Source organism: Triturus cristatus, chromosome 7 (genome assembly GCF_964204655.1).
Source record: "Triturus cristatus chromosome 7, aTriCri1.1, whole genome shotgun sequence".
NCBI classification, from domain to species: domain Eukaryota; kingdom Metazoa; phylum Chordata; class Amphibia; order Caudata; family Salamandridae; genus Triturus; species Triturus cristatus.
The window spans coordinates 1230490374-1230562462 of record NC_140590.1 but is presented as its reverse complement, the minus strand read 5'-3'; positions in this window follow the sequence as shown (position 1 = coordinate 1230562462).

Sequence of the window (72089 nt, the reverse complement as noted above, 5' to 3'; positions counted from 1 at the left end):
GCATATGGCGTGGGAGTGTCCCATGATCGCCTCCTTTTGGGAAGAGGTGCTGCGTCTAGTGTGCCTCATTACGGAGCTTCCGATCCCATGTACCCCTCAGACGGCGCTGCTGGGGATCCTACATATGGTCAAGCCTAAACATCGCCGACTGCCGGCCATGCTCCTCCTACTTGCTAAGCGCCAGGTGGCGATACACTGGGGGGCTACCACAACACCTACTATTAGGGAGTGGCTTAAGAGTGCCGTATACTGCCAGACGCAGCTCACCCTATTCTGGGAGCTCCTGCCACCACGCACGCGCCCGCGGGACATATGGGAACCTTTCTCACAGTGGTTAACTCACACACCGCTCAATCCGTTGTAGTGCGCTGACCCTCGCGCCGGATGATTGGGGGGAGACAGATGTCGAGATTGATGGTGGGTTGCAGTGGCTGACACTGAAGATGTGGGAGATGTTGGGGGTGTATTGGGGGCTGGGACGAGGGGAGATTCTGCTCTTGATTCTCGCTCTGGCACTAATGTGTGGATACCTATCGGCAATATGGACATCGTTGTATATGGAGGTAACTGTCTCGTCTATACTGGATTCTATACCTTCTGCAGTGTATTGTGTTTGTACTGTTGTTGAAATGCAAATAAAAAGAAATTTAAAAAAAATAAATAAAAAAATAATAATGTCCTTGGCACAACTTCCATCCCATCTTATCCTGCACAGAACCTAGAGATTATTACTTGTATTAATAATCCATTTCCACATGCTTTTAAATGTTAAAGGTGATCAGGAAAATCCTTCCATTGCTTCCTAGCTCAAACAGTAACACTCTGGGTTAAGCATTGATTAGTTCTAACCCAGACTATGTTAGTGCTTTGGTCCTAGGCCTATCCAACTATCTTCTGTACAAGCTTCAGCTCATCCAAACTTCTGCAGCTCGCCTGATGCTTGAGCTCAGTAGGAAAGTAAGAGTTACTGTTCATCTTCCTGCCATCCACTGGGTTTCCATATGGAAATGCTGTCTGTTTAAGGCCCTCTACATCTGTCATTATACTTTACACAGCCTGCCCCTGACCGATAGATGGCCTCTCTCTTCTTAGTTTCTCTGTCGCATCCTCCACTCCATAAGTCAGTTAACATTCCCAAATTCAGGAAAGCTTGTATAGGTGGCCGCACCTTCTCGGTGGACACTTTCCAGACTCGAAGAGTTCTTTCATTGGCCATTTGTGCTAAAAAGTGTCTCCATCCATTCAGCCAACTTCTCAAAATCTACCTTTTCTCTCCATGATTCTGCTGCAGTACAGTCCAGCTCCCTCAGTATCAGGACACTTTTTATTGGTGCACTTTACAAAATCAAATCAAATCTAATACATGTGAAAAGGATCAGAGATATATGTTTGTTATCTGAAAGGTAGTCAGTACACTGGCAGAAACTACATACCATACTAGCAGCTAGAGACCAGACTGTTCAGCACCAGTTCTAAACTGAGCTAGGTGACAATATTTTCTTCACCTAGTGAGACAGACAACATTCCTTGTTCCATGACATACCAAACCCTCCAGGCTGGTGGCAGAGAGGACCAGGCACTGAACTGAGCAACACTACCAGTGGAAATTAGGATCACACCTCAGGGTGTGTAGATCCCTTCTGCTTTATAGGAGCTGTACTCCACAAGCAGAACAACATCCTCCAGAGTGCCTTTTATGAGCGGGAGTGCAGCGGTGGCTCGCCCTCTCTTGCCACACTACATGCCTCTCCACACTGGGTGCGAGCAGCACTCATTCCACAATGTTTTCTCTCGTTTGGATTAAAAGTAAAACTTAACGATTGGCATAACTAAATGTACATTTAGTGCTGCAAAACTGTACCCTTCACATATATGGTGTGAATTACAGTGAACGGTTATTTTTTCTTCCTCCCCGTTTCTGCAGTTGTAAGTTAAATGCCCAGCAGATTGTTGAACTTTGCTGTGCAAGCCCGTGACCAGAAAGTAATCTGGTTCTTGAATTCCCCTTCAACAGTTCGCTAACTTGAACAATTAACAAAGGGAAGAAGTTAGTCTTCAAAGATCGTTTAACCGGGGGATTTATTTACTGATACGCAACAAATAATAATTTCATGTACACTGGTTGCTGCACTTCAAACTTGTAAAAAAGAAAATACGAAAACGGTGCTGGATGATAGCAGATTAGATGTGTGATCTGGGTAAATTAAATAGATGCACCATTTGGATGTTTTAGAGTTATAGGAATCACTGCTTTCTTGCAAGGAACCCACAAAAAAACCCTGTGGAAGATGAGCCTCGGTAGGCAGTTTTTTTGCCATTCCTAGAAAAATACATGGAAAACATGAAGATTTTCTTTCTAAATTCTTCAATAATTATACTGTACAAAGCCCATCCCTTTGAAATTCCCTAGAAAATTTGGGCTTGCACAATTCGCATGTTCATCACTCAAGGTCATGTGAAACGTGGATCAAAGTTGGGGTTTTCCTTTTTAGGTCTCGCCTGACCCAGCGCATGCGCTGGTCTGGCGAGACATTTTGTGAGGGCTCCAAAAAGTGCTACCAGGCCAGCCTAGAGCTACAGTGCATGTGCGCAGGCGCGCGCGTCGCGCTTTACCGCGATTAATTTCTCTTTGGCGGCCGCGTGTCTGCTTTGATGTTTGATCGTGATCACTTTCGCAGCCGCATGGCCGCTATGATGTTCTCCGTGAGGCTTCAATAGTAGCAGTTAAAACAAGCATTGGCATAGCCAATAGCTCTCGCTTTTGGGACCTTATAAGTGTTTAGTTATGCAACTGTTGCATGGGTAAACACTTATAAGGTCCCAAAGGCGAGACCTATTGGCTATGCCAATGCTTGTTTTTCTGGATACTATCCTGCTTAGAACACAGTCTTTACATACAGCAAACATGAAGAAAAGCAGTGAGGATGAATACAGAAGGGAATAGACTGATACACAAGCAACACAGGAAAAGGAACAACAAAAAGGTGGAAAAGGAACACTAACAAGCACTGCAAGAGTGTCAGTAAGACATTTTAAACATTTCGTAAATGCAACACTGGTATGGAGACAGGCAACATATGCAGAAGTTGAGTTAAACTGAACATCCCAAGGGAAAGCAGCAAACACAAAATACTCAATAGCAAGGTATGTAAAATCCATCATAACGGAAACTGCACAGGGAGTTACCCCAGAATAGTCTTGGAATCCACTCAGCACCTTGGTAGAAAGTGAGTCAAGCAACACCTGTCAGCAGCTGTATACCTTTTCAACTGTCCTGGCAAGGGCATGCAGGCGGCCAATCAGTACCACAGGGGAAAGTGAGTGAAGCAACAGGTCTAACCCTTAGTAATAACAGTCATGTCTTTCTTTACATAGCGCTTCATGCTGTATTTCTGCTGCTTCTATGTGCTACAACCATAAGGTGTCACTTTTGGAAAAGAATGCTTAAAGTAACACCTTCTCATTCACCCTCTGGGCAAGCAAAATATTAGGAATGCTTTCTTCACTCTCGCAGGTAGGGATAATATTTAGAACACCTCCGGGGCAAAGAGAATGTTAAGAAAAAATCCCTCCATCCACCCACTTCATATATTTCATTGATCTGTTGTAAGCCAGTCTCAGTCAATAGTTGCCATTGTATGCAGGGACCGATGACACGCACCAGACTAAATCCTACACTGATGGCATTGGGGACTTAGGTTGATTTGGAGTTTGTCCAAGTGTCAACTCCGAGCCAGTCCCCAGCGCAGAAGAGGAAAGGGAGCCCTGCTTCTGTCTGCTGTGACCCAATCTTCAGCATGTCCGCGTTCCATGCCTGAGCTGCAGCGCAATAGAAGACTCCGGTGCTTCTGCTGTTAAGGGACATTTGGCATCGGGTGAGTCAGTATTACACATTATGAAATATTGTGAAAAATATAGCATATTCTTTCAAATTTACAAACACAAACCCCCCAAAACACCCTGAGTTCTATCAATTCTTTGTACGCACACCGCTGTTTCTTCCCAAACATCCACCAAACCCCCGAAGATACGTCCCTGCAGACACTAGTTCCTTTCCTGCTAACTGTTGTGTTTTGTTAAAGTTATCGCGCTTTCACTGGGGACTTGGGGGGCAGCCGATCACAGGGAAGTGTGCCCCCTGGGATTTTTGGGGAAGTGGTGCAGTCCAGTGACTGCACCAGGGTTTTGGGGTTTTTGGGCTACTTTCGTAGCCCAGCATATCTATGCCTGCTATTTTGGGTACCAGCCACCATTTTGTGTGGTAGCACGGTGGCTAATACCTAGGAATGATCATTTTTGTCCCCTCCCACCTGATTTAGATAACACCATCAGCAGTAGGTTACAGTGCAAAAAGGCAAAAGATAGTGGCCAGGCAATTAGCCTGGACCAGTCTGAACAGCATAAGGCTCAAGGCGCATACTCTAAGGAAAGGGTAATGGAAGAGCTTCTGACCTTCTCTAACTAGGAACACATACATTAAACACAAAAAAGTATGTATCCATCTCTTTCAGTGTTAGGTCATCTCTGCCCAATGGTGAAAGGATAATTCGATGGTCTGCTATATCCTTCTTCATTCCCATGGTAACATACGAGGACGGCAAACATTATCTATAAGCAGTCTACCAAGTTGCAGCTGTCCATGTACTTTAGTCTCATATTGAGTTCCCACGAGAACCCTGTTGCCTACTCTATTAGCTATTCAGAACTCCACTGTATGACAATGAACTAATCTAAAGCAGACACATTCTAGCTGTAACTTCCATGGAACTATATAATAAGCTTGACATTTTCATGCATACATTTTTGTTTTAATATACTGTTGATATTCATTATTGTGAATGAGTGGCAGGCTAAAATCTAACCAAATGTGATGAGAACATTTAGTCTTAGGAACTAAAGAAATACATTTTTAAAGTCAGTTGCAGTTCCGGCCCGCTGCTACTCTCGCCCTCCACCGCCCCCAGCTGCACACCATACCCACCGAGCCCTCTCCGCCCCCAGTGTCTCTGCCCCAGCATGGCGTGGAGCTCCCGGTAGAGGCTGTAGTACAGGCCCCGCACCTCGGTGAAGAAGGCGTCCACCTTCTCCTGGCACAGGATGGCGCTCTTCAATGCCTGCATGCACTGCACACAGTCCCGCAGGCAGGCCTTGTACTGCTTGCGAAGGCCCGGCGGGTCCTCCCAGAGGTTCCTGTGTGAGGGCTGAAACGCTTTCAGGTACAAAGTCTGCAACTTCTGCAGGGGGCTGAGCAGCCTCTGGGGCTGGTCCCACAGCACCTGGGGGTGAGGAGGGGTGTAGCATGTCAGATCTGCAGGCCTCCGAGAGCTTCGTGGTCATGGCCTGGAGGTCCGGGGAAGGGCCCTGCTCCACAGGAGCCCTCTTACTTCTGCCACGCTCTCCTTCACCCCGTCCTCCTCGCCAGGAGGGTAGTCCTCCAACAGGCGCCACAGTAGCCAGTGTTCCATTGTTTGCAGCTCCCTGTATGTATGTGCTCCCTCTTCGCGGGTGCGTATGCGTATTATCATACACATGCGCACTATGCACTTTGTCATTTATTTTTAAGCTCTCTACGGCAGAGTTACCCGTGATCGTGGAGACCATTAAATAGGCGATGGAGCACTAGCCTGTTAGAAGAGTGTGCCACTGCGATATGCTGCATGGACCAGGCTCAGGCATTTAACCCCCGAGAAGACCAGCCAGAGGACGGGAGAGGTTGGTACAGGTACTGTCCGCGTGCATGAGGATGTAAGATACGTGCATGTCGATGTAAGATACTTGGTTTTTGCTTCTCAAAATCTGGTCACTCTACAACAGATCCTATCAAAAAGTACATGAAACAATGGAGGCATGGATGTCATTAAGGAGTGGCCAGTAATAGTAGCTGCTACCATTGCTTACCCTTTGACCTAGTAATCTGGCCAGACTAAGCTTTGTTTCAAAATGTATGTCTTTTTACAGTGAAGGTTTGCAAGAGAAAATGGGTTTATTCTTTATATAAAAAAAAGAAAACATACATGTATGCTGCAGTACCTAGCACATATTAAATATAAGGGATCCTTCTGAGCTTGCCTATGCATTGTAACTTGGGTTCTGGAGTAGCGTGCTACCTGACAAAAAACGCTTCAACACCTCATCAGGGGGTAGCAAGCACTATATAAATGCAAACCCTTCCTCTTCTATCACTCCACTATCCTTTTACAATCCAAATAATAGACTAACATGTTCACCGCTCAAAGTAATTTCATATTTCCCTATAATAACTGCCCACTAATTCTGTTTGCGTTCCTGAGTAGCGTGCTACTCAGCAAAAGGTGCTTCAACACCTCATCAGGGGTAGCAAGCACTGTTTAAATCCAAACCCTTCCGTCTTCCATCCCTCCACTATCCTTTCAATCCAAATAACAGACTAACCTGTCCACTGGTCAAATTAATTCCATATTTCCCTATACTAATTCACCACTAATCCTTTTGAGTTCCGGAATACCGTGCTACTCATCAAAAATTGCTTCAACAGCTCATCAGGGGTAGCAAGCGCTGTATAAATGCAAGCCTTTCCCGCTTCTATCCCTCCACAATCCTTCTTAATCCAAATAACAGACTAACATATCCACCGCTCCAATTAATTTCATATTTCACTATCCAAATTCACCACTAATCCTTTTGGGTTCCAGAGTAGCGTGCTACTTGCCGAAAATGCACTTTGACACCTCGTCAGGGGTAGCAAGCGCTATATAAATGCAATTACAATACAATACATTGTACAAGGATGACATGTCCAATAAAGGCAATGTGAATTATTTATTCCATGTTACATCGATCAGCCTCTTGCTAAAACATTTATTTATTTAATGAAAGTTAAAATAAAGACAATGCAGAGAAATAACGAATGAATGAGGACTAGCTTAACTTAACAATGTAAATACAGTAGGAATGGATGCTTACTACAAAGAAAAATCAGGCTTGCTACAAATTAATTTGCTCATTTAGAGAATGGCACATTTTACATTTTCTGTTTCTTTAATCATCACTCGCATTAATGTTGTAAAATAATCCCTTTATTTTAAGATAAATTGTCTTGCTTTATAAACCTCAGTCAACACAATGAGAAAATAATGAAGAATCGCAAAAACATAACCAAATAACAGATTTGGGAGATATCTGTAATGAGCAAATGGGTCAAGAGAGCTAGAAATAAAATGTTCTGCAAAGAAAAACTGGATTAGATTAAGATTAGACTTTTGTAAGAAGGCACAAAAATTGACATAATAAATGGCGCATTAAGGGCAATCTGAGACTTTCAAAACATCAATGTTTGTGTGCGTTCGGGAAGAAGGAAATAATTTTTTATACCATAAAAATAATAGACGAAGAGTGTGGCCACCATGTTGGGGGTTGGCTCCATTAATACACTGCTGATATAGAGTATGTGATGCTCCCTCTGAGCTACTCAGGACTTTAGTTATTCAGGAGGTAACCTCTAACTTGATCTCCACATATGCCCCATCCAGAATGTTGACCAGTGGTCTGATTGCAGTGGGGCCTCAAAAGAAGAAATGGGTTTTCAAGGCTCCCTTTCAATGTTGCAGTCCTAGTTAAAAAAAATCATTCTGCAAAACATTTTTAAAGCTGATAGATTAAGTTGTTTGTTTTAGAGGAAATTCTCATGTAAGCCGTTTTATATTAATTTTAAAATCGGTGGTTTAATACCCTATGATGATGCATGAGGTTTGAAGTCGTAAGAGCCAACATTTACAGGATGCTGGTTTTACTGATGTCTGGTACAAGATTTAAACAAACTAGTCTATGTATGTCCTGCCTGGCTTGTCCTAAGGGGAACGTTTTAATGTCTATCTCATAATATTGTTACTCTAGCTGATGTATTCTATTTGATGTTTTAGTAATAAACTGTTTCTTTTAAATTATATCTTTTTTATGTAATTTGAAATTTGTATTTTTTCTTTTAACCTTTATTGTTGATTTTATTTGATTTTATGGTATTGTCCTGTGGCATGCTATCCACCATAATATCGACTCCAGCATGTCATGCGACTAGAATATTGTGGACAAAGTTTTAAGGACCAAATATCGAGAAGGGAATTGTATATAGGTAAGTGTAGATGTACTTTACTTGACTCTGTATATCAATGTACCTTGAAAATATGTAACTCTTCTAGATACATAGAAATGGAGTTACAAAAAGTAAATTTACACTTTCCTATTTGCACTTTCCTTCTCCATATCTGGTCCTCGATAGTGTGGTAGCGTGATATTTCTGTGGTCGTATGTCTATGTACAAACCAGCTTGAGCTAAACTGTCCATAACTTCAACTTTTGCCACGTTTGCCATTCTGCATCTTACCCCCTGCAAGCTTTTTACGCCTGTTCCCAGAGGGGAGGATTGCCTCACGATTTTTTAGCTCAAGCCTATTGCGACAGCGCGCATGCACTGCTCGCTTTGCGAGGCATGCAGTATTCAGTATGGCGTAGAAGCTCCGTGAAAGCTCTCTCCACTCTCCGCCCATCTTTTTCATTGGCCTAGTTCCTAAATGCTGCTTTCCGATTGGTTTTAGGCTTGTTAGTCCCTCCTCGTGACTGCCATTTCGTCATTTGTATCCTTCCATGGCTACTGGCCCCTTTACTTCGAGCACTATTTTCTTCCCGTGCCTTCCCCCCTCCTGCAGTCCATGGCTTATCGGCCCCCCACCCCCCGCACTCCAGTTCGTGCCTTCTCGCCCGCCCACAAACCCATTTCCAATGCAATAGGTCTTGCGTAAATGCAAGTCCTATTGATTGCAAATGCTTGTTGAATGTTATTGTTAAGTATGGTAAAGCGCACATAAATAAGACAGCCCTCTCAGCGATACAGTGCAGGCCTTTAGAATAGGCCTAGTTAAAAATCAGTCAAGAATTTGTAGGGTTACTGAATTGCGATGTTTTCAATAAATGTGACAGGCAGTGAAAAGGAGAGAGGATGGGAGATAACAGAGAACATTTGGCCTCCTTTCATCTTTTGCTTGAACTCAGGAACTGTCACAAGCATCTTTGAGTGCATGAGTCCAGGCGGTGTGAGAGATTGTACTAATATCACCACGCTTTTTCCTTCTCCGGTACATATTTCCTGTAGAGCACATTCAACTGAAGTTACCTTTGTTTTGAATATTTGTATTAGCACTCATAATAGAACTGAAATTACGGAAACATGCAAAGATGTGCTTTGATGTTTTCTGCTTTCGTCTCTAGCGAAGGGATGGGAGCAGACGTGAATCCACGTGCACAGATGTAGTGTCCTAGCATGGACACGTTCTAGTGTTCACATGTGTGTATTACTCTTTACACCCACCCACCACCTACATCACTGGGTCAGGTGACTAGGATAATAAAAGGGCCGAGCGCACGTGCTCGAAGCCATTCCCACTATCCCCAACTATGTGTCCGTCCTGTCACCTAGCATGAGGGCCTAAGGCCCAACATTACACACAGACAGGCAGGAAACTGAGCACACGGGCAGGAACGTTTGTCCTGTTTCCAAAATGTCAACTCAGGGTTTATGAAAGCAGTTTTATAGGGAAAGACTGCATCAGCAGCAGGGAAGCTGTGCATCATGACACTAACGCTGAAGAGGAAGGGAGGGTGAGAGGGAGAGAGGAGGGGAGGAAGCAGTCAGCCTGCTCTGAAAACTGCACTTTCAATAACACACAGCGACATAACCTCTCTCTTTAGGGAACCCAGCTCTCGGATCCCAAACAACAGTAGATATGCTTCCGCCTTCCTCACAGACACCACAAAGGACAAAGTCATATGTGTATTATAAAAGTACATCTTCTACCGTAGCAACAACTAAGCAGTTTTGTTCCAACAGTGTGACGTGGCAGTAGTTCCTGTGTTTTAGAAAGTTGTTGGAATGCTGCTCAATGAAATCATATTAATGTACAATGTGACGAATTTTAGATGGGTAACAATGAATTATGGGGATTTTTTTTCCACCAAGGGGTTCTGAGTGACATTTAACAGACAATGAGGACAATGCACAAGACGTCTATGATGTCACTCCAACCCATAAGTAAAAAGAATCCCTTAATTCACTTTTTACCCATCTTTAATTGTAGGTTATGAACGGCCCCCAAAATCACCTGCCCTGCTTCCAAGTGCCACACAGTGAGAGAGGAGCAATTTGAAGCCCTAGATACATGGCATGTCCTTCGGTCCCAAATATAACAAGCATTTGCAATGCAATAGGACTCGCATTTAGGCGAGTTTGAGCTATTGACATTGCAAATGACAATGCCTTTTAGTTCTGTTTTCGTTTTTAAGACATAAATAAAAGGCATTGTCATTTACAATGCCAATAGCTTAAACGCGCGGATATGCGAGACCCATTGCATTGCAAATGCTTGGTTCTTAGTGTGGTGATTGATATTTAGGAAAATGAGGTTGTTGTGCAGTGGGTCCATTACAGTGACTGAATTGTAAAGGTCGATAAGATACCCTGAGTTCATGCTACATGTGGTGAACATGCTCTATCTTTAATTGTTTACTTCTCAATTCAAAGATGTAATTCATAAAATATTCTTATTGTTTATTTAAGTATCCTAGCCCCACTGGAATATTACCTCTGCTGATTGGGGTAACTATGAAGCAGAACACAAAAACGGAAACTGGGGGTCTAGTAACAAAACAGCACGAAAGTGATGAACAAGAAGGAGCCAAAGTGCACTAAGCCAACACTAACCATGCGCAGAGCATGGATTACCATCAATAGTGCTCAGCGAATCGAGCAAATAGTGAGAGAAAGATGACTCTCATGATCATTAATCTCATTTGGTGATCCAACTATTGGCAGAGATATATCCCTTGATCATGGGGATTGTCTCGCAAGTTAGAAGCTCTGTTGCTCAAGCTGGCTAGTAAGTATTGACCAGCAGCACATCAGGTGTGAAGGATACGGAAAGAGGAAAATATCCTATGAAGTGCAGTGCAAAAAAAGAGTTGGTGAAAGCTAAAAAAGGTTATGTAGAAGGGATAGTTCTCAATATTCCAAGCAATCTACACACCATGATTAAAAGGGTGTAACAAGGTTATAGCAGTGCTGACAAGTAACTGCTATGTTAAGGTCAACATGTTTCAGCCAGCAGGCTTTACCTGCCTCCGGCTTTCGTCAGGACCTATGTTGCACAAACACAAGCTACTGCAAAAAGACACATTGAAAAGTGTAAAATGTGACTAACATATATAAGGTTGAAAAAAGAGATAAATACAACCTTCAGTAATCTAAATCCTCTAGATCATAGGGTGTAGTCATCACCTAGAAAATAAAACAATTAATGCACCATGTGCAACCATCCAAATCAATCAAAACCGTGCTGTAAATTAAGGCAAGAGTCATACTTTGCATTAATGATAAAGCATGAGAACATTGCTTACCCCACGTAATCTGGGATTATACCTCACCTACCCGGGCACCATGCTCGTGTGTAAGAGGCCCCGCTCTATATCAAGAGTGACAAAAAATCACAACAAAAACAACATTTTTACTAAGTTTTGCACTTTTTTACTGTTTGTTATGATTTTAAATATTTTGTAATTTTTTTTATTATTTTAAAAGAAATTATTTGAAAATACTTTCAAGTATTTTGGGTTCGAGAGAGGTCTTCTCGTATTACGTGATGTGGTACTGGCTGAACATCCAGAATAGAGTTGCATCACTATTCTCTATCAAACAGGACTTCACCCCCTGCACCCACTAAGAAAAGCCAGGTAAACCTCAACCATAGTTACAAAAACTAGGTCTCAAAGAAGACGGCCGCGCTCTGATGTCAGTCGCCAAACTTTAACTGTAATGTTTGCACGGACTCGTGGGGCCCGTTATTAAGAGCTCCACGCTCGACAAGACACGTGTCAGCAATCCCCAAAAGAAACATGTATTTTAAAGTTAATTTCGGCCAAAACAAGAGCGCTTACCTGTCCGTCGTTGCCCCGAAGCTAGACGAGCTGGATGGGAGGCAGCGACGGACATGGTACGGGCGCTTAAAAAGTAGCGTCCAACACAGCTGAAGCCCATTGACACTCTAGGACCCGCCCCTGAAAGTGACTCGCCGTTACGTCGACGTCGCGTCTACCAAAAACTACAAAATAGCGTCATCCTCGCTGGGAACTGTAGTTTATCGATGTCGGCATGTGTACAATGTGAGTGGCATTTCTATATATATGTGTAAGACGCTACATCCACAACAAAACAGTATCTAATGGGTAAATACCAGATCGTAGCTGTAACCATTTGCCAAACAAAAACTCTCGATTCGCTCAAGGCACCCAACACGTCGTTGGCTCCTAAGAACTACAAAATGATGTCGACAGACTTGGGAAATGTAGTTCCGTCGATGTCTAGGTGTGCGGATAGAAAAGAATCGAGCAGAGGAGATGCTGGCTCCCAAGGTCGCCTGTCCGCATGTATATGTTTGGGACTGTATGGAAAGTGTAATTCCATAGGTATCACTGTGTATCTAGTATAGCGATATCTATGGTATCGAAGTAAATCGTAATTGGGTGGATAGAGTCACATATCAAAATTGCAGTAGGCTGACAAGTACAGCTGCTCCTATGACTAATGTATCTTGAGCAACTAAGAACAAGATCCTGTTAGGTATTAGTTTAGAAGGGACAGAATAAGTTTCTGTGGGGGTGCATCTACTCATGAACTGCTGTTGATATTATAATAGTCCATTACTACTGTAAACAGGTCATTGTACAAGTAGCAAGAGACTTAGTTAGTAATATATCACTAGAATGGTCTTGTAAATCATTTGTCGCGACACTGAAATGTACAATCAAAAATCTGGGAAGAATATTATCTCTCCAGACAACACCTGGTTAAGCCAATGGAGAAACCCTTAATGATGATGCTCATAAGTCTCCTAGATCTTATTGTAAACCCAATGTCTACAGATTAGTCCAGGGTATGTCATCATTTAGACCATGGCTATCACTTTGAAGCTTGTGTACCCATTTCTGTTCTTTAATGAACAAGTATCTGGAGATGTCGCTCGTATGTGGCGGTATGGTGGGTTTCTCTAGTACTGTCCAATGAAAGTCTTCTGCAGCGTGATTGGCCTCTGCAAAATGTCTAGTGAGTCTTGTGGTGAGTTTTTTGCACCTGAACGTGCTCTTGTGTTCAAGCATGCGTGCCCTCACTTTACGAGTGGTCATCCCTACATATCCGGTTTGGCATGGGCATGTGAGAAGATAGATGAGGTTACTACTATTGCAATTGGTGAACTGTGTTTGAATCCAAGGCCTATTGGAACCTATGTCAATAGTCGTAGTGTGAGTAGTTTGTGGGCAAACAGAGCACGCCCCACACGGATGATGTCCAGTGACTGGCGGTAAATCCCAAAGTCTACCCACTGGCCTTGCAAGGCCCGCCTGAGGGCGTGTGTGTACCAGTCTGTCTCTCAGGTTGCCTGATCTTTTAAAGGCGAACAGTGGTAGGGCAATTTTCTCCTCACAACTGTTAAGGATCCGCCAGTGTTTTTTAATACTCTTCTTGATTTTATTAGAGAGGGTACTGAATGTGTTGACAAACGTCAACCGTTCGAGTGGCGGTTTGGGCACAGGTGGGTCTAACAAGGCTTCCCGGTTGTTATTGGAAGCTCTCTTGTAAGAACGTCTGATCAATTTGTGTGGATAAAGTCTCTCTTTTAATTGTTCTGTCAAGTGGTTGGAGTGCTTGACAAACCCCTCTGTGGTGGAGCAGTTCCTTCGAACCCTCAGAAGACTCACTAGACATTTTGCAGAGGCCAATCACGCTGCAGAAGACTTTCATTGGACAGTACTAGAGAAACCCACCATACCGCCACATACGAGCGACATCTTCAGATACTTGTTCATTAAAGAACAGAAATGGGTACACAAGCTTCAAAGTGATAGCCATAGTCTAAATGATGACATACCCTGGACTAATATGTAGACATTGGGCTTACAATAAGATCTAGGAGACTTATGAGCATCATCATTAAGGGTTTCTCCATTGGCTTAACCAGGTGTTGTCTGGAGAGATAATATTCTTCCCAGATTTTTGATTGTACATTTCAGTGTCGCGACAAATGATTTACAAGACCATTCTAGTGATATATTACTAACTAAGTCTCTTGCTACTGGTACAATGACCTGTTTACAGTAGTAATGGACTATTATAATATCAACAGCAGTTCATGAGTAGATGCACCCCCACAGAAACTTATTCTGTCCCTTCTAAACTAATACCTAACAGGATCTTGTTCTTAGTTGCTCAAGATACATTAGTCGTAGGAGCAGCTGTACTTGTCAGCCTACTGCAATTTTGATATGTGACTCTATCCACCCAAATACGATTTACTTCGATACCATAGATATCGCTATACTAGATACACAGTGATACCTATGGAATTACACTTTCCATACAGTCCCAAACATATACATGCGGACAGGCGACCTTGGGAGCCAGCATCTCCTCTGCTCGATTCTTTTCTATCCGCACACCTAGACATCGACGGAACTACATTTCCCAAGTCTGTCGACATCATTTTGTAGTTCTTAGGAGCCAACGACGTGTTGGGTGCCTTGAGCGAATCAAGAGTTTTTGTTTGGCAAATGGTTACAGCTACGATCTGGTATTTACCCATTAGATACTGTTTTGTTGTGGATGTAGCGTCTTACACATATATATAGAAATGCCACTCACATTGTACACATGCCGACATCGATAAACTACAGTTCCAAGCGAGGATGACGCTATTTTGTAGTTTTTGGTAGACGCGACGTCGACGTAACGGCGAGTCACTTTCAGGGGCGGGTCCTAGAGTGTCAATGGGCTTCAGCTGTGTTGGACGCTACTTTCTAAGCGCCCGTACCATGTCCGTCGCTGCCTCCCATCCAGCTCGTCTAGCCTCGGGGCAACGACGGACAGGTAAGCGCTCTTGTTTTGGCCGAAATTAACTTTAAAATACATGTTTCTTTTGGGGATTGCTGACACGTGTCTTGTCGAGCGTGGAGCTCTTAATAACGGGCCCCAGGAGTCCGTGCAAACATTACAGTTAAAGTTTGGTGACTGACATCAGAGCGCGGCCGTCTTCTTTGAGACCTAGTTTTTGTAACTATGATTGAGGTTTACCTGGCTTTTCTTAGTGGGTGCAGGGGGTGAAGTCCTGTTTGATAGAGAATAGTGATGCAACTCTATTCTGGATGTTCAGCCAGTACCACATCACGTAATACGAGAAGACCTCTCTCGAACCCAAAATACTTGAAAGTATTTTCAAATAATTTCTTTTAAAATAATAAAAAAAATTACAAAATATTTAAAATCATAACAAACAGTAAAAAAGTGCAAAACTTAGTAAAAATGTTGTTTTTGTTGTGATTTTTTGTCACCCTTGATATAGAGCGGGGCCTCTTACACACGAGCATGGTGCCCGGGTAGGTGAGGTATAATCCCAGATTACGTGGGGTAAGCAATGTTCTCATGCTTTATCATTAATGCAAAGTATGACTCTTGCCTTAATTTACAGCACGTTTTTGATTGATTTGGATGGTTGCACATGGTGCATTAATTGTTTTATTTTCTAGGTGATGACTACACCCTATGATCTAGAGGATTTAGATTACTGAAGGTTGTATTTATCTCTTTTTTCAACCTTATATATGTTAGTCACATTTTACACTTTTCAATGTGTCTTTTTGCAGTAGCTTGTGTTTGTGCAACATAGGTCCTGACGAAAGCCGGAGGCAGGTAAAGCCTGCTGGCTGAAACATGTTGACCTTAACATAGCAGTTACTTGTCAGCACTGCTATAACCTTGTTACACCCTTTTAATCAAGGTGTGTAGATTGCTTGGAATATTGAGAACTATCCCTTCTACATAACCTTTTTTAGCTTTCACCAACTCTTTTTTGCACTGCACTTCATAGGATATTTTCCTCTTTCCGTATCCTTCACACCTGATGTGCTGCTGGTCAATATTTACTAGCCAGCTTGAGCAACAGAGCTTCTAACTTGGGAGACAATCCCCATGATCAAGGGATATATCTCTGCCAATAGTTGGATCACCAAATGAGATTAATGATCATGAGAGTCATCTTTCTCTCACTATTTGCTCGATTCGCTGAGCACTATTGATGGTTATCCATGCTCTGCTCATGGTTAGTGTTGGCTTAGTGCACTTTGGCTCCTTCTTGTTCATCACTTTCGTGCTGTTTTGTTACTAGACCCCCAGTTTCCGTTTTTGTGTTCAGTTTAGTATTAGGGGATTGGAACTTGGGCAGGTCTATAAATATTATTTTCCCTTAGACCCACTGTTCACCAGATTTATTGATGCTCTTGAGCAGCTCTTAGCTGCGGGTCGCGACTAAAACTACACCTACTTTTGGGTAGGCTAGCATTGTTTAGACTGTGGATTTCTTTAACCACAAAACGATTTCTCCTTCTTTCTTTTCTTTTCCGCCCTGCACACATTCATTGCCAGACATTCCTATTTATCAATCATGGCTGAATTTAGCGGCCTAGCATACGATGACACAACATGTCAATCTATCCTGGATAATACCCCAAATATCCTTGAAGGACCCAGTGCCCCCCTGTTAGATACAGGCAATGAGTGGGGTCGGGTTCTAATTCTAAAAAAATCACATTCACGATCTTCTATCCATGGTGCCGTTATGGCCGAGTACTTAAGATCTAATTGCGCTCCTCCAGGACTGATAGTAACCAATGCCCCCAGGTTGTTTTTAGAAGATAGGGTATTTTTGAAAGACTGGTCCCTTATAGCCTGGCGCTGCACACGCGACTGGCTGATTCTAATTATCAGTACAGCGAAGAGAGTCGCAGATTCCATCTTGGTAGAGATCCAGACATTGGAAGCACAAATCAAGGTTACCATCACCGCAACCTTGTTTAAGAAGAACTTGGATGAATCCAATAAAAATAACAAAGAGTTCAAAGACTCCATCTTACTTGCCAAAATTGAAAAGTTTAAGAAAGACCTGGCAAAGTTTAAGCATGAGAAAGTGTACCCCTACACAAGCGATAACTATTCACCTCCTGAGTTTAGGAGAAATGGAAAGAGATATGGTTCTACCTATTCGGGCTCGAGTTCTGAGGATACCTCTAGCGACACCGATGGACCTAATGCCCAGAAACCAAGGTTTAGAGGTAGTGGTAGATACCCTAGACCCTATAACCAAAGGGGGTACAATACACCGCCATTTCAACAGTGGTGGCCGCCCACTCCTTGGGGCTTCCCACCTCAACCATACCAGCCACCTATGAATCCATTCCAAGCTGAATATGACAATCAGGCTTTTTTAGGGTATGGCCGTTCGAGACCCAGAGGCAGAAGAAGAAACGCACAGGCCCAGGTTCACGGGGACCCAGCGTCAGGCCCACACTCAGGGACTCGGAACAACACAAAGAAAAACTCGGCTCCGTCAGAGAACAACCCAAACTAGACTTAGTAGTCAATCTAAGTAAACGGACCTTAACCCAGGCGGAACAGTCCGTTCTCAACAGAGGTCTTGGTTTTGTCACCACCTCTGTAGGCGACTCTTTTGGCATTCAATGCGAATTAGCACAATTCTTCTGGAAACTCAGGCTCCACCATTTCTTTAGGGATAAATCCCTTATGGACACTCCTGATTATGAGCAGAATACGGGTCTTAGACCTAAATCTACTTTTAATCCTCCTATGCACCTGGTTCCTCCCCAGGTCTTGACCTTTGAAGAAGCGGTGGTCTGTGAGGTCACTGCCATGTTCAAACAGAAGCCATCCAGGTTCAACAACCTACCACGTTGTGAGCAGCAGGCACTTACCACCCTGGCTAAAGACAATGAGATTACCATCAAACCTGCTGATAAGGGCGGCTCCATCGTTATTATGGATACCACCGACTATAGGGCAGAATGCCTTCGACAGCTAAGTGACCAGAACTCCTATACTGTGCTGACTCAGGATCCCACTGAACGATTGCAACGTACCATTGGGCAACACATCGATGAGGCTCTGATGGAAGGTTGGATAACGAATCGAGAAGCTCAGTTTTTACAAACCAAGTTTCCTGTTATCCCGTACTTTTACGTCCTACCTAAAGTGCACAAGCCTACTCGACCACCTCCAGGGAGACCAATTATCTCAGGCCAAGGTTCCCTTTTGGAACCTTTATCCACTTTTGTGGATTTCTTTCTAAGACCAATCGTCCAAAGGATGCCGACGTACTTGCAGGACACCAAAGATGTCCTGAGACTGCTGCCACAAATTGAGTTCGATGCAGAGACAGATTTTTTAGTCTCCTTTGACGTCGAGTCTTTGTATACATCTATCCCCCAGAATGAGACATTGGATACAGTACGCTCTATCTTGGAAACTACAGAGTTACAATCCATCACACCTGTACATTTTATCATGTCATTGGCTCAAATAGCGATGAAAGAAAACTTTTTTAAGTTTGAGAGTACCATCTACTTGCAGATCTCGGGGACCAGCATGGGCAGTGTCTTCGCGCCCAGCTTAGCGAATCTTTATGTCCATTCCTTCGAGCAAGAACATGTATTGGCCCCCACCAACCCCTTCCTTGCATCTATTCGCTTATGGAAGCGTTATATTGACGATGTTCTGGTGGTGTGGCGGGGACATCAAGATTCCATTGGCTTATTTCATCAATGGTTAAATACACGCAATGACTATTTGAAATTCACAGTAGAGAGTGATAAGATGCGCCTGTCCTTTTTGGATTTATCCATCTTTGTCACGTCACAGGGCCTTGCGAGCGAACTATACCGAAAACCCATGGCTCGCAACTCACTCTTACGATATGACAGCCAGCATCCGAAAGCTCTCAGGGACAATCTGCCCTATGGCCAGTTTCTGATGGTTCGAAGGAACTGCTCCTCCACAGAGGGGTTTGTCAAGCACTCCAACCACTTGACAGAACAATTAAAAGAGAGACTTTATCCACACAAATTGATCAGACGTTCTTACAAGAGAGCTTCCAATAACAACCGGGAAGCCTTGTTAGACCCACCTGTGCCCAAACCGCCACTCGAACGGTTGACGTTTGTCAACACATTCAGTACCCTCCCTAATAAAATCAAGAAGAGTATTAAAAAACACTGGCGGATCCTTAACAGTTGTGAGGAGAAAATTGCCCTACCACTGTTCGCCTTTAAAAGATCAGGCAACCTGAGAGACAGACTGGTACACACACGCCCTCAGGCGGGCCTTGCAAGGCCAGTGGGTAGACTTTGGGATTTACCGCCAGTCACTGGACATCATACGTGTGGGGCGTGCTCTGTTTGCCCACAAACTACTCACACTACGACTATTGACATAGGTTCCAATAGGCCTTGGATTCAAACACAGTTCACCAATTGCAATAGTAGTAACCTCATCTATCTTCTCACATGCCCATGCCAAACCCGATATGTAGGGATGACCACTCGTAAAGTAAGGGCACGCATGCTTGAACACAAGAGCACGTTCAGGTGCAAAAAACTCACCACAAGACTCACTAGACATTTTGCAGAGGCCAATCACGCTGCAGAAGACTTTCATTGGACAGTACTAGAGAAACCCACCATACCGCCACATACGAGCGACATCTCCAGATACTTGTTCATTAAAGAACAGAAATGGGTACACATGCTTCAAAGTGATAGGCATGGTCTAAATGATGACATACCCTGGACTAATCTGTAGACATTGGGATTACAATAAGATCTAGGAGACTTATGAGCATCATCATTAAGGGTTTCTCCATTGGCTCAACCAGGTGTTGTCTGGAGAGATAATATTCTTCCCAGATTTTTGATTGTACATTTCAGTGTCGCGACAAATGATTTACAAGACCATTCTAGTGATATATTACTAACTAAGTCTCTTGCTACTGGTACAATGACCTGTTTACAGTAGTAATGGACTATTATAATATCAACAGCAGTTCATGAGTAGATGCACCCCCACAGAAACTTATTCTGTCCCTTCTAAACTAATACCTAACAGGATCTTGTTCTTAGTTGCTCAAGATACATTAGTCGTAGGAGCAGCTGTACTTGTCAGCCTACTGCAATTTTGATATGTGACTCTATCCACCCAATTACGATTTACTTCGATACCATAGATATCGCTATACTAGATACACAGTGATACCTATGGAATTACACTTTCCATACAGTCCCAAACATTGGGTGCCTTGAGCGAATCGAGAGTTTTTGTTTGGCAAATGGTTACAGCTACGATCTGGTATTTACCCATTAGATACTGTTTTGTTGTGGATGTAGCGTCTTACACATATATATAGAAATGCCACTCACATTGTACACATGCCGACATCGATAAACTACAGTTCCCAGCGAGGATGACGCTATTTTGTAGTTTTTGGTAGATGCGACGTCGACGTAACAGCGAGTCACTTTCAGGGGCGGGTCCTAGAGTGTCAATGGGCTTCAGCTGTGTTGGACGCTACTTTTTAAGCGCCCGTACCATGTCCGTCGCTGCCTCCCATCCAGCTCGTGTAGCCTCGGGGCAACGGCGGACAGGTAAGCGCTCTTGTTTTGGCCGAAATTAACTTTAAAATACATGTTTCTTTTGGGGATTGCTGACACGTGTTTTGTCGAGCGTGGAGCTCTTAATAACGGGCCCCACGAGTCCGTGCAAACATTACTGTTAAAGTTTAGTGACTGACATCAGAGCGTGGCCGTCTTCTTTGAGACCTAGTTTTTGTAACTATGATTGAGGTTTACCTGGCTTTTCTTAGTGGGTGCAGGGGGTGAAGTCCTGTTTGATAGAGAATAGTGATGCAACTCTATTCTGGATGTTCAGCCAGTACCACATCACATAATACGAGAAGACCTCTCTCGAACCCAAAATACTTGAAAGTATTTTCAAATAATTTCTTTTAAAATAATAACAAAATTACAAAATATTTAAAATCATAACAAACAGTAAAAAAGTGCAAAACTTAGTAAAAATGTGGTTTTTGTTGTGATTTTTTGTCACCCTTGATATAGAGCGGGGCCTCTTACACACGAGCATGGTGCCCGGGTAGGTGAGGTATAATCTCAGATTACGTGGGGTAAGCAATGTTCTCATGCTTTATCATTAATGCAAAGTATGGCTCTTGCCTTAATTTACAGCACGTTTTTGATTGATTTGGATGGTTGCACATGGTGCATTAATTGTTTTATTTTCTAGGTGAGGACTACACCCTATGATCTAGAGGATTTAGATTACTGAAGGTTGTATTTATCTCTTTTTTCAACCTTATATATGTTAGTCACATTTTACACTTTTCAATGTGTCTTTTTGCAGTAGCTTGTGTTTGTGCAACATAGGTCCTGACGAAAGCCGGAGGCAGGTAAAGCCTGCTGGCTGAAACATGTTGACCTTAACATAGCAGTTACTTGTCAGCACTGCTATAACCTAATTACACCCTTTTAATCAAGGTGTGTAGATTGCTTGGAATATTGAGAACTATCCCTTCTACATAAGCTTTTTTAGCTTTCATCAACTCTTTTTTTGCACTGCACTTCATAGGATATTTTCCTCTTTCCGTATCCTTCACACCTGATGTGCTGCTGGTCAATATTTACTAGCCAGCTTGAGCAACAGAGCTTCTAACTTGCGAGACAATCCCCATGATCAAGGGATATATCTCTGCCAATAGTTGGATCACCAAATGAGATTAATGATCATGAGAGTCATCTTTCTCTCACTATTTGCTCGATTCGCTGAGCACTATTGATGGTTATCCATGCTCTGCTCATGGTTAGTGTTGGCTTAGTGCACTTTGGCTCCTTCTTGTTCATCACTTTCGTGCTGTTTTGTTACTAGACCCCCAGTTTCCGTTTTTGTGTTCAGTTTAGTATTAGGGGATTGGAACTTGGGCAGGTCTATAAATATTATTTTCCCTTAGACCCACTGTTCACCAGATTTATTGATGTAACTATGAAGCAACCAGGCTCCTAGAACATCCAGTGTGTCAGTGTGCTAGTTCTCATGTGATCATGGCAAATGATGTGAGAATACATTAAAATGTTGGTCTGGCGACCATATCATTATTTATCATCCACACATATGTTATTCAACAGGGAAAAGACAGTAAGTAATGTTGGGAATTAAAACAAATGAGGCAGCAACAGTTACATGTGATTGTGGTAGGAAAACATAATCATGGATCACACACAGTATTTTTCCGATACTTTCTCACTAAGAAGCCTCGTTTGTTAACTCTAAGAAGTCACTATCATAACACCACACTACAAATAAGCCATGGGGTATATTTCTATTACTATGCATTCGCTTTTAGCAAGAATATTACAGTATGATATCAATAACCGAGACCAAAAAGTAAAACTACGATCATGCCCAATTTAGAATTTTTATGAGAGCTGCTTCCAGGCAGACCCATTTTCATTAAAAGCCCCTCAATGTTACAAACTGTGGAAAACTGAATAAACAGCATAGCTGGTGGAAGAAGGATTGCCAGGGCACAGAAGGTCCAGAGCTCCTAGAGATCTTCAGGGGAGCGCTCTTCGCCATCTCCAAGGTCTGAGGACCCTCCAGAGCCCCTGCTTCAGCTTGGTGGTCCCCAGGATCAGGATGACGGATTGTACAGGGAGAAGTGAGGCAGCGATTGTCCAGAGCACTGTGCTCAACAGAGAAGAGGATGTAGTTTGTGTCAAAACCAATGTTAGAAGTGACATGATGTGCACCAGCAGGAGGGAGCCTACGATTCTGGCTGCACCAATGTGAGCCCCCAGTCGGGGTTCACTAAAACCTGATGCATTCTCTTTCATCCGCTGGGCATGCCTGTAGAGAGATGCGAGGATGAGTGTGATGGAGAAAATGCCAAGCAGAAGAGGTAGGCCATAGCAAAGAATGCTAGATAACACAGAGGAGAGTGTTCTCTGCTGCAATGTCAAACGTTGCACTGGTGCAGCTAGATCTGTGGGATTAGACGTCATGACAGTTGTTGAATTAGGACTGAAAGTGATGTATGAATCCCAGTACTTAGAGACACTTAGGAGCAGGGGCCCCACCACAGATCCGAGGAGCAGCCAGTTCACCACCTTTGAGACCCTCAGCTTCAACCAGATGATGAGGTGATGGTTGAAGTCCACGATCTTCACACAGTAGAAGACGCAGAGAGAACCGGTGAGCCAGGCACTGGAGCCACCCGTCCATAATAGAAATTGACGTATAATTTGATAACTATAAACTGAATCATAAACCGTCGTCCAAGAAAGTGAAATGTACCTGTCTACCATCTGCGCACACTGACTACATGCGCCTGAGATTCCGAGAGCTACGAGGATGAGATCACCGGTGTTCAGGCTTCTGCGGCGAGCCCAGTCCAGAAGATTGAAAGCAACAATGAAAGCACAGGCGAGAACCCCCATCACATTCAATATTGATTGAATGATATTAAAGGACATCATAGTAATTTCAATCGCTATTTTCACTTCTTCTCCTTGGTGGATCTTTAAAGAAGCCTCTAATAGGCTTGCTGGTGTCAGCAGGTGTGTTGTGTGTGTGTTGCGGGGAGAGGTACTCTAGACTCTCGGAAACTTGCAGCAGGTGCGAAAGGTTGAATTACTTTGGCGTCATTTTCATAATTCCATCTTTCGAAGGAATGCAAATCGGGCAGGTTTCACCTTCGCGTGTCTCCTAGGAGCACAATACTCAACGATATCATGTTGCTTCCAGTGACACAAATCTCCATTGTGGTGTCAAGGTGCCTGTTCATCTTTTCCGCCCGTGATCAGAAGCATTTAGGATAATTTGGAACACAAAGACGGAATCTGCAGTAATTTATTCTATCCTGTGAAAGCTCAATAACGTAAAAATCAAAATGAAAAAATTAGTTAGAGTCTTGTCTACTCATCAGAGTCCTTTCAGAATGGGGCTCATGCTCACCCCAAGACAAGCGCACAGATAGTTCAAACTTACGCCTAGGTTTTGGAGAATAACAAGCATCAAGCCTCTAAATAGGGCCAACGCACCCCAAAGTCTGCTTTGTGTCTCTCCCTGGGAGAGGTACCCATGCTGCCTACTTAGTTAAAGGTGTTTTAGGTCTGGTTCTGGGCAAATAACTCGTGATAATTCCTTGAGCCAAGCACTGAAACAATGTAAATAAAAATAACTGTTTTAAATATTTTGCTAGTGCAAATAGATATTTCTAAAAGCAAGCACCAAATACTGGTATTTAATTTTGCCACCACCGCCAATACAATCTAGAGCAAAACTCTAATTCCGGTCTTCCAGGTTGGATCATAAAAAAGGTATGGAGACCTAAAATCTTTTTAAAAACACTATTATCAAAATATAAAAATCGTTGACAACCTTTAAGGAACAGAATGTGAATTAAAGAGTGGTGTTAAACAAGTCTTTGCTGAGAAGAGGTATTTTTATGGTATCTCTCAGCCCTGTGATGCAGGTAGGTCAGTTCACAGAAGGTAGAGTTGTGTGTGCATGACTCTATACACTTGGATATCCATGCTTGATACATTCTTCCCTTTTTGCATAAAACATACAAACAAGGTTCTCTCTGGTTTAGGGTACACTCAGGGCCAGGTGGCTGTGGAAACCCTACTTTTCTTTTTCGCTGTGTCCTTGCATCAGTCACAGTCAAGCAAAGTCAGGCATTAATCTCCTGACGGTGTTAAGAGCTTGAAGACACTGCTCAGAAGTCAAATGACAGATGTGGAGATGGGTGCCAAGAATGGCGATGCCTTTTCTCTTTATATTTTAGATTACAGGAGCTCAGGTAAGCTTTTTCATTATGTGTCTATGCTTGTTGTTCCCTTGATATGATGTTCTCTCATTGGAAGCAGAAGAGGATGATCTGTAACTTAAAGGCCATGGAAGAATGGGGTGCCTCATCCTCAAGCACCTACGCTGATCCCAGAACCTCTAGAAAGAAGTTCAAGGGTTGTTTTTACCTGTAGGGCTACAAGACATGGCCATGATTCAGGTGTCATAGGAATAAAAAAATATAAATATTACCTACTGGCGTTCGAGCAGAGGAAGCCAAGACACACGTTCCTACAAAGATTTGGGTGTGTGGGACTTGATTGTGATTAGGCTGGTGGAGATGTCTTTATCAGATTCCACCAGCAGGAGCTATTGGCGTGCTTGGAGCAAATTTGAGACCTTTGAGGGGTGCTCGGGAGGCCTTTGAATAAGGATCACAGTGACAGGGGAGGACAGGTTATACGTTTTGTTTCGTCTTTAATTGATAAGGGCTTATCACCGCAACAATAGCAGTGTTATATTCCACATAGGTACCCTAATATAGGCACAGGTAGCATTGCAACCTTTCACCTATATCCTTCCCGACATTACACACGTAACGGTTTACAGAGACTGTCCTTTTACCTAGATAAGACACTGCATTCAGAACGCAGGTGTTCCGTAGTTCGAATCTCATACAATATGCATGAGGTTTCTTGGAAGCACAGCAGGACTACCATCTTCTGTATAATATCTCAGTATAAAGTTCAGGCCCAACGTCATCCTTTAGGCCAACACAGTAACCAAGAAAGGTAGGACCCCTGGGGAGATCTATGGGTATACATACATCACATCTTGCTTAGAAAGACAGAGGACACCAAGACTTCTCAGCCGACACACTGACCAGAGACACTGAGGTTCCTGCATGCAGATACTCCAGCTAGCAGTGGTCTAACATCCCTTGCGGGGGGTCTAACTCGAGACCAAGACGGGGTCCCACAGTCTCTCATTTCAGGTAATGGGGTTTGACTAAATCCTAGAGGGATTCTTATCTTAACACCTACACACATGCTAGGTACACTTAGATACATCTAGTTAGGCGGCATCGTAGGAGTACGCACCTTTTTACTGTCATGTATTTGATATACTTGTATGTATTCATGATTACTGCAAGATGGTAGAACTATACCATCCTTTTACTTTTGTGGTACTGCTAATCATTTGTATCTGCTACTGTCTAACGGTTATTGCAGCTCATCTGTTACACGTCAGGCTTCTTGCACCTTTTCCCTGTTACCTGTGAGAGCACTACCACTCCCATAATGCACTGGTATTGATGGCCGGGTTGAGTGCTATCCCATGCAACCTTGCGAGGATGTATCAGCTGACCTCGGGGCCTTAAAAGAAGCTTGCTCCTGAGCTCAGGTGCTTTGCTTACTTTCTCTTGTGGACCACGCCCTTCGAACTGGACTGTTTCTCGGCGATTCCTTGTTGCCATTCCTTGTCCCGCACAGGCCCTCCCCTGGAGTGTACCGTATATCCCAATTGGATTGCTGGCTGAATTTGGTTCCCATTCCTCTCTCTCGCCGCTGGGAGGGGAGCGGCCCGGCTCACGTTTCCTCCGCGGCGTTTCTGGACCTGCCGGACCAGCCTACTGATAAGCCTCCCCCTCTCACACACAGCGCGGATCTAGACGCTGTGAGGAGTGTAGAGTGGCCGCGTTCCCCGATCCCGTTCCTTTCTTGCCTCTGTCGAGTCGTAACTCCCGCAGTGCGAGGACGCGCTGCGAACACCGCTCCACTCCGCCTCCTGGGTGAGGTTCAATAGTGTCCCCTGCATAACTCAACGCGACGCTGGATGTCGAGGTAATGTTGGCCTTGTGACTTTGCTGGCATTTCTTTTGTTTGGAGCATGACGGAGAGAAGCGTGAGGCTTTTACTTTTGTCGCGAGCACTTAATGTGGTTTACATAGCTGGTTATGAGGATGGTGCTACGATTTTTCTTTTCCTTTTGAACCACTAAACTTTATTGACAAGCTTTATTGTTGGGAAGCTACTGCCAGATTCAGCACCGTGCCACCCTGCTATTGCAACATTGTACTTGCCTTGTGGGCAGACGTATGCCTTCGCCTTCTGTTTCTTGCCTCACACGCTCTACTATGTGCCAAGATTTATTGTATCTTGTTTCCCATTCTCAGAAGGGACCTTTTCAGTCAATGGGACACACCCGTATAATTGTGAGTATGTGATGGTACACAACCTGTGCTCTCTGACCTTTGCCTTTGCAATGTATATCTCTCACTGCTGGTAGAGCGAGAATCTGGTTAACACGTGCCGCTGCTCTTTCTCTTTTTTATTATTTTTGCGTTTATGCAGTTGTTGGGACGAGAGCTACCGGCTCTCACTTTCCTCACCTGCTGGCCTCACTGAAAGTCTTCCTTGGTGGTCCTGTTGTTGTCTCTTCTCTCCCTGGGGGTATTAGTCACTATTCAGGTACCCCGTATTTGACTGAGGGTGGCGATACCTCAGGGGAGAGTTGGGGCCCGTCTTCGTTCCTGAGGATACTGGGTCTTCGACCTTTGGGAAGTAAGTCCCAACATCATCTATTTTACACTAGAATAACAACTGCAATAAATCCTTATTGAAAACGCCCGACTGTTTATTCTGTGTATCTCTCTGAGACAAGCTAAGTAAGCACGACTGACTGAGTGAAATGTAGTATATTGTTTCCACGATCCTGGGGGATCAGGGTTGTCATGTTCGAAGGTTGCCAGGGACTATTCTCTCCTTGGTAAGAGGAGATTTTAGTGGCACTGTGAGTTAGCTGATACAGAAAGGCTAACATACTTGGCGGGGGTGTACGGAATCAGTCTGCCACCAATCCCAGAGTTTATGTTATCCAAACGCGCAGATCCTGTAGAGGTCATATAGGAACTACACGACATGGCGCCGCCAGCGTTGGTTGGGTACTTATTTAATAGTAGAATCTGAGTAGTTCAGTCGTGCTATTCTCAGAGACCCCTACTCACAAAGTCCAGAGATGTCTGGAGTGGGTGGGCACAAACTCCGCCGCAGCTGAGTAGGCTACAAATCCTATTTATTGGCTGGTGGTTAATCAAGCTTGAAGGACACTTTGTTCCTAAATTGTGCAAAACAACTTATCTTTCCCTTGAAAAGTCTTCCTTTTCTAAAAACAATGACGGAACAGGAAGAAAATATAGTTCCTGTAATAAATGTACTGAACCTTTCAGAAGAGGAGGAAGATGAAAATGCAATATTTATTGCACCAAATATTAGACAAGCAGTCACCCTAAAACTGCTTGCGCATGGTTTAACATCTAGGGGTGGCATAGCAGTTTTTGTAATTGAGACACACGAATCATATTGCACAGAGGTATTCTATTCATGGGTTACATTCCCAGCAGCAAATGCAGGAACAAAAACATTTCATTATTGCCTAGAAGATGGAATACCACCGGAATATGATGTGTATGAGGACATAGAAGTTCTGCTCACGTACCAGGAACACTTATACTGGTTTAAAGGCGCCCTCCCCCATACAAGAAGCAGAGTAAGGATCGGTAGAGGGAGAGACGGAGAAAGGGAGAGAGAAAGAGAGGGAGAGAGAAAGAGAGGGAGAGAGGGAAAGAGGGAGAGAGAAAGAGAGGGAGAGAGGGAGAGAGAAAGAGGGAGAGAGGGAGAGAGAAAGAGAGAGAGAGGGAGATGGAACGAGAGGGAGAGAGGGAGAGGGGGAGGGAGAGTGCTGACACTGTGGACCCAGGCCTCACTGCTCACCTGCTGCCAACCACATGCTGGTATACACTGCAGTCCCCCAGGTCTCTTATTTGAAACAGTTTCCAGAGACATGAATGGCAGAGTCCATACAGTTGCACACGCCATCATTGCTTGCCCACCCCTGCGCACACAGGCTGCTGCACCCCAGCCCCTCCCGCCACCCAGCCGTGATTACCCACCCCTGAGCAACCATGCCTCACTGCACACCTTCCGCCACCGGCGTGTCTCCAAGAGGGCCTATCACATGCTCGCGACCATGGCACCCTCCACATCATGCAGCCCTGCACCGCGGGCCACCAGGTCACACACTTGATTCTGGGTCTTGATTTTGCTATGGCAGAGACCACATCAGTACACACGGCATCATCACAGGCTGCACACCCGCTCAGCCCTTGAGGTGCCATTAACTCTGTGTACAGCGAGGCAATGCCACGTGGCGGGAGGCCCACACTGACCGCTGGCTCAGGCCTACACTACGGTCCAGCAGGGCTCAAACAAATCCTTACCAGTCCGGACCGCCAGGATGGCGCTTCATCGCAGGCTGCACACCCACTCAGCACTCAAGGTTCCCCCTATCTCAGTGCACTGAAAGTCACCGTCCAGTGGCGGTGTGCCTGTGCCTGCCGCAGTGTATCCGGTGCCACCAAGTCTGTGCAACACTAGCCATGGACCCTTTATGATTGAGTCCCATGATGCGGATGCCATCAAGTCACCCCCGGCACTGGGCACTGTGAGGTGGCAGGGCCCTAGGCCCTCATGCACAACTGACAACCACACGGGGACACCCAGTTAGAGAGTGGAAATGGTGTCCAGCACGTGCGCCAGTCCCTTTTCATCAGCAGGGTCACATGTCCTGTGACGCCTGTGCCGGATGGGTGTGGTGTGGGTGTAAACCAGCCATGAGGGAGTGGCTGTGGCATGCTGACAACTAGACATGTGAGCAGCAGATCCCTACAGAGAAGACCTGGGACATGTAGCGTTGTCCCCCCACCTGTGAGCGTCAGTGGAGTGAGCTGTCCTGGCGCATGCCAGTTCAGCGTAAGGGTGTGAACAATGACCCCAGGGCTCTGGGTGTGGTTCCGTCCTGGGCTGGACAAGGAAGTAACTAATGCATGTGTCTCCGTAGTAGTGTCGGCGCCACCCGGACCGTAATCGGCAATGTGTCACCCTGTGACCCAAGTCTCACAACATGTGCAACATGGACGTAAGGGGGAATCACTGACCCTACATTCATCCATACTTCCACACTTGAAAGATCATATACATGACACATCTGTGTGTATATGAATGTTTATTGCACAGTCAGTGGAGTGTTGCAGCTGGAGAAGTTCAGGGCCATGCAAAACCCACTCCGCATTGTTGGCCCATGGAGGGCCTCCCAGGGTCCTTCAGGGAATGACAAGTACATCAGAAGAGGAGTTCAGTCCACAGTCTGATAGCTGTGTCATTGGTGACCAAACAGAATATGGCAGTCCATGTCGAGGTCCACGGAGGCAGATTCATCCGCATCTTCGTCCCCTGCTGTTGCATGTGCCTCACCTGTGGGTGGTGGTGTTCTGTCTCCAGCACTGTGTGGCACTGACACATCAGGGGCCGGAGATGTGGATGGGGTGGTAGCAGCAGCATGCATCAGCACCAGGACTTGTGGCAGCAATGCCATGAGGAAGGTCTTTAGGGCATCGAGGGAGCCAGCTACTTCTTGCTGGTGTGCAGCCATGGCAGCTGCTCTTTCCGCCTGCATCCGCTCCATGTTCTCCATGATTCTCCGCATGTGTCCCAACTCCCGGGCGAGTTCGCTGGAGGCACTCTGACTAGACAGTCATTCTTGTTGCAAAGTCAGGACTCTGGCGATGTCAGCCATGGTTTGTTGGAGAGCATGGAGCGGACTGTGAGTGTCCGTTAGGGACTGTGAGTGGTCCCTGATGGGACTTAGACACTCACGTATGGCATCTAGTTTGGCTGCCATGCGGTCGAACCCCACCTGCACCTGTTCAGCCAGCTTTTCCTGGCACCCCAACACACGGTGTTGGAAGGCCATGTGTTCGTCGTGGGGGTCCTGGGAGGCAGCCATGGTGGTGGGCGCTGCCTGCCGTGTATTCTGTGCAGGGGGTGGGTTCTCCTCGTAGCAGCTGGGCTGCCCTGCTCCTGGAAGTGGGCTGCAGAGGCTCTCCACAAGCTGTTGGAGGGCATCGAAGTCGAAGGTGTGGTGGTCATCTTGTCATCAGTGAAGAGGGGTTCGGCCTGCTCTGCAGGTGGTGTTGGATTTCCCCCTGCAATGTGAAGGGGAGATGCGATTTAACATTGTGTTCACATGTATGTTGACACATTGTACACGTTTACATTCAGGCTGCATGACAGTGTACATTGTGACTGTTTGAGGGGAGCTGCATATTTGATGCGGAACAGTTGTCATTCTGACAACATCACAGATCTGTGTTTGTACTTGTACATTGTCAAGTCACACTTCCCTGCAATGCCAAATGTGATTGGCCAGTTTCTACGCACATGCGGCACGAGTTGTGTCCTCTGTTCTGTTGTGGACGTGTTGCAGTTTGTACTAAATCGTCAATGTTGATGTGCTCTGCATGAAATGTGTATGTGCCGCATTTTGTGGGAGTTGCCCCTGCAGCTCTGATTTAGCTGACCCTTATCCCTTACATGCGTTGTGCCTCTGGCCTCTGTGCTTATACTGTGCTGAGATGTTGCATACTTGGGTGCACTGGTCTCTTGATGGGAATTGGGGGTCTGAGGCATGGTTTGTCCGCAGATGTGCTATGCTTAATTTTGCATTTGTGCCATTGTGCCCATCTTCCCCTGTCTCCCCAGTCCCTGGCCGTTACTCACCCTGTTGCTGTTGTGTCCGGTTATGTTGAGCAGTGTCCGGGCCCTCGACTCCTGCCACAGTCTCACCACTGATGACTGTGGGCACCATTTCGTCCATCTCATCCAGCTCCTCCTGTGGCGCTGGACTCCCACCTCCAATCTGCATTGCTGCCTTCCAGTTGTTTGCGAGTTTCTGCTTGGTTTTGCACTTCACATCATTCCAGCACCTCTTGACCTCTTCCATTGACCTCTTCAGCACTCCGACTGCATTCACCTTGTCCACGATGGTCTGCCATATTCCATTTTTAGTTGCCAATGACACAGTGGAGGTGACAAACAGTAGTTGATGGTGTTCCACCACCTCCGTTATCAGGATCCTATTTTCCTGCGTACTGAACCGCGTCTTCCTCTTCTTCTTGACCTTGCCCTTCCCTAACCCCGAGGTCCCAGGGTGGTCCTCCGGGGGGCTTGTGGGGTTCTGGTTGTCCTCTGCACTTGCTCCGGTTACCTCCATTGTGCTTCCCTGTTTCTTGGGTTTTGTTTGTATGGTTTATTTCTACTTTTATAGTGCATTTTCCCGCATGTCGCGTGGTAATTGGAGGCCTGTGGCTGGTTTTCGCTGATTTTTGTATTGCGACTGCCCTCATCGCAACGTTTTGTGAGTTCGTGTTTCGCATTTTTGCGGCATCGCGTTGATTTTAACGTGGTCATTTGACGCCTTATCGTGGGACTATCGCATGGTGCCGCCGGGTTGAGAATACTATGTTAACACGACGTTGATTTCCCGCAATAGACAGCGATATGCAAAATTGCGTTAAGCTAAATTTGCAATGATTATCACATGTTCTTGAGAATATGCCCCTTACAGTCCAACCAGCAATGGTTACAACAAATACAGCTTCTACTGAGAGTACAGCAACTAAAATTACACAACAAACGTTTCACGCAGTAATGGATAAAATACCCACAAAACGTGAACAAATTCCATTTTGGGTAGCTCAGAAAATAACACAGCTAGAAGCAGTATTCCCAAATACTAGCCCTTATGAAAAACACAGAATGCTGACAATCTGCTTGCCCATGGGGATTACACCACAAATAGAGGATTGTACCACTTTGGGTACGGTCTTCGCTGCAATTTACACCAGAACACATGGTATCCCGTTATTAGCTGTAATACAAAATACAAAATGAGTACGGAGCAGAACCTTCTCAGAACGTGGGGATGAAATTACTAGGTAATTACGCCCTGGTATCAGCAATACTATTAGCAAATATTAAAGGGGAGGCAGCATCAGTTGCAATCCGCCAACGCCTAAGAGAGTTCTGTCCTTTACAACAGGAAAGTGAACTACCCAAAATTATTGAAACTGCATATGCAGAATTAGGCAGAGGCAATTTGGGTGGGAAAGCATTAAAACCACAACTGATGGGCAGTCACTTCCAAGCAGAGACCCGCTTCTCCTAAAAAGAAGTGGGATAATAATAAAAAACAAAAGAATAAAGGAAACAGATCTCAATCCAGAGGTAGATCTCCTCCACAGGAGGAGGTATAACCTTAGGAATAGGGATCAACTCCTTTTTTAGAAGCAAGCTTACTTAGCCGGTTTTACCTATTTTTACTAGTGACACAGAGCAGCGTTGCTCACCTATGCTTGTAACTTGAGGGCTGGTGGGGGACATTGTTTTTAAGGCTTTTAATTGTTTTACTGCACATTCTATGGTCAAAGGCTGCTATTTCACATCTGTTAGTACTGCTGCTATTTTAAACTTCTTTTACCGCTCTTAATCTTCTGTGGAGACTCCTTGCTCCTGACCCTTGCGTGGAGAGAACCAGGAAAAGGCTTCCATGCCCCTTCTCTCCCGGACCCACTTCTGGGCAGGGAGCCATTTTGGGGGTTGGCCCTCTAGTCAAGTCAAGTCAAGTCATTTTCATTCACCCAGCCATAAAGGCTGGAGAGGGACCGGGCACACAGCGGATCAACTCCATTTTGAGGCAAGCTTACTTACCGGTTTTACTTGTTTAGGTCGAGCCGAGAGCAGCGCATGCGCTGCTGCTCGACTTTTAGTAAGGGGCTTTTCAAAGTGCTACCCACAAGCTTTTACTGGAATAAAGCTTGCGTGCACGCTCGCGTGCACGCCGCCATCTGCCTTTCTTATCTCCTCCTCCGCATCGCTTGCCTAATTACTTTCACTTTCGCGGCCATTGCTTTTTTTGAGGTCTTGCCTAGCGAATGCAGCGCATGCGTTGCACTCGCTATTGCGAATACCTTTTGGAATCAATTCAGCGGAGGGCTTGCATGCGCGCGTCTGCATGGACAAACATGGCTGCTTTTGCCATGTGTCCACAGCAAACAACAGCATGCGCGTGTCCATAGTCCGTAGGGACTGTGGACAGTCCGACGCCATCTTGCGGCATTTTCGTTGTTATGACAACGAAAGCTTCTTTCGTTGTCATAGCAACGAAAATGCCGCTTCGAGAAAAAATTGACTTTCTGATTCCGAGTGCTCCTCCAGCTAAGAAGAATAGTAACCCCGATGGCTGTTCTCGGAAAGTCTTTCATTTAATTTCTGGCGTGTTACGAGTAATTTTTTTCGAGCAGTATTTTTCAGTTAAAAATTATTACCAGTCAGGATTTCCATATGCCAATACCGAGCAGGCTCCAACACGAGCAACCGTTTTAGTTTAATCTACTAAATGGAGCAGTTCTGTCCAAAATTATCCAGCCATTCTTCCTGGTGTCTTTGAAAATGTAAAATGTGCGTAGGTTATTCAGATGTGTTGCGGTGTTTATCTCCGTTATCTGACGTCGTTTTCCGCATGTGCTCGGTGCTTTGCTGCGTCCCGCGCAAGCGTGCGGCAATGCAACGTGTCGAGCCGAGTTCTTTCTTATTCATATCATCTCCATATTCCATAATTATGGTAATTGACTGGGATTCCATGAGTATGCTCAGTGCCGGGAATAAATTATGCATTCGCTCTTTTCATTTAGATTTTTTTTTCGCTGGGCTCAGCTAGAATTCTGACAAAGCACACTTATAATTGAGTGCGAGAATGCAATCTAACTAACACAGGACCAAAATAAAGGAAACATTTTCAGCAAATTATTCATCTGAGTAAATAACAGCAGTGGTATCATAATGCGCATTAGCTGCTCTGCATAAAGGACTATTTTTAAGAGGCCCATAAGTTTAGCGTCAGAGGGTCCTAAAACGTGCATGCTGATTAACTGAGGGAGCTATGCAAATTAGGCAATGTGATCCAAGGCGCACACATAACTCAGGACATGTGCAATGTACTCCATTTCTCTAGAGATTCCCCCTCCCTCACATACAAATTTAGGCTTGTCATCCGGCTTTTGTTTAATTGAAAGCGACCGCCCAATGATTTTTGTGGTGCATCTGAAAGAAAGTAAAACAACTCATTGTGTAGGATGGCTCATAAAAAAATCCCCTGAAATTAACTGTCTGGGGGTGTCTGGGTGTGTCTACTGTACTAAAACAGAATTAATTAATCTGTGCTTTGCTACTGCGAAAGCACAAAGGAGGGGACTAGGACAGCTGCTTGCATGGGCTCATCCTCATTAGAGCTGCCATATGACACTGGGACTCTGTGTCCCAGTCTTGTGCTTTTTTTAAATAACATAATGCATTCTGAGATCTGTAGTCTTTTCTCAAAACAATTGAGCCATTGCTCGCCATTTCATTTCTTTAAGGGAAAGAATGTAAGGCTTATTTTAGTAGGCGCATCCCTAACTCTTTGGTCTACGGCAGACTAGCTGCCCCTTGGACTAGGATGAAAGTACTTCAGTTCAGGTCACCGAGGTACAAAAGGGTCCAGAAGCTTGGCTTTGGGTTAGCGATGATTAGAAAAATGTCCATAGGCCTACATCTGTGTCTTGTGGGATTATACATGTTTATTAATTCTTGCCTGGGCACAATCATTGTACATTGGAAGTCATTACGAATGGGGACCAAGCCATGAGGCCTCGGATGGCACTTGGATGTCAGAGTGTTGGGTTGTAGGCAGACGAGCTCTATTGAGGGGAGGCTCATGTCCCTTTTCAAGGCGATATTTATATAGTATGGACCCGACACCCATTCTAACCTCTTTGCCTAACTCTTTGGTTTTAAGACCACTATCCCCTAGGAACGCACAAACTCTTGGTCTCTTTCACATTCTGTCTCACTGCCTTTCTGTTACATTCACTCTCTTGTTGTATCTTTCTTTCCCTCTTTCTGTCTCACTCTCACGTTTTTCCACATACTCCCTTTCACTCTTTCTCCTGCTCTCTTTCTCTTGTTTCCTCAAACTCCCTCTCTCTCTCTCTCTCTCTCTCTTTCTTTCTTTCTTTCCCCCTTTCTCTCCCTCAGTCCCCCGATCTCTAATTCTGCTTCATGTTTTTCTATTCTGTCTTTCTCAACCTCACACTATTTTCTGCGCGCTCTCATTCTCTCGCATAAAACGATTGATGAGCATTTCCCGGAGGTCTGTGCGTCACCTGCAAATCACTGAACCGAATCCGGGCAGGACAACTTCCCCTTTTAACCTTCCGAGCTCTATAAAATGAGTGTCATTGACTTAGCACATGCTCCTCACAGTGCTGCAAAGCAATAACATTGTGGCGTCAAGTGTTACATACAGATACATTACTATGAAGAATCATACTTGCCAATTCTTCATTTATTTGTTCCTTAAAGCTAACAGCAATACGTATTGAGTTCAGTTGGCAGTTTATTATACTGTTCTCACTACCCTTCTACCTCAAGCATGCCTCACCCTCTATACATTTTGCGTAGCTTGAAAACGCCAAGAAGAGCCCCGATGCCAAAGATCATGTCTGCTGAAGCTGAGCCCCCTCTGGCGCACTCCCGCCTGGCGCAGTGCTTCTCTGGCCAGTCGAGCTATGTGGTCGGTTTTGCATACGTTCCCATTCTGCAGTTTCCAAAAACCATAAATGAGAACTGCAAGCACCCATATTTGCATCTATTAATTAAAGTTTAAAAAAACGAGCACTTCTGGCAGTCACAAGTCACCAGCATGTCACAGCTCTTTTGGGACCTTATAAGTGTTTAGCCATGCAACAGTTGATGTTGCACCAAGGATATTGTGCTAGATAACTAAACACTTATAAGGTCCCAAAGGCGAGACCTATTGGCTATGCCAATGCTTGTTTTACTAGTGACACGGAGCAGCGTTGCTCACCCATGCTTGTTACTTGAGGGCTGGTGGGGGACAAGGTTTTAAGGCTTTTAATTGTTTTACTGCACATTCTATGGTCAAAGGCTGCTATTTCACATCTGTTAGTACTGCTGCTATTTTAAAGTTCTCTTACCGCTCTTAATCTTCTGTGGAGACTCCTTGCTCCTGACTCTTCGGTCCACCGCCCGGTTCTTCCGGCTTGCGTGGAGAGAGTCAAGAGAAGGCTTCCATGCCCCTTTTCTCCAGGACCCAATTCTGGGCGGCGAGCCATTTTGGGGGTTGGCGCTCTAGTCATTTTCACTCACCCAGCCATAAAGGACGGAGAGGGACCGTGCGCGCAGCAGATGGGCCCAGCGGGTTCCCCAAAGGCGCGCCAGAAGCAAGCCTGTCTGTGCCCATCCGCACCTGGCGGCGCCAGGAACACTGTTCCACTCACCATGTACACGAGGAGAGAACTCTTTTCTCTTCGCCATATTGCGAGTAAGAGTCTCTGCCTTCCTCACCATTGGAGTGGCAGCACCACTGAATATAGGAGCCATTTGTGCTGCTTCTCCCATAGCGCTGGTGTTGGAACTGAGCATGTCTTCCCCATAGCCCTTATAATGGAAACAGCTAATAGGCAAACAGCTGCAAAAGTACACCACTGTCTGCTTCTCAATACTCAGTCCCTTATTAAGCATAAACACGAATTTGCAGATCAAATTGCCCAGCACGATCCTGACATCATTTTTCTCACGGAAACCTAGGCTGACAGTACGTCTGATCCAGAAATCAAAGCTGCTGTCCCGTATGGGTTCAATATTGAAAGGCTAGATAAAATTGGTAAAAGAGGTGGTGGGCTAGCGATTGTCTACCGCAACTCGCTTGAGGCCATCTTCACACCAATGCCTCATTTAGACTGCGAGGCACTTAGGTTTAGTATTAATTTGAACAAATCCTATACATTCCAAGGATTGCTGGTATACCAGCCTCCTGGTCCAAGGATGGACTTTGTTGTCAAAATCCAATCCTTCATGGAGTCCAGTATAACGTATGCTGATTTTACGCTGGTAGGGGACTTCAATTTTCATCTGGAGTTGTCCTCAAACGCTGACACGGGCTATCTGGTTGATACTCTCAGGAGCTTCAACCTATCCCAACGGATTGAAGCACCTACTCACATAGCCAACCATATACTGGATGGTATCTTTACAAACAGCTCTGAATTAGGCATTGACAAGATCCTTCCACTCCTGTGGTCAACCCACAAGGCATTCTTCTTCTCAATTACAACTCAGTGCGCTAGAGCTGAATTGAATAGCACAGCTAGAATTATTAAATACCGGCCCTGGAAGGATGTCAAGGAACATGCTCTATAGGAGACTCTCTCCAATTCTGCTCCGACTCCTGTTAAGGGTATTGATAGTGCAGTAATTAACTATACCCGCTGGCTGGATACAGCATGTATTAAAGTGGTACCGGTGAAAACGCTGAGGTGCCATAGGAAAATCCATCTGCTCCATGGTTCTCACCAGCATTGAAAGCAGCACAGCTGAAGTGCAGGCGCGAAGAGTGTGTTTGGAGGGTTGATGACTCTCCCGGGAAATAAGCTACATACAAAAAAAACCCTTGCGGAGTATAAAGAGTTCATCAAAGCCGCAAAAACAAAATGTTTCACAGGAAAAATTAGACTAGCAGCTAATTCCTCCAGGGAACTTTTTAAAACGACTAAAGATGTATCTAAGTGGAACAACAGCAACCTTTTTGTCCTGGACGAATCTTTCTGCAATAACCTGGGTGACTTTTTCCAATGCAAGGTCAATCATATCTTTCAGGTATTCTCGCAGCAGTCACCCAGTAAGGACTCTATTTTTAATCTGGAAGAGGCCTCAATTCCGGGTCTTGACACGGGTCGTGAGGCATCTCCCACTTTTGAGAAGTTTTCTCTTCTCACCTGCGATAAAACAATGAGCCGTATAAGCTCCATCAAGTCTGGGCCCCCCCCTGACCCTTTCCCTCCGGGGATCATCAATACGCTGGCTAGAGGGGGGGTGGGGCCTGCACCGATGGAGACGGACGCGAGCTGAAGAACTAGCACCACGGCTTCCCAACAATTATCCTGGGTCTCAGACACAGCGGGGGGAGCCAGGATCCTCGCTGCGGGGCACCGGAATGTGCCGGCACTTGACGGCTGGGCTCTGAAGTGCCGTTGATTTTGTCCTAAAGAGCGAATTAGAGACCTGCCGCCGAATGGACCAGTCTGTGAAATGGCAGCCGGGCTGTGACTCCTGCGGCCACTCCTGTCCTGAAGAACTAACGGGCACACCACACCAGGCGGAGACACCCACACTGATCGGCGGAGCCCTACGGGAAGTGGCTGAGGTCACAGGAACATGGAGCGCGCTGCGGTCTGCACAACCTTGGAACCCGGTGCCGACCTTGGGGAAACGGCGACAAAATGCCACCCATACTGCCTGAGCCCTGAAGTGACTACGGCGGTAGTCGCGAGCCCAACTGTGAAAGACCCCAACTGACCCCCTTGATGAGCCTGGAGCCCAGTGCGTACGGGCATAGCGCTGGGGCCTGCAGTGGTGACTGAGGGGCACCCACACTGCTGAGGCATGGGTCCGGTGAGGCTGAATACAGGTTAGTGCCCGCAGCCCATTTAGCGACTGGCTAACAGCCACCAGACACCAGTCGGCGACCTTGCCCCGAGTAGCGTGGAGTCCAGCTGCATCGCATTGGAGGTGGGCCCAGCAGTAATAAGTGGCAGCCTACCTGACGGAGGGGCTGGTCTGGACCCCAGCGGACTCAAGTTCCAACAGCGCCCAGCCTGTTAGATACCCAGAGCGGCCGCCGGCTGCTGGCTGCGGAGCACCCCTGATGACTGCAGCGAGCCCAGGGCAGTGCGTACGCCTGCCAGGCCCTGGAGGGCTGTGCGGTGGAGGCGGGGGCTCACATACAGCGACTGCTGACTTGGCGGGAGAGAATTCGGCATAGTGTCTGCACCCTGCCTGTGTTCATGGGTGGCTGGAAACCCGGAGCGGCAACGACAGCACACCACATTAGCAAAGCCTGCAAGACTGAGGGAAGGCTGTTCCCTACAAATGGCAGAGAGTGCCAGCTGGCGAGTGGGGGCAACTGGGTCGATGGGTGTGGTGGTGGGGTGAGGCCCACGTCCAGGCCACATGCCAGCAGCAGGAGACACTGCCGGGTGATCTGCAGCAGCAGCGTAACGACTGCCCAGTTCCCAGAGCCTGGTGCACTGGACCTAGTGGAGGGTACCAAAAGACCACTGCGATTGCGGCATACCTCTGACGGAGCACTTCTGTCTGGCCATGAAGGAGTGCGCCTGGACATGAAAGGCCCCTGCTTTGCCAGCACAACCCGTCCACAGTCTGTAGCTTCGAAACGCCGCCAACCGCAGAGCTTACTACACTGACGCCGAGTGCTACAACCCTGGGAGAGAGCCCGGTTGGTATGGGGTGCACTGTGTCCCCCCTGGACTTCCCCTGCCCGAATCGCCCTGTCCACTCGCCGGGATCACGTGGAGGACTAGCAACCACCGAGAGGCCTGGCGCATCACAGGTTCAGGTGTAAAGTCGCGAGGGCCTGAGCAGGGTCTGGCCACGCGTGAAGATTCGCCTGCCCTTAGCGTATGCTAGTGAGACAGAGCTGCAGAGAAATACTAGGACTCGTTGCTGTGGGCGGGCACCTAGAGACATCAGCGCAGCTGCAGAACACTGAGGAACTGCTAAAAGAAGGACAGTAGTGGCCGCCCAGCAGAGATGGGCTGCACGCAGAAGAAGCAAGGGTTCAGCGCCCTCAGTGCAGAACACCTAAGCGAGGGAGGGACAAATACTACCTCCAGGAAGCATACTCTGACCTACATAATGCAGGCAATTACGACCTCCAGAGAAGTGCTCGAGTGGAAGATCGATGCAATAGGTACAGACCTAAATATACTAAAAGATGACCATCGTAAACTCAAAGAGAGAGTAATAGCCAATGAGAAAGACCTGGGGGACCTACCAGACAAAGTCCAAGGGATGCAACATTCCCTCACGGACCTGGAAACAAAGATAAAGTGCTAGAAATGCAGGCCGCAGACAGCAAAGGCAGATCCCGCAGAAACAACATTCGCGTCATTGGCGTGCCGGAGAGGGCAGAAGGGTCCAACATGGTGAGCTTCTTGGAAGACTGGCTCCGCACCGCAGTGGCCCCAGAAGGGCTATCCTCCTTCTATGCGCTGGAGCGCGCACACAGAGTCCCAGCCAAAGCACCAAAACCGGGGGCCCCACCCCGACCTATTGTAGCTAGGCTGCTGCACTTTTGAGATCGAGACCACATCTTGCAACGAGCCCGCCAAACGAAAGGTTTGCCAATAAGCAACAGTGCCATAATGATCTACCCAGACTTTACCAGAGAAGTGCAATGGGCCAGAGCATCCTTTCTGGCTGTGAAAAAGAAACTCCGTCAGCTACAAATTCCTTAGGCAATGCCGTTTCCCATGGAACTTCGAGTGGTAGACCCTGTGGGTTCTTGCTTCTTTCTGTCGCCACAGGAGGCCTGAGAATGGCTCGATTCACGAGGACTGTTGCCGCAGCGAGTTTCTGCACCGACCTCCCCGCAGCAGAGCCCTCATAGCCAGAAGTCTGGTTCTAAAGCCCCGTCGCCCAGAGAGCTCAGCCTGGAAAGCTGAAAAGTGCTGCAAGCAGTAGCGTCCCATAGTCAGCGGATTGCCAGCCCCATATAGAGCGGGAGTGGACTGTGCACGGGAAGATCGGCAACGTCACCGGCGAACTGTGACTCTGACACTCCGGAAATGGACTGCCTCAAGGTCACGCCACAGACTTCAGACAACCTCATGTGAAGTGTAAGACATGGCAAGGAGGAGCGATGCTTTCAGCAGCAGGGGACATTCTGAAGTTCGCCCCAGGCCACACCCTAGGCTACATATTTTCCTACGTGACGATAACACCATGGCGGCAGGAGCAGAGGTTACCAGCAGCCAGACGTGGCCTTGTCTCTGGCACCCTCCTCACAGACCTGAGTACATTCCACACTGAGGCCCTGGCCTCGGCTAACAGGTTTGGGGGTTCGTGTATTGGACTGTGAGGTCTGATTCATGTGCTAGGGAAGCGGGGGTGCAGAACCCTGATACCGAGACTTTAAGTTGCCCACCCCTTCAACTGTCACTGGATGATGGTATGGTTTAGAATTGTTTGGATGGGAGCTCGTTCTCCGGTACCTGTCCTGGGGAGGGGGAGTTGGGGTTGTTTATTTTGGGGGAATAGGTTTTGGGGACCCAGGCGTGTCACGGGGAGAGGGTTTTCAATGGATGTAAAGTCGCACCACCACAACAATAGGATCCCCACTAGGCTTAAAATGCATCTCCTGGAACGTGCGGGGTTTGCACTCAATGGTACGCCTTCATAAAATCCATTCCTATTTAGCTCGTAGAGGTATTCAGATAGCTTTCCTTCAGGAAACCCACACACTGGCAAAGGAAGGTTTGGCACTGCAGCGCGGCTGGAGGGGTCAACCATATTATACCACCTACTCTGCCTTTGCACAGGGGTTTTAATTTGGATAAAGGCAGGTATTCTATTCTAAGGGCTCACGTCAGTTCATAGACCCTGGGGAAAGATATGTTGTGGTGTCGGATGGCAGGGACCTTACACTGGGGAGCATCTATGCAGCTAATTCCGACCAACCGGCCATTTTTCCCTCCTCTCTCGGAAACTGGCGATGGTCCTCACGGGACCGGTCCTGCTGGGGGGGGACTTCAATTGCACAACAGACATCATGCTAGACTGTTCCCACCCCCCCGCTCCCTGATGCACCTGCACACAAGCTAGCAGAAGTACGCTACCGGTGGCAGCAGAAATGGGGCCTGATAGACTCCTGGAGGGCACAACACCCGCTGACCTGGGATTACTCCTTCTTCTCAGCCCTACATGAACTGCACTTCTGCTTGGATGCCATTTTGTGCTCCCCGGACGTCCACGGGGCGATTTCCAGTAGCGAGTTCCTCACGAGGACGCTCTCGGACCACAATCCAGAATTGGTGAGCCTACAATGGTCCTGTGCGCGACCCAAGATCCCCACATGGCGCCTGCATCCTGAGGCTTTAGAAGACCCAGTATTTCAGATGGCAATAGGAGAGGCTATTACTAATTACTTACAAGAAAATGCCGGTACCGCCACATCCTCATTAGTAGAATGGGATGCAAGTAAAAAAGTTTTTAGGGGTAAGTGCATCTCCGAGATGATGGAAGTAAGGAAAACATTGCTTCAGGTCATAGAGCGGGCTGACCAGGCTCTGCGCGCCCTGTAAAGGGACAGACCTGAGAACCCAGACAAACAGCAGCAGCTCTTGGAGGTCAGGGAAGCAGTGGCAGTGCAAGTGGAGCGGTTACGCTGCTTCGACTATAAAAAATATATAACCTGCGCACACTTGGAAAGGGATAAGTCGGGGGCCCTATTGGCTTGGTTAGCCAATCCGGCCAGGGGAGGCTCAGTGATACTGGAACTTAGAGACCAGCAGGGGACAGCTCAATATGATCAGCAGGAAATCAATGACCTGTTTCTTGCCTTCTACACTGACCTCTATAGTAGTCAGCTCGCTCCTACGGCAGAGGAACTACATGACTTCACGCGGGACATTGAATTGCCCGCCGTGGATGAGAACACGGCAGACTTATTGGGGCGGGCAGACGAAATAGGAGAAGTGCGGAGTGCCATCAAGGGTATGGCCTGAAACAAAACTCCAGGCACAGATGGCCTCCCCATCGAATTTACCTAGCATACATTGATATATTGGCCCCCACGTTAGTGCAGTTATATAACGATGCTAAAAATGCTGGCCAACTCCCCGTGTCTACCAGGGAGGCGGATATCCTACCGTTGCTCAAATCGGGCATAGAAGCATGGGATAAAGCTGCATACTGTCCGTTGTCCATGCTTAATCTGGACTTCAAAATCTTGAGTAGAGTACTGGCCACCCGCTTGCTTCCCTATATGACTGCACTAATTCATACAGATCAATCCAGGTTTATCTCCACTAGAAACACTGCGTTTAATGTGCGGCACCTTCTGCGAATCCTGGAAGCGGACTCCTATAACTCCGACATGGTGACGGTTTTTGCCATTGATATAGAAAAAGCATTTGACAGCCTGGAATGGCCTTACCTATATCATGTGATGGGGAAAATAGGGCTGAGCAATGTTTATGTGAACTGGACGGCTCTCCTATATACAGACACCACTGCCCGAATTAGGACCGGTGGACTCATCTCAGAGGTCTGGAGAGTGGGACGGGGAACGCGTCAGGGGTGCCCTTTTTCCTCCTGCTGTTTGCTCTGGCCATGGAGCCGCTGGCAGCACGGGCCAGATCGGGGCACGCCTATCGGGTGCTTAATGTCCATGGGCAGATTCATTACATAGCACTGTAGGCAGATGACCTGCTGCTCTTTCTGGCTGACTCGGGGACGGAGCTCGTTGGGGCAAAAGATCTGCTTCAAGCACTCAGTAGGGTTTCTGGACTAAAAGTAAACTGGGCAAAATCCTGCCTGTTCTCAGCGAAAAGGGGCAGAATAGGTCCACGTGACTCAGAGGGGGTGACCTGGGAAGACAGATGCCTGACATACCTAGGAACGAGAATATACCATGACAACAACGACATTCTGGAGGGTAACATGGGGAAGGCCATCAAGGGGACGAAAAGTACCTGTGACTTTTGGAGCTCCTTGCCACTGTCGGTTGCGGGCCGTGTGGCACTGCTTAAAATGGTCACCCTGCCACGTTTATTATACTACTTCAGTACTTCACCGATTTGGATCCCGACGACGTACTTTACACAACTCAAGTCCATGATTATTGGGTTCCTTTGGGGGATTGGCAGACGCAGAGTAGCTCTATCTACTCTTATGTGACCAAGAGCGGAGGGGGGCCTAACAGTTCCCGACTTTGAGACCTACTATTTAGCAGCACAATTCTAGTGGCTATCGCAATGGGTAGCGCAAAATACTAGGGGAGATGAGGAGCAGCAAGCGGTCTTTGGGTCCCAACTGACACTGTCCCGCATAGTCCTGAGGCTCCCTGTTAGAGCTACAACCCTTACTATGGAGCTTAGCACAGCGCGAAAATGCTGGAACCAGTACCTGCGAAGGGCTAAAATTAAACGCCCTTATGCTCCAGAAATCCCATTATCGCTGTGTAAGGCCTTGCCGCATGGTGACAATTGGCTGAGGTTGCGGAACTGAGTAGAACAGGAATTGGCCAATATAGGAAACCTGTATGAGGAGGGCACCATGCTCCCATTCAATGATCTGCAAGCTCGGTATGACCTACCCATGGTGGATTTCCTGTTGTATACATCACGCACTGTGGCTATCCAAAAGCACTGGGGAGAAGGCTTCAATGAACCACAGACATCACAAGGTTGCCAGTATGTGGCGATGGCAGCAGGCACGTACAAAGCAGTGACATGCCTATACAGGCGCATGACTTTAGAGGCTTTACTTCCCCTAACTGACTTGAAGCTCAAGTGACACACCTGGGAGGGGGGGCAGGAGGGGGGATAGTTAGAAGGGAATAGTTAGAGGGCGAGGGTAGGGGGCAGTTTGGGGACGGGAGGCCGCAGTTACCGCAGTTGTGGTGAGACCTGACTATGAGAACCTATGCAGAACTGGCTAGTCATGACGTTCATCTAAGGCTCCCACCGATCTGTTATCTTGTTGGTTATGTATTGCTCTACTTATTCTCCATGTAACTGGTTGGCCTACTGTTTGATCGACCGGGTCGCAATACCACGGCCTATATTCTGTGTATGAAACGCAATAATATCTGTTTTAAAAAAAATCAATAAGCTGACCAGCCAGGTGGCTGGGCCATTTAAAGATATACTGATCTACTAAACCAAGTACTGAGTTTGGGGTACTACCCTGACATTTGGAAGAGGGCCTCCATTCTTCCTTTGGCGTAGAAACCCTCCTTGGACCCTAAGCTGGTGGACTGTTACAGACCAATCTCCCGACTCCTGTTACCGGCTAAGGTGCTAGAGAAGGCTATCAATGTGGAAATCTTTACATTTTTGGACACCCATCAATTGCTGGACCCCGCTCAATATGGGTTTAGAGCAAACCACTATACGGAGTCCGCACTGGTGGCCGCATCGGAAAAAATGTGAGTTAGGGTGGTCAAGGGCGGCAGAGGTGCATTCATTTTACTTGATCTCTCGGCCACCTTTGATACGGTCCACTACATGCTTCTTATGAAACGCCTGCACTGCCTAGGTTTCAGGAGCACTGCACTAACTCTGCTAGGCTCATTCCTCAAAAACAGGCAACAGTGGGTCGAGGTGGGAGATGCAAAATCCAGCTCCTTCTCCCTCCCTTGTGGGGTGCCGCAGGCATCTTGCTTAGCCCCACACTTTTCAATGTGTACATCACCCCCCTGGTGAAGCTTATTTTGAGCTTCGGCGTGACTGTACTGTCCTATGTGGATGACACTTAGATAGTGGTGTCTGTTTCGTCTCCGTTTGAAAAGGATGCAGACAATTTCTGCAGCTGTATGGCGGCAGTTGCAAGCTAGATGAAGGAGAATTGTCTCAAATTAAATTTGGAAAAAATGGAGGTGCTGCTCTTTGGGAAAGAGACCTCCTTCTGGAATGGATCCTGGTGGCCTCAGGAAATGGGTGACCTACCCAAGCCTGTGCAGAAGGCAAAAAACTTGGGAGTAATCTTTGACATCAAACTATGCTTTGATGCTCAGATCAATGCAGTGACCTCTGCGGGATACCTTATGCTACGGGCTTTCAAAGGAATTCTCACGTTCATCCCAACTGATTTACAGAAGACCGTAATGCTGGGCCTTATAGGATCCAAACTAGATTACTGCAATGCCCTTTATATTGGCACCTCGAAAAATCTGCTCATAAAATTGCAGTCCCTACAGAACGCGGTGGCTAGAACCCTTTTGAATATCCCCAAGTTTAAACCAGTATTTCACCTGCGACATGGTCTTCATTGGCTACCGGTGGGGAAGAGAATCTCATTTAAGGCTCGGTGACTATTACATAAGGCTCCTCGCTGTACCGGTCCGCTCTATTTTCAGGAACAATTTACCTTTTATGCGCCCAGTAGAACACTAAGATCTAGCTCGGCGCACACGGTCCTGATCTCCAAAATTAAACGAGCAAACTGGGCCAGCAGAATTCTGACCTTCCCGGGGGGAAAGTTACGGAACTCCCTCCCTCTTGCCCTCTGGTCTCAATCCAGCTTGCAGCTATTCAGGAGGCAGCTAAAGACCTGGCTCTTTCCCTCTGGTAACAATTTACTCAGACCTAACTCAGCTTGTTGCCAAGTCCTCAGTCCTTGATCCGCTTAGCGGTAAGACACCTTCGGGTAATGCGCGCTCTATAAAATCACTTCATGCACTTTACTTCATAATAATAGAAAACCTGACAGGTATCAGGATACTGATACGCGTTCCTCTCGTTCCTATCAGGGTTCATCGAAAAATTCAGAGAGGGAAGGACAGTCAGACAGACAAGAAGAGTGTACAAAGTCCAGGGCCAAGCAGTACGCTCAAGACTATACTTCCAAAAAACCACAGTTCAAAAAGAAGAAGGTCGCAGGTCTAAAGATCAGACATGCCCAGAATTCTGAGAACTCAACTACTGAACGGGAAATGGGCTCTGAAGATGCTAGACAGTGCGGCAGAAGTAACAATAGCTCGCCAGAACCTGATGGAATATCTGGTGATAGCAGACTTGAATGATTATATCATGGTAGAAACACCTGATACTAGGGTGAGTTTCCTGCATAAGTTATATGAAATAACACTCCAAGTGGAGGGGGACATGCCCAGGAAAGTTAAAGGTCTCTTTTGGGAGAACCTGACGTTTGGTTATGACATCCTATTAACTGAACAAGATTGGCTGCCAAAATTTTTTATTGAGTGCCCTAGGGGAGAAACTGCCTTTTCCAACCTTGTTCCGATTCATTTCGAACACACAAATGCATGGGAGTGGGCAGTAGCCCTAGCTCTGGCATTATATAAAAAACATGCTGGATGGGATGAGGATTCAACCCACCACATGATTCCATTAAAAATTTCTCCGAATGCACAGAGGCAATATCCAATAAAGCAAGAAGCTAAAAAACAGATCAGGGAGATCTTAGATCGACTTGAATACCAAGGGGTAATTGAAACATGCACCTCTCTAATGAACAATCCTTTGTTTCCTGTAATGAAACTGGATAACTCATATCATCTAGTTTTAGATTACAGACATTTAAACACTTGCACAAATACATCTGCATCCCAAAATGCACACAGTGCCACATTAATGAATAACATTGTGTGGAAAAAATACAGAACCCCTCTTGATATCATGGTGGACCTGTCAGCCCTAGGGTGGTCTCCCCTTCTATTTTTGTATCGTGCCTCATTTTTTCCACCCTCATTTTTATGTTGGACTAGGTCTCCGGGCGCCTTTTCATTGCCAGGCAGTGTTAAGGTGCAGGTGCTCCCTTCTCCCAAGATGGCTGCCACAGACCCCTGCTACTGCAGGGTGGTCGTTTTTCATAGTAGCACCCTAGCTGCCAGGAGCTGGCTGGGACCCACAACAATGTTGCGATACCAGCCCGCCTTTTTGTCCCATAGTTAGAGTGGGGAAGCTCCTGGAAGAAGCTGGAACCTTCTAGAAGGGAGGTGGGGTTTTACTTTTGCCGCCTTGGCTAGAGGTCACCTGACCTAGGGCTACTTAAGAGTGGGAGGGAAACTTTTGTGGTGAGTTGGCCATTGGGGTGAAGCAGAGCTGGAAGAATCCACCAGGAGTGTAGGGGGTAGGGCCTAGCCAGGGACGTATGCCTCTGAGAGTGACAGGATTTAGGTACTGCCTCTTAAGTGAGTGAGGTGCCCTGTGAATCCCACTGATCTTGCCCAGTAGTAGGAGGACCCAGAGACTCTCTTCCAGCCTGACTAGGAAGGATCTAGTCGCCCTCTCCATCCCTACCCCTGTAACAGAACCCCTTAAGGGCGCCAGATACATCTGCGCCAAAAGACTTCATCTGTCAACTGAGAACTGAAACCTAACTTTAAGAACTGAGACTGCATGACAAGAGCGCGCTGTAAGCCTTGAATGCCAGAGCTGAGACTGCGTGTCCAAGCTGACCTATCAAACTAAATGCTAAGCCGATTGCCAAGTCACCGGGGATCGACCAGGTACTAGCGCTGTGACCCCCGCGCTCCCTGCCCTGGTCTGGGACCCCCGGCAGCGTGCTCCGCTGAGCACCATATCCCCATCCTTAATTTGAGCCCCCCCCTGCGACGACGAAGCCAGCGCACTCACCGCCGCGGCCTGGAGGCCTGGAGAAGTGCCCTGCTGTGTCGTGAGGCCCTGGAGGAGTGGCCTGCTGTGTCGCGAGGCCCAGGCGAAGCCCGGGGCCCCGTCGCTGCCGTCGCAGCCGTGTGAGGAGGTGCGCAAGGTCGGGGCCGAGTTCCCCCAACGTCGTGAGGACGGACGCCTGCTGACGCCGAGACGGAGGTAAGCCCGGAGGCCGAGATCCCCCCTGGTGCGCCCCCTGCTGGTCTGGAAACCACACCGCACTTGGCCCGGGTTGTCCCCTCCGTGGGAGTCCCCTCCCCTGCCTGCGCGACGGAGAGACCCCGCCGAGGGATCCTGTCCGTGTCCCCCCTTCTGTAATACTGAGCGCGGTGCTCTGTGAACTGCACCGGAGCATAGGGACCCGCTCCGCAAGTCCGGTCATCCTCCCCGCTGGAAGCCGCCCAAAGAACTGACTGACATTACCCTCGTGTGGCGCTTCACGCCACCGACCCTGCTTCCCCAGCCGGAGAGACAAGGAATGCGAGTAGCGCACTGTGTTATATGCTCAGCTCGAAGTAGATTACATGACAAGGAATGCGAGTAGCGCACTGTGTTATATGCTCTGCTCGAAGTAGATTACCTGACAAGGAATGCGAGTAGCGCACTGTGTTATATGCTCTGCTCGAAGTAGATTACATGACAAGGAATGCGAGTAGCGCACTGTGTTATATGCTCTGCTCGAAAGTAATTACCTGCCAAGGAATGCGAGTAGCGCACTGTGTTATATGCTCTGCTCGAACGTAATTACATGCCCAGGAATGCGAGTAGCGCATTGTGTTATATGCTCTGCTCGACCGTAGTTACATGCCCAGGAATGCGAGTAGCGCATTGTGTTATATGCTCTGCTCGAAGGTAATGATATGCAACTGATTACGAATAACGCGTTGTGATAACTGTTCTACGCAAACGTTTCCACATGCAACTGATTGCGCGTAGCGCTGGGTTTTATATGCCTTGCTTCACAGTACTAGGGGCCAGTGGTCACGAGGAGCGCTCAGTTCGACAGGCGCCATGTTGGTGAACCCAATGTTTCCCCTTACAAGTATTACGCTGTGTTAGACGGCCTGTTCAGGGACAGACTTTACATAAGCGCGCACAGCGCTAGAATTGAGGTTAGGCACTGAATAGATATCACCAAGAGTGTCGCATGTACTGAACGATGGTATTGTGATTCATGTATTGTCTTGTTATTTCCTGAACTGCAACTGACCAGCTATACTTGGATAAACTTGAAGTATTTGCATAATTTAAACGGTGTGGCGTCCCTTATTGTGTGTGACTCTAGTCCATGAGAAGCGTGTGGTGTATGGTTGCTTAACACATAGCCCTCTGGTTGCCCGACCGGCTCGCGCCACGCTACCGCCTATAGGGCCTGGTGACCCCAGGTTCCTACATATCTCAAATGGATTTTTATTGCCAAAATATAGTGCCTGAAATCAGGTATTTAACCGCATTCTCCACGCTGGGGCCTCAGAGGCAATTCTGTCGACTCCCCCAGGGTTGTAAGTACAGCCCGGGGTTGTTTCGGCAAGAATAACTGAGTTACTCCAAATTTTTGATGAAGAAGCATTGTCCTATGTGGATGATATTTATCTAATGGATGATGATTTAAAAAAACACTTGACAAGGGTGAGCAGCATAATCTTGCGATTCGCCTCTGAGGGCTACAAATTTTACTTTAAAAAATCAAAAGATGTCCATCTCAATGTCCTATTTTTTGGGATATGAGCTTTCAAGTGAAGGGAAAAGCCTGGCAGCTAACTTTTTAGAAAAGTGTGCACTGCTCCAACCTCTAAAATCACTAAAAAACTTACAATCGATCCTGGGATTCCTGAATTTTGGCAGAACATACATTTTGGATTACGCAGAAAGAGTAAAACCTATCTACGATTTAATAAAACCTGATTTTTCAGTCAGACAATGGACACAGGAATGCACAAATATCCAACATTCACTACAAGAAGACATGATAGCTTCAAAACATTTACAGACATGTGTAAACGTGCGCAATCCTGGTGATCCGTGTAATAGATGCTCAATGCGGGTACACTTACTTAACCTTCAATGAAGGTGAAACTGTACCAATAGCTTACAAATCACACCAGCACACAAACGCAGGGATGCGTTTTACATCAACAGAAAAAAGTCTAACTGCACTGCAGACCATTGTAGCAAGAGAAACAGCACTAGCTAAGGGAAAGCGCATAATTGTTGTGACCCCGGTACAAGACGTAGAGGCTGTAATGAAGGCTAGCATACCTAATGCAAAAGCGTTACATCTGAGATGGATACAATGGGCTAATTCTCTTACTGCAACGGATGTTGAATACAGATTTGATCCAAGCCTAAAAACACAAGCATTCCTGTAATACGAACAAGAATATCCTCTCCTGAATGAACTCATGCCTCTGGATCAGTATGAATATATAATTTACACTGACGGATCTGCTCAGCCGGTCATAGGGAGTAAGCAGCAATACAGCGCCGCATGTGCTATTGTTAAAGGTCGCATGCAGAATGGAAAGTTCCATCCGAGTTGTACGAAAACACAATCTCTAGGAGACTGCACGGCTTAGCTGGCAGAAGTAAAAGCACTAATACTGGCACTGGTGAATACGGATCACGAATTCCCCACACTTATTGTGTGTGATTACTTTTACTGTGTGCAGTCATATAATGAATATTTACATCACTGGGAACAGAATGGGTTCAAGGATGCGAAAGGTGGCACAATTAAGCACAAAATGCTAGGGGAACAGGTAGTAGAGTTGAAAAACGAACTACCATGGGCTCACGTGATACACACACTAAGTCATCAATGTGATGGCATTCACGTTGAAGGGAATTCATTGGCTGACAAAGCCGCAGAGGGGACTGTAAGCACAGCTTCCGTAGCCACAATCCCTCATTCAAAAACAAGAATAGATGGAGATTTTATGGTTGCTGTCATTGCTTCACACAAAAACAGCTCAGCAGTACCAAAGACATTTCCACTCAAGTACTCCTACAAGTTAGATGCTAACAACATTCCATATGCTCAGATTCCTGGAGTTGGGGATAGAGTAATACCAAATATGGATCGTAGGCAAGGCTTAATATTAGCAGCACACGAGGGTTTGTGTTCCGCGCACACAGGGGTTATAGCGACTATTACCTGGTTAAAACAACGCTATTGTTGGCCAGGTTTAACAAAGCAGGCTAAAGAATACATCTTAAAATGCGACATCTGCCAGCAGAGGAAAGGCTCCACCATAACACGTCCAGCGCAGACACCATTATTAATATCAGACAAACCGCTCGTTTGTGTTTATTTGGACCACTGCGACCACTTACAATCTGATGGGGCCTACAAGTATCTCATGGTTGCATTGGATTCCTGCTCAAGATTCCTATGGGTATGGCCTCAGTGATCGGCTGACGCTCAAACTGTTATCAAAGATTTGCGAGTCTTCATAGGGACATACGCATTTGGCATGTAACATTATGACCGTGGCCCAGCATTTAGCTCTCGGGCTACAAAGAGGCCATGGGAGGTTTGGGCGTGGCATTGCGGTACTCCTCTCCATACCATCCTGAGGGTAATTCGGTTGTGGAGAGGAAAAAACGGTACTTAAAGCAATCTTTAACAGCTAGAGTATTAGGCAAGGGCGGTATTTGGGTCAATCATTTATATGGGGTTCAGAGAGCATTAAAAAATCGGCTATGAAGTTCTCTAGGGGTGTCACTCCATATGAGGTCCTATTTGGGATGAGAATGTGGGTACCTGATCTTGATTGTGAAGGCACAGTGACGGATGAAAAACCTTTTGACATCCATAATCGTTTTACTATTTTTCAGCACCTAAATGAGGCCTGGGCATTACAAAGTGATGTCCAGGTGAAGAAGACCGCCACTGGGGAAGTCCTGGCAAGACCTGTCTGGATCCCTACAGTCGGGGATCTGATCAGAGAGAAGATAGCAGACAAGAAGGAATTTGGACCATCATACAGAAAGCCTGTACCGGTCCTAGCAATTCGAGGAACAAGAACTGTACTTCTGCCGCCTCTTGCCGGAAAAAAGGAGAAAAGATTTGTCTCAATAGACCTAATCAAACCATACTATGTGGCCGATACTGAATGGTAGACCACATGGACTCCGATGTAGCAGGCGCTCTCCTCTTGCTACAATCCCAGAAGTTCAAACAGAAGGACTCATCACGTTCGAAGAGTCCTCTGCATGGAATGAAGGACTATGCAATAATACTATGGAACTCGTTCCACTTGAAGAGGAGATAATAATTCAAAATCAAAATAAAATGAAAGACAAATTTCAATTCGACCAAATACAGATGTCTACATCAACATGCCTCAACAAGAGCAAGCCACGTTTTCCACAAATCCAGCGGAAATACCAAAAATTGATCGAACTGCATCTGGCTATTTTATAGACTTTGATACATTTTCTTTGGATCCAAGTGAACCTGAAACAATGCCAGCCCAACAATCACGCATGCAGCAAGTTAAAGACTACTGATCTTTCTTAAAAAGACTTACCTGGTATCGCCTTGGGTAGAACTATGGGTAATTACCGGGATACTTTTCTTTCTTTTCTGGTTAGGCTTAGTGATAGTTTTTAGCATGCTTATTAATGGAAAATACCTTCAACAAAGCTCTGCTGACCAAAAGGTGAATTTAATTTTAAAACTACACCAATCATCTCATCGAGAGCAAAGAGACTTGTCATCAGTGAACATTACAGCAGTTCCTATACCTGATGCTATAGGGTGGGACAAAGTTGATTTCAATATATTTGTTCTGACTGAACTTTTAAAAAATTCTCATTTATTCAAAATATCATTATGTGATATCATTACCTCAAGTACACTTTCTGATGATTGGGATTTTGAAACTGTAAACAACATGTTGACTGATTTGGAAAAATATGCTCCATTTTCTAATAGTGAAACATTGGAAAGCACATCAGATTTCGAAACAATGTATTGATACCAACATTTTGGTCATCACTTCCTGCATAAATTTGCTAATCCTAGAAATGTGTTCACTTATCACCAGTGGGAACATTGCCCAACACCACCGAAAAGCAGTTCAAAAACATTTACACAAAAGTTTCCATATTTTTCAGGGTTTAACATATCTGACCCAGCCTCATTTTATTATAAGGTTGCACCTACACCAGCACAGAAAATATGTTAACAAACACCAAACAGATTTACTCTGCTTCTTTTATTGCCCAGTTGTCTGAACAAGGTTTCGACTTATGGAAATACACCATAGAATTGAAATCCGTCTGGGGTACTAGAGAATGGCAGGTACAGGGGACAGAAGTGCTATTTAGAGCATGCCTCATCCCTCAGCAAATCATGTTTTGAACGAAACAGTGCAACAGACGTCTTGTCTTGGACTAGCCAAGAACAAAGACCTGAACACACCTCGGAGGCCCATACCATCACACACCGAGGGTAACATGACATCACAGAAAGGGATTACAGTAGAGGACATTATGCAATACAACAGATCAGACCCCGATTGGCAGAAACGGTTGATTTGGCCCACAGACATGAACAGATGTCAGGAAAGATTCATGGGTAAAATCAAAGGGTTTAGTGTCAACAGGTAAGACCCACATGTACAGAGAGAACATCCAGGGGTAGTGACATCCTACAGTGTTGTGAAGTTGTGCCTTGATTGGCTAAAAACCTCAATACTTACAGAGATGAAACAACACTTATCCTTACTTACAAAGGATGTGGATCTGCAGGATTTTTTACTAGGTCCCAGAAAGCCACGTCAAATACTTTTCTATTATGCTGTCTACAATGAAAACTGGAAAATATCCCAACAAGTGGCTGCAGAGAGATTACATGAGATAGACCGTATAAACCTGCAAAAATCTCTAGCAGTGGTAGACAATGGGTTAACTACACTAACCTCCAGGATATATTCCTTAGGCCACATTGTATCTTCTGAGATAGACATATTAGAGCAAGATTTGTCCATATTGCAACACGGACAGTCACAATTGCGTTCTAATATGTTGTTAAGCTGGACGCTGCAATCTTTGTGCGCAGGCTATGTGCCTTGGTGTTTTATTAACAGCACGTCTCTGTTCTCGGCATACAATATAACGGATAAACAGATAGAAATGGCACAAAGGGGAGCAAAATATATAATGCTGCGTATCGAAAGACTGGATAGATTAGCCTTTGCAGTGGCATAATCACCGTCCACAGAATGGTTAATCCATGGCCACATAACTCTACCGGTCACTACTTTTCAGTTTCAGTATTGCCTTGAACAAAAGCATGCAGGCAGATATGAAGAGATGGGTAGAGAATACATCAAGGGAATTACCATACAGATTTCGATGACGGAGTGGGAATAGAGAAGTGTTTCTAAGTGGTACAAAATGCGAAAGCACTTTGAGTGGATCACTCAAGTGTCAGGATATAATGTTGCAGTGAGCTTTTAATAGTCCAGTAGCGAACTTGTCCTGTCACAAAAGGAGTGCCCCAGCTGCAGTGATCACTCCAGTATTCAGGCTGCTTTCTAATGGGAGTTACTTGATGCTGAACGATCAAGGTTGCTGTGGGATGCTCCCGGGCATCGCATATCTGGTCACCGTGAGTTCCAGGGTTACATGCTGTGCGCAACTATTGTTTCCCCCAACAAATACAGTCAGGGAAGAGCCGTTATGGCCTTCACTGAATGTTTCTTTAATATGGTTTGATACTCTAAGCAGAATGAAAGCCATGATTCTACAGAAGTCTGTGCCCTTTACCTCCGCTCGAGAGACTTTTGATCTCCAAATAGCTCGGTCTTCAGCAGAGATACAGGCTCTTATACATACAAACTGCCCGTTCCATTTCATAGAAATGGTAAATCGTATCTTTAACCTCTTCAGTGCCCATGACGAGATAGTCTCGTCATGGAGCACGGTTGCGCTGTGCCCATGACGAGACTATCTCGTCATGAACCCCACCCACTAGTGCAACGCCCGGCACAGGAGGGGGAAAGGGCGTGGCACTGAAGGGGTTAACATGTCTGATACGACAGACATCGTCCACCTATTTAAGACCATAGGTTCTGGACTTCTAAGCACCTTTCAGGCGGTACTTGGAGTTATACCAAACTTCATTAATTCTGTGTACGGAAGCCTCTTTGGAGGACTTCCACTGATCCTGTTCCTAATAGCAGATATCCTGATTGTTATTTTACTGCTATGCAATGGACGTCACAGTCACCAAAGAGATGAAAAAAGCACTCCTGGAGCATAAATACAGTGATCGCTTGGTGCAATATCTGGGCACACCTCGACTAAGAGAACTAAGTGCATATTGGTTCTTGTCATTTCGACCAGTCTGGATGGACTTCATCTTACCTGTCCTCCGATGCCTGTTCTGTAGGGAAGAATGCGTGTTAGACCTTTGTTTGACACTCCCATCATGTGCGCAGCCGGACGTAGATGCTTTACTGGACCCGATAACGGCCCAAGTTCTCCAGTGTCCTCAGCGTATTCCAATGTTGATGGCGGCATTCCTAGATCCACCACAGGTAGTAACTGCACCTGTTGGTATGGACAATGGCTCCCCCTTTGACACCCAGGCTTTGGAAGACGCACAGGCTGCCTCAGCAACGGCTGTGGTCAGTACAGAAGATCATCTGTGCTCAATTGACATAATCTGCGAGGTGCTACAGGGACCGTCGAGTGCGGGAGCAGGCAACGAAAATGTTGCGTCTACCAGCCAGGACACATAAACATTTGACTCCTTGTGTGCTGGAAGAAATTCGGCCTTTTCAAACAAGCAAATTTTGAAACTCATAAACAAAATTGACATTCCTTTCATTTTTAGGCATACATGGCTTTCTTCTGCTTATAGGGTTTCGGACTATACCTACAAACACTTTAGAGCTATGGCTTAAAAGACACTTTTTCTTTTTAAACATTTTAAAAGACTTTTTAGAAGTTTTAAATATTTTTAGCAAAATAAATGTTTTCTATTATACAAGCTTTGTGCGTACCAATATCTAGTAAGCCTAGTAGTACGTTGATAATTTAACTATTTCAACTAGTCAGAAGAGGAGTGGGTGTTATACTCCATATAGGTACCCTAATATAGGCACAGGTAACATTGCAACCTTTCACCTACATCCTTCCTTACATTACACACATAGCGCTTTACAGGGACTGACCTTTCACCTAGATACGACTGCATTTAGAACGCGGGTTCTCATACATTATGCATGAGGTTTCTTGGAAACACAGCAGGACTACCATCTTCTGTATAATCTCTCTGTATAAAGTTCAGGCCCGACGTCATACTTTAGGCCGACACAGTCACACAGCAAGGTAGGACCCCTGGGGAGACCTGTGGGTATACATACATCACATATTGCTTAGAAAGACAGAGGAGACCTAGATTTCCCGGCGACACACTGACCAGAGACGCTGAGGTTTTTGCATGCAGATACTCCAGCTAGCAGTGGTCTAACATTCCTCACAGGGTGTCCAACTTGAGACCAAGAAGGGGTCCCACAGTCTCTCATTTCAGGTGATGGGGTTTGACTAAATCCTAGAGGGATTCTTAGCTTAAAACCTACACACATGCTAGTTACACTTAGGTACATCTAGTTAGGAGGCATCATAGGAGTTCGCTCCTTTTTACAGTTATGTATTTTATATACTTGTATGTATTCATGATTACTGCAAGATAGTAGAATTATACAATCCTTTCACTTTTGTGGTACTACTAATCATTTATATCTGCTACTGTCTAAAGGTTGTTGCAGCTCATCTATTTTACACTAGAATAACAACTGTGGAATAAATCCTTATTGAAAATGCCCCGACTGTTTATTCTGTGTATCTCTCTGAGACAAACTAAGTAAGCATGAGTGACTGAGCAAAAAGTAGTATATTGTTTCCACGATCCTGGGGGATCAGGGTTGTCATGTTCAAAGGTTGCCAGGAACTATTCTCTCCTTAGTAAGAGGAGATTCTAGTGGCATTGTGAGCTAGCTGATACAGAAAGACTAACATACTCGGCGGGGGTGTACGGAATCAGTCTGCCACCAATCCCACAGTTGATGTTATCCAAACGCGCAGATCCTATATAGGTTATACAGGAACTATACGACAGGTTTGTCTTTTTATGGTAAATTGTGTTGGGGATTTGACTCAATGAGGGATGAGATTTTGGGGAAAATTTTGAAAGGGTGGGGTAAGGACAGAGGTTAGGGGGAAGAAGTTGTGGAGAGCCATCCCTTTTGAATTGCTGTTTGACATTTTAATATGTTTATCAGAGTGTTGTTGTTACAAGTTGTTACAATAAGTTTGAGGTGACTTTGTTCAGGTTATGTATGGTATAGATGTTTTTTGGAGCTTTCAGGGTGTCCGAGCTGCTGGGGTAAGGACGTGAGTCAGGGGTGTTGCATGAGGAAGTAATCTTGGAGCAGGGCCAATCAGGAATCTGGCTATGGAAATCCAAGATGGATCAGGCTGAGAGAGGAAAGTGGATATTGTTGCAAGAAGGTAGACTAGAGGAGGCGTGTCTGGTGGGTAAATGGCGCAGGTTCCAACAATGGGCCAGTTGCAGATATGAGGCAATATTCTGTCACGAAGGAGGGACAAGGCTCACAACATTCCAGCTATTGGCAGTACTACATATTGCCTTGAAGAAACTGGGTCAGAATGCTGCCAATTTTGGGACTCACTCTTTTTCGTTTTTGGCAGTGAAAGCGGCTGCACGGTTGGGATGGAGTGGGTCTCAGATTCGCAGGATTGGTAGGTGGAGGTCCTGATGTTGTGAGCGATATGCGCGGAAATGAAGGGTGGGAGAGTTGGCTTGGAGGGAAAAAGGGGGATTCATTATGCATTGCTAATCGATTCTTTTGCCTTTAGGGTATGTAAGCGGCCATGGGAGACATAAGAAGGTGACTTGGACGGTTGGACATTCGTTTATTCACTGTGCGGCTATGTATGCGGATTGCTAGATATAAGGATGAAACCTGGAATTGCCCAGCAGCAGACATGAGGCATCTGGTGGGGGAGGAGTGGGATTAGGTGGTGCAATCTGTTGTAGTTTTCAGTGACTATGGTACCAAAATGGGGTTGTCTGGACGTGCTTGTTTTACACCTGGGTGAAAATGATCTTGACCAGCTATCGGGTCTGACTCCACTGTAACACATGCAACAGAACTTGTTTTTACTGAAACAGAAATTGGCGAGGATGTGCCTGGTATGGACTGAATTTGTGCATCGTAGGAAATGGAGGAGGTCAATTAAACATGCGGCCATTGACAAGGCCAGGAAGAAACTCAATCGGGTGATGAGGGTGTTCTGTTTGGCAAAGGACATTAAGGTGGTGGCACATTGGGGCATCAAAGAAGAAGAAACAGAGCTTTTTCAGTGAGATGGTATTCATCTTTCTAATCTGGGCAAAGCCTATTATCTGTTGGAATTGAGGGACTTGCTTGGAGAGCTATGGAATGAGAGCATTTGGTGCAGAAGAGGTGAATGCTGAACTGCTATGTTGCAGTAGGTTAGGGTGAGGCAGTAAAACCCCCTCTGGGGTTTTCCTGGGTGGTGGTAGTTGGGGGGGTGGAGAGTCAGATGCGGGCAGATCCACTCCTGGATGGGAGGCGCAGATGACGGAAGACGGTGTATGGTTTGCCTGGGGCAGGAGAAGGAGGCTTCATTGGAGGATGTTTGGGAAAAAGAAGTGAGAAAGAGATTGGGAATGGATTGAGGTTATTGAGAGAAAAGTGAAAAGAATGAGTGAAGCAAGATGGTGTGGGGGTGAAAGCTTGATGTGATGGGAGAATGGTGGGGTGGAGAAAGGAATCACGTTTAAGATGTTATGATATGATAAATGTTGAAGTGGTTTAAATGTTTGCGGTAAGGTCTATGCGGAGTTCGGCGAGTCGCGCTACGCAGAACTCTGTGAAGTGGTTGAAAAACTCCGACGCGCTGTGGCGAGTTCCGCAAGCAGTCATTTCTATGTCTTATGGAGTGCGAAGCATGTTTTGTTCCTGAAATCACATGCGAACGGCACCACGCGGTTTACATGGGCACAGCCATTTTGTTGTCTGTCCTGTTCATAGTGCTGGGCCTCTTTTTCCAATCCTTACTAAATCTCTTCAATCCTCAGCCTATCTAACTTAGCAAACCCTCATTTTTATTTACTGTAATAGTGTGTTTTTGTGCCCCTTAACAGCCAGCACCAGCTGCCTACCTTGTGAATGGCGGCGCCGCCAAGGGGTGCTGCCCCGCACAAGCTTTTGCGAGGTGGAGGTGGCAGCACTCATTTTTTTCATGCAGTGCCACCTCCATGCCATGCCAGCAGCAGGCCTGGGTGCAGGTACCCCCTGCAGGAGCATCAGCTGCATTGGGGAAGGGTGCACAAGTGTGTGCACCGCTCCATCCACATCCAACGCACCCAGAAGCAGTTAAGACAGGGGAATAAGGAATTTGTGGTCTAGTTAAATACTTTCCAACGATTGATAGCTGAAATCAATTGGACGGAAGCCAAAAAGGCAGTCATCTTTCATCAAGGGTTTAGAGAAGATATAAAAGATGTTCTGGTTCAGATTGATCCTCAACCTACGACCTGTGCAGATCTTATCAATTTTACTTAACGATTAGATTATCGTTTGAGTGAACGTAGGGGGGATCAACGAAACACTGAGAGACTCAATCATTTCAAGAGATTTCGGGCGGTTCAGTGCCTGCCACAGAGCCTGTGGAGATAGGTACGGTCAGAGCCTCATTATTACCTGAACAGAGAACAGAGAAGGAAGCAAGGATTCTGTCTCTTTTGTGGAAAGAAAGGGCATTTTGTCAGGGATTGTCTAGCCAAGCCAAAGAACAAGGTGGGGGACCCCATTAGGACAGCTGTGGTAACCCAGAAAAGGTTGGAAAACTGGATAGCCATGGTGTTAGAAATGGGGGTCTCTAGTTGGCAATGGCTGGCCACTGTCCAAGTAGGGACCCTTCATCCTAAGTCAGAGTAAGCAGCCTACACCCTTTGATAACCCCTGCTCAACCCTGTGGTAACGTAGCACGAGCAGCTAGGCTTATCTCAGAGGCAGTGTGTGAAGCATTTATGACCATACACAGTAACACAGTGACGAACACTACAAATGGACGCCAATCAAGTAGTTATAAAAAAATAAGTATCTTTATATATAGACTTAACACAAGACCAATAACAGTAAAAATCCACAATACTAAGAAAATAGGGTTACTTTAAAAATGCTGCAAAAATAGTTCAAGGTGCACAAAGTGATGTTCAGTTCAATGCAGTGGTCTCTGCGACCCTTTTACTCACAAGGTATCTGGATTCTGTAGCAAAGCAACAAAAAATGTCGCTAAGGAGTTGTAGCGATAAATTTCCTCACGCTAACCAGCGATGCGTTGGACCAACTTCTTCACGCTAAGCCGGTGATGCGATAAAATCCTTGCCGCTAAGGGAGGATGATGCGCCGAGCCTGTTGCGTGTGCGATCTTGTTGCAATGAAAGAAAATGGCGCTCCGCAAGAGAGCGACGATCCTGATGCGATGAAAATGGCGAACGCTTGGCGTCCGCGCTGCGATGTACTTGGTGCGATGATTTTTGGTTAGCGAGCATTTTGGGGCACGCTAACAAACAATGCGACAATCTTCGGGTTAGCGAGCGTTTTCAGGCCCGCAGTCAGGTGATACAATAACTGTGGTTAGCGAGCGTTTTGGAACCCGCTGACAGGCAATGCGGTAATCTTCGGGATAGTGAGCACTCTTAGGCCAGCAGACAGCTGAGGCGATGCACTTGGGTTAGCGGGCGTTTTGGGGCCCGCTGACAGGTAATGCGATAATCTTCGGGGTTAGCAAGCGTTTTCAGCCCCGCCGACAGGTGATGCAACGATCTCCGGTAGCGAGCGCTCGGCGGCAGCAGAGCGACGATTTTCCTCACGCTATCCAGCTGCAGCGGCTCGCTAACGGGGGTTAACGACGATTTTCAGCGCTCTCTTCTTCACAGTAGAACTAGAGGCCCTGGATCTCACAGGAGCCTCACCTGCAGATAGAAATCATCGCTGGGAGGAAACAGGCGGCTGGTGGTGGAGTCTGATGTGCCTGAGACTCCTGCAAGAGGCTAGCTCTCTTCTAGCCCTTGGGTGATTGCTGTAGCAAAAATAAAAGTTCCTTCAAAGTCCTTTTCCTCTTCTTCCAAGTCCAGTAGTAACCACTGCAGGCAAGTCCAAGGAACAGCACACAAACACAAGGACAGTCCTTCTCCTGCAGATTCCTGTAGTTACACAGACAGAGGTTCTTCTTGCTGTCCAGGAGCAATACAAATTGCAGGGGTTGGGGCACAAATATTTATACCCCCAAAGTCTTTGTTCTTAGGAGCCACAAGTCTCTGAACCCAGCCAGAACCAGTTCTGCCCAGCCCTGGAGCACTTTGTTTACCAGGCTGCATCCTTCCTTTCAGAAAGGGGGGGTCTGCCTTCAGACGCACAGTGGGAGGTGGAGCCAGCATTCACCTTGCCAGGCACAGCCCTATTCAAGTGCAGGAGCTACCCCTCCCCTCACTCCAAGGCAGATTTCTCTATTCAACCTAGGTCTGACTCAGCCTGCCCTGTCCCTCCAAAACCAGACAGCCAATACACATAATAGCAGAGCACACTGGAAGGCTTAGGCAAGAAAGTACCTATACTCTAAAAGTGGTAGTTTCAAACACAGAATATAAAAATACCCTTCACTGAAAGATGTATTTTAATATTCTGAGCCCAGGCATACTAAATTCATTTTTCTACCATGTTCTATAGGTCAGTTAGGACTATAGAATGTAATAGCCAAAACCCCCCATTCTGGCCTATGAAGAACAGGTAGCCTTACAGTAGTGAAAAACGAAATGGGGTGTAATTCACTACTAGGACATACTACACACATCAGAGCATGTCCTACCTTACACATACAATGCACCCTACCATAGGGGTGGCTTACATTATGCCAAGGGAAGATTCAGGGGCTGGGAAGTGGGTGCACTTCACAGCCAAGATGGCAGTTCTGTACTGCATGCTGACACTGCAGTGGCAGGTCTGAGACACACTTTACAAGCTGCTTCTGTGGGTGGCGCAAACCAGCGCTGCAGGCCCACCAGCAGCATTTGGTTTACCAGCCCTGGGCACACACAGGCCATGCTACTGGGCACTAACAGGTAAACCAAATAAGCCAATCATGGATATACCAATTCACATGTCAACTTTACAAAGGGAGCATTCGCGCTGTGGCACTGAATGGCAGTGGCACAGCGCCCAGAGCATCTATAACCAGCAAAAACAGAGGAGACACAGCGAAAAATGGAAGGGAGACTCATGCCAATGGTGCCAGGTCTAACACATGGGATAGCAGAAGGTGATGCCATGGGCTGAATTGAAATCCCTTCCTTAAGTGTGGAAGAAAGATAATAAGAGAGAACGTTTCTTTTTGACCATACAATTGCATGTTGTCAGTACTAAGCATTCAGTTAAGGCTATGTTAGATTCCAGGGCTACAGGTGTTATCATAGATGAGACATTGGTCAAGAAGCCTTTGATTAAAAAAGAAATAGCAGAGATAGTGTTGGCAGTGGATGGGAGGGACTTTTCTTCAGGACCTATCCGTTTTCAGACACAGAAATTAGTGGTAATATATAACAATCACCACTCCGAAATTCTGCAATTCAATTCGATCAAAGCGCAACAATATGGCATAATCTTGGGGTTACCTTGGCTAGCAAAGAATAATCCAGTCCTAGATTGTGATAACAAAACCCTTAGTTTCATGTCTCCTTTTTTTACTCAGCATTGTCTAGATCAGCTGATCCCCCCACACAGTCTTTAGCAATGAGACAGACTATCGCTACAGCTGCAGAAAAGGATATCGCCCTTCTTGAGCAATATGGTGAATACCAGGATGTATTCAGTGATCTACAAGCAGAGATCTTACCACCACATCGTCCATATGACTGCCAGATTGGTTTAGGACCTGGGGCGGTAGTGCCATGTGGTAGGTATCTTAACCTGAGAATGAACATCTAAGCAATATCTTGAAAAATATCAGGATAACGGGTTTATTCGTCCTTCCAAGTCACCTGCGGCCTTGCCTTTATTTTTATCCCAAAGGCGATGACAGCTGAGGACATGCATAGACTTTAGGGCCCTCAACAATGTGACAATAAAGAAGATACCCTTTACCTCTAATTGCAATCTTGCTAGATCAAGTCAAAAAAGTAGTAATATATACCAAGTTGGATTTAAAGGGAGCATATGATCTGGTAAGGATGAGAAGGGGTGATGAGTGGGAGAGAGCGCTCCGCACTAGATACAGATGATTTAAATACAGGGTGATGCCGTTTGGTCTAAGTAACGCCCCGCAGCTTTTCAGATCTTTCTAAATGATGTCTTAAGGGAATTTCTGGGTGAGTTTGCCATCATACTAGTTTATTCCCTCAACGTATCAGTTCATAGTTATCACGTGAGACAGGTGTTAGGGGCCCTGAGAAAGAATAACCTTTTTTGTAAACTCAGTAAATGCGAGTTTCACGTAACAAGAGTGGAATTCCTGGGAGTGATGCTCTCTTCCAAAGGACTAGAAATATGAGAACGCAAAATTTAAGCTGTACAGGATTGGACAATACCAACTAACCTTCAAGACATCCAATGTTTTTGGATTTTGCTAATTTTTACCGGCGGTTCATTCATCAGTTCTCCAAACTGGTATCTCTCATGACGAGACTATTAAGAAAGAAGGTCTCCTTTTTAAAGACAGAAGAAGCCAATCAAGCTTTTTGTCAAGTAAAATGAGCCTTCAAATCTGCTCCCATTATGGCTCATCCCAATCCGGACAGGCCCTACATCGTAAAGGCCAATGCCTCTGAAGTGGCTATAGGGGCCATTCTTTCTCAAAGAAATACAGGATCAGGACAGATGCATCCAGTGGCATATCTGTCCAGAGAGTTGAAAGAGGTTGAGTCCCGTTACACCATTGACGAAAAAGAATTGTTGGTCATTCAGGATGCATTCCGCAAATGGCGTCATTATTTAATGTAGGCCAAACATTTAATCACAGTATATACAGACAGACCATAGAAATGTACAATATATGAAATCAACTTGGATTTGTCACCAAGACAACTATGTTGGATGTTTTTGTTTGCAGAGTTCGTTTTATCCTGACATATTAACCAGGAAATGAGAATCAAAAATCAGATGCCCTTACAAGACAAGAATCGGTTCAAATACCTGTTGAACCTAACACACAAGTTATTATTGAACCTCACAGGGTCATATGTGTGGTACAAATCGACCAGTTTCTGGCAGAAGTAGTACAGGTGATGAAGAACCCAAGATGGAAAAATTAGTGAAACATCATTCTGATTGAAAGCTGAAACAGGGCCTGCCCATGCGTGGTTCTCAATTGTTAATTCCTACTAAAGAATTACGTAAAAGGGTGTTGCATTGGTGTCACACAGCGCCCTGTGCAGGGCATAATGGGGAGGGAAAAACTACTGAAAGAGTACTACGACAGTTCTTGGTGGCCTTCAGTGCGAATGGATATCCATAGAAAGATCCAAGGGTGCGAGACGTGTATGCAGTAAAAGACCGAAAGAAAGAAACCAGCTGGATTATTATGTCCCTTACCAACACCAGAAGTTCCTTTTGAACATATCTCCTTAGATTTCATTGTTGGTCGACCTAAGGATAAAGGGTGTACAATAATTTTTTTAGTGGTGGACAGTTTGACCAAGTTAAGCCACTATATAGCCTGTTCTCAGACACCAACGTCAGGACAAGTAGCTTACCTGTTGCGCACCCATGTGGCTAGATTACATGACTTACCTAAAGTGATAGTTTCGGACCGTGAGCCTCAGTTCACTGCTCAGTTTTGAAAGTATGGTTTTCTGCCCTGCAGGTCTCTGTGGTTACGTCTACTAGGTTCCACCCTCAAACTGACGGGCAGACAGAAAGGTTGAATCAAACCTTAAAACGATATCTGAGATGTTATGTTGACAAAAATACAGATGCGTGGGTAGACATGTTGTGGATCGCCAAAGTGGAATGCAATAGCGCTCACCATAGTACTACCAAACTAACTCCTTTTTGTGGTACATATGGATTCCACCCAAGATTCATCCCTCTGGCTCATCAAAGGGAGACGCACAAACTACCTTAAGTGAAGGAGAGAATCAATAACATAAAACAGATCATGAATAACTCACAAAGAAATGTTCATGAAGCCAAAAAGAAGTACAAAATCTATGCTGATAAACATCGCTGCCTCGAATCTCAAGACAAAAAAGGAAAAGCTGTATGGTTGTCCACCAAAAACATACATCTCTGAAGATATAGCCTATTCAATCCTAGATATATTGGGCCTTATAAAATTCTCAAAATCTTGAACCCTGTTACAGGGAAACTTGCTTTACCAAAGGATATGAGAATTCACCCGGTCTTTCATGTGTCCTCAGTAAAAACCTTCTTACACACCAGTGAAAAAGGCACCGTCTCCCGTTTGGATAAATCAAGAACAAGTATACAAGGTAAAGGAGATATTAAATTTTAAGAAACAAGGCACTCGAGTATGGTACTCAATTGCCTGTAAAGGGTATGGACCGGAAGAAAATTCCTAGGAACTGGCTTCCGGAAATCATGTTTCTAGACTACTCAAAAAGTTCCAGCTAAAGAACCCTAACAAGCCTGGGCCATGTCAGCGTTCTCCGAAGTCGAATGTACTGTCACGTCTAACGTTATCAATATCCGAAATGCTGCCATGGGTTTATCGGAAACGGAGAGACAAATAAAGAATCAGATGGAAAGAACAATACAACAATGTGCAGCCGTATCTCAATCATTAAGGAAGTGGTGGCTGTCAGGAAAATACATGTCTCATGAAGCTGTGCACTTGCCTATTACGAGATACGATTGCAGACAGGAAAGGGCGGGGATATAAAAAGCCCTTCGGCTCACAACATGATGCAGATTATTCATGGTTTCAGTGTGTCGAACTGCTGTGATTATTTTTATGAGCAATGTTGTTGCGGTAAGGATGCTTCGGCATCAATCAGTGTCTACCAGTTTTCTTGTATGTCCAGCGCTGTTGGGGAAAGACTTTTAATATTGCCTCTGCAGCTCGCTCAATTTTGTCCTCGTGAGTCTAGTATCCTCTTTCTCTGTAGGATTTCTGTGTGAGGAGTCTTCCGTGTTTTTGGCTGAAACGCTATGAACTGTTCCATATTGTTGTGGAGGAGTGCTGCATACACCTTTCTATTGACAGTTCTTGGGTTTCTAGGAGTATTATATTTTAACTGTTATCATCTCAAGAAAGTATTTCATTTTTCGGGTGTTACGATAATCACCTACACGGTGAGAGCGGACAGGTTTTTTGCAGTTTCAATTGAACAGGCAGAACATTCTAGCAAGGAAGTCTTTAAGGTGGTTCAGTCCTTTGTCAAACCGAGATGCATTGAAAGGGAGATACCGCCTTCGGTCACTCTCTGTAATAAAATCTCGGACTTCTTTGACGAAAAGATTAAGTGTGTCTACGACTCTTTTGGCCCAGTGGTAACAACGGAGAAAACGGATCAGTTTGTCAAAGTGTCGACAAGCGGTCAGTTAGCCTGCTTTCAACCAGTAACTCTGTCTGCGGTCATGAAGGAATTAAGGTGCTGCAAGTCGGGCTCGCCGGACGACCCTTGTCCCCCCAAACTGTGGGGCACAATGGCGGACTTTGTGGCCCCTTCCCTACAACACATTTGGAATACGTCCATCTCCTCAGGGGTTTTCCCAGATATATGGAAACATGCTACCCTCCTCCCACTAAAGAAAAAGCCTAACGGAGATCCTAAGGATCTTAGCAACCTTCGCCCTATCTCCTTACTGGCTGCCCCAGGCAAGATGCTGGAGAAAGCTATCCAGCGGCAGCTCAGTAAATATATAGAAGACAACAAGATTCTCCACGAGACACAGTCAGGCTTTAGACCCGGCTTTAGCACCGAGACAGCTCTGATCGAGGTGGCAGAGTCAATACGGTGGTCGTTAGATTCGGGAGACTCAGCTCTGCTGGTGCTCCTGGATCTTTCGGCTGCTTTTGACACTGTCGACCACGCGAGGTTGCTGATGCGATTGGCAGAAGTGGGCATACAGGATCAAGCACTGGACTGGCTACATTCATACCTGTCCCAGAGAACCCAGAAGGTGGCCCTAGGAACTGCTTCCTCGTCACCTAAGCCGTTATGCTGTGGTGTACCTCAGGGCTCGGCGCTCAGTCCTCTATTATTCAATAACTATATGGCCCCACTCTTTACGCTTATTGCTAACTGGGGGGTCAAGGCAGTTTCCTATGCCGATGACACCCAGCTTGTGTTTCCTTATGCCGAGGTGTCAGAGGCAGCCCTCTTAAGTTTTAAAGGCTGTCTCCATGATGTGGCACGGTGGATGAATACGAATAAATTAAAACTCAATGCGGATAAAACGGAAGTGCTCTTCTTTGGTAAAGGCACTCCGCCCCCCGCTGAGCTCTGGTGGCCGTTGGAAATGGGCCCGTCCCCTTCCCTCAGTCCCTCGGCAAAAAATCTGGGAGTGCGCTGGGACAACAGCTTGTCCTTTGTTTCGCACACACATCAGCTGATGGGTTGCTGTCTGGGTAAACTTAGGAATCTTCGCAAAATTTTGCGATTGCTTCCGGTGAACTGCAGGAAAACGGTAATCCATGCGACAGTTACATCTAGATTGGATTACGCGAATAGCCTGCTCCTGGGTTTGCCCAAATATCTAATTCAACGCTTGCAAGTGGTCCAAAATGCGGCTGCGAGACTGCTAATGCATATTCCATTCAAGCACTCTGTCTCTCCGCATCTTCGATCACTTCATTGGCTTCCAGTAGCCCATAGGATCAAATTCAAGGCACTTACGTTAGCCTTCAGATCCTTGTTTGGCTCGTGCCCAACATATTTGAGGGATCGGCTGCCAAGATACACGCAGTCCCGCTCCCTTCGCTCCAACGACCGTATCCAGTTAGCTGTCCCTCGAATAAAAAAGGCTCGCCAGGGCGGTAGAACGTTTTCGGCCAATGTAGCGATGCTTTGGAACTCACTCCCCCCTGAACCCCAACAGGTCCCCTCTGAATCCCGCTTTAAAACAATGCTGAAAACTTGGCTCTTCACCCAACCTCGTTAATTGACCTGAATTTCGGTATATGTCTTTCTGCCTGTGTTTAGCGCCGGGACACCTCCTTGTGAGGTAACTGTTCGCGCTCTATAAAACTCTGTATTATTATTATTATTATTATTGAGGATCACCCACCTTGACGTAAGTGTGACTACAGGGGACTCTCCTTGTCTCTCGCCAGTTCTAACAATGTTTTAAGGCAAACTCGCATTACGGGAGAGTGTTACTTAGGGGATACCTCGGTGCAGGAACAAATTGTTCTGGCACATCCGCACTTCAGGAAACGATGTAACCTAGATCCTGGGACCAGTAAGGTCCTGAAAAAGGCTGGCGTGACCCTGCACTATGGGCACATAATAACGGCTGAAACATGTCGGCAAATTGGCAGTAAGGAGGGGTGTAAGGAGCTCATAACTTCTTCCAGTCACCACCATCCTTCACGTTTTTAACACTGGCCGGAGGGTCCAGGAATAAACTTTACGCATAGCGACACCTCCAAACTAGTTTTAATTCACACTGCACTTCTACTTCCAGTGATCCCAGTCAATTCATATTATTCTTTTATGTGTTGTGTCTTGTCTTCCCCTACCCAGGTGTTGGGTTGCGCAGGGGTGTACTGAAGCAGCCCTTTGATGAAGCATGTCACACAACTGTGTGAGTTAGGGCAGTATTTGGACACAGAGCACGTGCCACCACGTGCCACCACACCTAGAGATATTTTATCACCCTTTTGGTGTGTTTATGATAATTGGAGGAACATAATCTACATTGAAAAAATACAATAATAGATTAAATACTACATGCTATGAAGAATCCAATAGCCTTTTTGTCCTTAGAAGAGAATATTAATTTGCCTTAAGTTTGTTCTCATGGAGGGTTGCGCCGCTTAAGGAAAGAAGAAGAATTTAGATGTTTTCATGTTTGCCATTTAACAGGGGGTGTTTCATAGAGTGCAGTGTCATTCTCTTCCCTGTGAAGTCTGGTGTATGCTTGTTTATGGTAGGTATGACTGTTGCAGATTGTAAGATATATATATGTGTCAAGACACACTGTTGGGATATCTATATATATTTAAAAAGGAGGTGTGTGTTGTCAATGTTATAGTTTGTATTCCTTGCAGAGGCAATTTCCATTGCTATTGGTAAGTACAGAAGTTCATGTCCTACACATTCACTTAATCACAAATGTTATTTTCTGTTACAGGTATTTTATATGGGGGGAAGAATTGTGCATTTATTGGTTCCCAAGTGTGGCAGTGAGTGTTGACGATATTATTGTTTTTCTCTTTTGATCTTCTTCCCTGCTGTTCCCATCCTTTCCTTCCCTCGCTTGACCATCTCAATATTGTGTGCAGAAATAGGGCACAGATTTGAGGCTGTCGAGAGGTGGACCCATTTGAGCAACCAGCTGACCCTGAGGTATCACCTGGCTGACAGAATAATCTGTCCACGTCTTACATATACCTCCTGGTCAGTTTGGGGTTTAAAATGGCAATGTTAGTTGCATTAACCTTAGTAAAAACAGAAGTGGCAGCTGCTAGGGCAGAAACTGCTGTATTACAAGAACGGGTAGAAAGGATTGAGAGGAACCGGTTTGATGTTGTTAGTGATAGGCAAAATGGAGGGTTCTCATGGTCGCAGGGAGATACTTCTGCTGTAAACCCTCCCATTAGAGTAGAGATGCCCACACCCATTCCTTTAGCAACTACAGAGAGGTTTCATGGGGATACCTATAAAGTGCAGGTGTTCCTTACACGGGTCTTGTTGCATTTTACTTGTCGGCAAAAGGCCTTTTCCATTAATCAAGCTTGAGTGGCTTTTATGATTTCATATCTGGTGGGAGAGGCAGCTCAATGGGCGGTACCATTTGTGAAAAGACGTGTGTGTTATCAATGTTATAATTTGTATTCCTTGCAGAGGCAACTTCCATTCCTATTGGTAAGGACAGCAGTTAATTTCCTACACATTCACATAATCACAAATGTTATTTTCCGTTACAGGTATTTCATATGGGGGGAAGAATTGTACATGTAACAGTTCCCATGTGTGCAAGTGAATGTTGACTATATTATTGTTTTCCTCTTTAGATCTCCTTCCCTGCTATTCTCATCCTTTCCTTCCCTCGCTTGACCATCTCAAATTTCTTTCCTGTAATAGCAAACGGATTTGAGGCTGTTGAGAGGTGGACCCATTTGAGCAACAAGTTGACCCTGAGGTATCATCTGGTTGACAGTTAATGCAGCATTTACAAAGTTTTCAATGCATTGCAAACGGAACACACAAGGTGTGTTTCCTTTCGCCGACTCAGTTTGCTCTTAGTACTTCACTCCTTTATTTTTTCCTAAGTTCTTCCATCCCAGCCTACCAAACAACTGAAAAATTATTCTTGGCATGTGCCACATTGCTATGGCCATTAGAAGTGATTCATAAATATATTTCACACAGTGATTGAATAAGCCAAAGCTTAGTCACATGACAATGATCAGTGACACCCCACTATCTATAGCAAAAGCTCTACCTATCCAGCCTAATCCCTCTACCTTACCCTGCAGCAGAGTAAGTCAAGTTTTCTTTCCTTACTGCCCAGGGATTTAATTTGTTGGACATGATTTGTGATGGAGGCGAGGCCGGTGAGTAAAGTGGGACTAAGTGCCTGAGTTAAAGTTTGGCATATAGGCTACCTTGTGACAAACGTGACAAATACAATCTATACATCTCGTTCCTTTCCCCGTAGTGCAGTGCATCGTTTTCCCCACTATCTACTTATGGCATACAGGATATCTGCGTTTTATATGTGATGTATGTGGAGTAGTATCTTATTTATTATTCATCTGCTTCTTTGGAGTCAGAATAGAATGTGAAAGGCATTTGGAGAAGAGCTGGGCCATTGGAATTGAAGTAAGATAATTGTCCCCTACAGCTGCCCCAGCTGCAGACTGTGGAGAGTAGCAAATAACTTG